This window comes from Glycine max, chromosome 18 (genome assembly GCF_000004515.6).
Source record: "Glycine max cultivar Williams 82 chromosome 18, Glycine_max_v4.0, whole genome shotgun sequence".
In the NCBI taxonomy this organism is placed as follows: Eukaryota; Viridiplantae; Streptophyta; class Magnoliopsida; order Fabales; family Fabaceae; genus Glycine; species Glycine max.
In genome coordinates, this window is record NC_038254.2 from 38,227,118 (window position 1) to 38,299,206 (window position 72,089).

General features: G+C 35.6%; 1 protein-coding gene and 1 long non-coding RNA gene across 3 annotated transcripts; both read right to left on the reverse strand.

The window, feature by feature from the left end:
* Positions 1 to 17,137: 17,137 nt before the first annotated feature.
* Positions 17,138 to 20,709, reverse strand: LOC100792299 (small ubiquitin-related modifier 1). The gene is made up of 3 exons (XM_003552073.5): positions 20,381 to 20,709; positions 19,106 to 19,255; positions 17,138 to 17,476 (listed from the first exon to the last, which is right to left on the reverse strand). The coding sequence occupies exons 1-3, from the start codon at positions 20,468 to 20,470 to the stop codon at positions 17,372 to 17,374; spliced, it is 345 nt and encodes a 114-aa protein (XP_003552121.1). The 5' UTR covers positions 20,471 to 20,709; the 3' UTR covers positions 17,138 to 17,371.
* Positions 20,710 to 30,808: 10,099 nt separating this feature from the next.
* LOC121173994 (uncharacterized) lies at positions 30,809 to 33,235 on the reverse strand. 2 transcript variants are annotated; one of them, XR_005889597.1, is made up of 3 exons: positions 32,607 to 33,235; positions 32,067 to 32,535; positions 30,809 to 31,482 (listed from the first exon to the last, which is right to left on the reverse strand). It is a non-coding gene; the product is annotated as an uncharacterized lncRNA (long non-coding RNA). The 2 variants fall into 2 exon arrangements; XR_005889596.1 differs by having other exon boundaries at positions 30,809 to 32,535.
* Between the last annotated feature and the right edge of the window lie 38,854 nt (positions 33,236 to 72,089).

Genomic DNA, 72,089 nt, shown 5'->3' on the forward strand with positions numbered 1-72,089 from the left:
CTTTAATTCAAAGTAAAATTCAGTGACAAAAGAGAAACCTTGCCTTATGCCATAAATTTCTTGTTGAAGCTCAGAAATTCTGATAAGGTCTCCTTGGGAGAATCTCTCCTTCAAATCATTCTATACGTCAACAGCATTTTCCAAAAACACGATGCTCTGGCCAATGGGTTCTGCTACTAAGTTAACAATACATGAATGAATAATCATGTTGCAACGACTCCAAGCTTTATAACTTGGATCAAGACTATCGGGAATTGGTATACTCCCATCAACAAAATCAAATTTGTTCTTAGCTCCCAAGGCGCGCCTCATGGATCGAGCCCATGCATGGTAGTTTGTCCCATTAAGCAAAGGAGTGACCATGACAGACGAAGGTCCATCTCCCGCATAGACATAATACAAACTAGAGGGATCTTGCGAAGTATCTATAGGACCTCCACCATTGTTGTTGTTGTTGGAACCTCCACCTCTCACCATTAGGGTTTGTGTAAGCAGAGAGCGTCTAGCTCTCTGATACCATCTTAAGGATTATGAACGATTGAAATAGAAATAAGAAGAAAGGCATAGTAATGGATCAACGTGGAGAATTGTATTATTTCTCAATCTCTCAAATTACATCAGCTAAGAGATCCTATATATATATAGTAAGAAAGAAAATGCAAACAAGCTATTCTAAGGTATGCTGCACTGGATCATTGGATGTGAATGACAGCTTGCAACCAACCTGCCCATCGTTGAGGTTGTTAGAAGAGAGAGGTGAGGAATGGAATGGATGGGAAGTTTGTTATGAACCTGCTGAGTTGGCACATACAATGACTCATCCCTTTTTGCTTATGTTGCCCGTTTTGCATCACCATTCATGTCATGTGCATTTGTAAGTTTTGCATCATCATCCATTATGTAATTTAACAGCAAGAAAATGTCAAAAACAATTTTAAGGAATTAGATTATAAAAGAACCGTGAGTTAAGCACAAAGTAACCAAGTGTAAAGGATCCTAGATTAATTAGATCAGCATATTTTTAGTCTTATTCCCGAGACATTTTTTAAGACTTTTCTTGCTTAACTAAGGCAAAGCATGTGATGAGTTTGAGACCAAGAAAGAATGAAAAATGCAAAACAGAATAAACTAAAATATATTATGAAATGATTTATTTGTTGTAAGAGAAGAGGTCCATTAGCACAGATGACTGACAATAGTTGATGATGTAGATAGATCACGTACACACTGAGTTTAGAGCTTAATACTCAGTTTGTTACGGGAGAAAGAGGACATAATGGAAAGGATAAACCTGATTACACTGTTTTCGAAAAAACATGTTCTCTTGGGTTAGCAAGAAAGCAGGATCCAAGAAAGAAAAAGACAATGGGTGCTTCCTAAAATTCCAGTTCGCCCAAATTGGACGGATGAGAAGAGACAAAAAGAACTTAAAATTGCACACAAATTACGAGGTGATATTATGTATTAAGGCTTTTGTTGTTGTTAATGATGATGTATTAAGTAATTTTAAAAATTTTGTTTGCTTAATCTGACCAACAAGAACTTTTAAGTTAGAGTAATTGAATAGGGTTATCAAGAGTTACTTTTAAAATACCCTCCCTCTTCTTTCTCTCTTTCTTGTGTATAGATATACCACATCTTTTATCATTTATTAAGGTTAAGTTTGGTGGAATGAAAAAGAATAAATATTTGAATTAAAATAGAAAAAAATGTAAGACCTACATTAAATAGTTAAAATTTTCTCTCAATTCATCTTCTTAGCAACCAAATCATCCCTAAGTTTTCCTTTAGACGCACATCATTTCTTTTTTTTGAGGATTTATTATCTTTTTAATCTTTAAACTCTTTAGAATTTTTATTTTTAATCTGTGAACTTTTGAATTTTATTTTTAATCTCTTAACTATTTTTTCAAAGAACTAAAAGTAAGAATGAAAAAAATCGAGGGATTAAAAGCAACTGAAAATAAAAATTAAAGAACTAAAAATAGATAAAAAAAATCAAAGAGAAAAATAAAAAATCTAAAAAATTTAAGGATAAAAAGACAATAAAGCCTTTTTCTTTTATTTTATTTTCTCTTCTATATTTAGCTAGTTTTGTTTTTCTTTCTCTTATTTAATGCTAAGGCTATTTGGCCACCTTTGGCTAGTACGGTCTATACACGCACACACAAGTCTTCAAGAAAATCAAGATGACGAAGGGATCTTGGTTGGCTAGGTTTGGATGCTATAATCCCATAGTTGGTCTTGCATGTGAGGTTCTATAAATTAATGGTTTTTGAGTCCTTAGCTTCCCTATCCAAGAAACTCTTACATTAGTGTTCTTAAGACAATGATGTATTAGTGTGGATAATATTGAAGGTTATGAAAGTCTATAAATGATTTATTTTCATATGTTTGGATGTTACTTATCACTTTGCATTATTAGGAAGAACTACGGATAAGGTAATTAATAATATTTTTCGACAATTATGACTTATGAGGTTGATGGTTACAGGACATCATACATGGCTATTTTAACATGTCTAATGTCTAAATTGGGTTATGATGTCATCATCAAAGTTGTAGCTTTGGCCTTTGGCTCTTAGCATTTAGTTTACCTTGGTTTCATTCAAACTGGATACGTATAGCTCAAGATATGCGCATCAAACTCAGCATTACCAAAGCATAAGATAATACCCCTAGTACCCTTTCATCTGATGCAATTTTCACCAAGTTGGAGATCAAATGGAATTCGATCTTATTAAATGTTGTTGGTCTTTCACTTAGCTTTCCATATAAGACCAAGATTGTACCAAATAGTTGTATTGTGCTGTTCTGCATGTATTGTCTATCAATGTTAATCAAATGCAACGTTAAGACTTATAGTTAAGTAATGATACTAAACTTTTACGGCTCACTGAAAGGTAACATGAATATCTCATTGTTATGAGACCACCTACAAATGACATCAGGCCCAAAAGAACTCTCAAAGAACCCAACAAGCTCAAGGATTATATCCGTTGAATTTGACCTTTGTAAAACTTCTCTCTGCTTTACTTTTATTCTCATTCTTGAAGTTTCCTACAGGAGAAGGGATTGTGCCAGTTGTATGGTGCTTCTTAAAGGAAATATCCTCCTTTTGATATTTGAACTCTTTTGACATTATGAAATACTAGAGAAGAATGTTATCCTTAATTTAGTTTTTATTTATTTTTATTGTGGAGATTGTCCCTCTCGAAGTGGACATAGTTAATTAATAGAGTTTCCTTACCAAAGTTACTCTGACCATGCCTCCCAAACCTATCAAAGAACTCAACAAAACACTTTCGCCATCACTGAAAAGTTGTGAGCTTTTCAAACACAATATGACCAACGTTTGGACATCCTACAGTCCACTATGGACTCTCATCACGAAACCATTTCTTCCCTTCTATCCACCCTTATTGAGAAAGTTTCGGCCTTGACTACTACCCCTCCTCACACACCCATCCATTATAGAACAACCATGCACCCAACGGGTTTGCCATTTTCCAGATGGGTCCTGATGGTGTTGTTCACTCCACCTTCTTTATGCTCACCTTTTCATCTCCTTTGTCCTCCCTAACCCCAATAGTCTCCCATTTATTCAACAATCCCTTTGTCGTCCCACCATTCAACCTACATACCCCATTCTTTCCACCTTTTTTCACCTCGTCGGATGTCCAAAATCCAGCTCAACCCCTTCGATGGATCCGAACCCTTAGATTGGTTGTTCCTGGAGAAACAATAATTTGCCTTCTACAACATTCCGCCTGACCAGAAATTATCCCTCATAGCTTTTTATATGAAAGGTGAGGTCTTGTCCTGGTTTAAGTGGATGTTTTCCAACAATCAACTGATTGGGATTCTTTCGTTTCAACCCATCTACCTTTGACAATCACCAAGTCGAGCTCTTCAAATTACGTCAATTTTTCTTGATTTTTAACTATCAACAGCGACTCAAGAAGTTAACTAATCACACAGTAGGCCTATCACCTGAGGTCCATATAAACTATTTCATTTATGGCCTCTTTCCAGAGATTAGACATGGACTAAAGAATTACTCATTGGCTTAATTTTTTTTTAGTAAAAAGGATAGGCTTTGAAAGGCATCATAGTACGGGTGGACATCCCAGCTATGCTTGCACCCCCATCCCTTCTGATCCTAAACCCAACAAACTTGAGAATATATAAATATAAACAACATGAAAGATACAAAACACTTGGGGGGAGGGGGGGCAACACCAAACCCAAGGAGAACTAGGAAACTCTGTAGAAGGGAAGCCCTTGCCTGTACCTAAAGAGCTGTGACAAAAGGAAATCAAGTGAAGAGTCCCACCATAAAGAACCAAAATTATGAGAACTAAAGAAGCATATTCTATCAACGCAAGCATTCCCTTAGCGGTAAATGTGAGTAACTTTAAAATTGAAAAAAGGATATACAATGAATGCAATTAAGCTAGCAGTTTTCCAAAGACTAGGGAATCATGCCCGGGGACTTAAAAGCTTAAAGAAGGAGCATTGAATCAGTTTCCAGCCAAAGGTGACTCCAAGAGTTATCCACAACTTTCTCTATAGCAAGAGTTATCCCTTTCCAAATGAAGAAGAAAGAGAAAGTGACAACAACAAGAATCATATCAACAATTTGGAGGGGACCTATTGGAGAATCAGATAGCTAATTGATTGGTGATAAACCTAAAGTCAAAAACGAAGTTAAGCGTAGAGGCGAGCCAATTCCAAACCTGGTGAGCAAAGGGTTAGTGGAGAAATAACTCAACCGTTTCATAATTGTTGCCACAATTAGCACGAACAGAAACAATGTGCATTCCCCTTTTCGACAAATTGTCATAAGAGGGTATCTTGTTGAGGATTGCTCGCCAAAGCACAATAGTCTTAGAGGGAGGAATGGAATTGTTCCAAATTAGCTTAGCCTAGTTAAAGGGATTAGCTTTAGGAAACAGGAAGAGATAAGAGTCTTTCGAAGAAAGGGAGCCCGAGGGAATAGAGCGCCAAACAAGCCTGTCCTCTCCGCCACGAGTTGGGATGACAACCTCTGTAATCACCTAAGCCACATCCGAGAAGCGGGAAACAAAAGCATAAGGCAGATACCAATTATCATTGGACCAAAAGTCCTTCACTTTGGCCATGAGAATGTGGCGCAATTGGTAGGGAACACCAATCAGATCCACAACGGGAGAATTAAGCCAAAAATTGAAGTTGACATTGCCAATAAGTCAAGAAGAATTATTTGTCACTGTAGGCATAACTTTACTGAAAGAATTTTGTTTCAATGAAATATTATTTTCATTATATCAATAATTTTCTGCAAAGATTATTCTATATATTTTAAGAATTCTATGCTTCTAACATTATTTTAAAATTTAAAAATACTATATATGTAATTTTGACCTTATTTCTTTAAAAACAACACACACATACCTAAGCAGATTGGGCATTGAACATCCTTGGGTATGTCTTCCAAATTTACAGTGATAAACCTACACAAAATAACAAAAAAAAAATATTATGAATACATAGCATAGCATGTATAATTAGAAGAAGGCAGATCCAAGATTGTCAAACAGGACAACTTATATCAAATTATATAGTTTTTTTTTTTGCCAACTTGAGTTTTAAAATTGTAATATTTTAACTAATTCAAATAATATGTTGGAAACATTTATCATAATTTATTATCATAACCAAAATGAATTTTAATATATCAACGTCATAGTATATAAAAAGTAAAAGAAAAAAGTTTTAGAGTGTAAGTTAAATTCATTTTTCACCAAAAAAAAAAAAGGTTGAATGCATTCATAACAAATTAAAATAAACTAGAGACAAGATTGACTAAATAATACAGAATCACAATTCGAAGCCTCAATTAGTAAGATTACATGACAACTCAAAATCACCACGAATAATAATATCCCAAGACCATTGAATAAGAATTAAAGAGTACTCTTTAATAGATTTGAGAACAATAATATTAAATCACATGTAACATAGAAATTACAATCATATATAATTTTTCCGTTCATCATAATATTATTACGAAGTTGTCATGACAGAAACAATATTAATCTTTGTCAAAGACCTCGATTATATGCAGATAATAATTGATATAATTTTTTTTATAGGATACTAAAAACATGTTTTGCATAGCACACCATTGAATAAGAGAAACATATAGGCTAAATTGCATTACAATAATAAAAATGGGCTAAATCTTTTCATTTCAATCATAACTTGTTATTATTTTTGTAATGATATACTACAATAAATTGGAAGATGGGTGTTTTTGACATTTTCTTATTCTCTAATATTTGATTTTTGATATATATATATATATATATATATATATATATATATATATATATATATATCATTCTTTGTTTGCATTGAATAAAGGATAATCATGTAATTATAATTTTTTAAAATATAAATAAAATTCTTTTTCTCTCTCCCACGAATAGAGTCTTCTTCTTCTTTTGTTGCGCCTTGGTTTCTGGAAGGAGGCTACAATGTTTAAAACCATGTTCCCTTCTATTGCCTATTTCTCCTCCTATTTTTCTCTTTCTACCATTAAATTTTTCTATTAGGTTGTCTTATTCTCCTCTTATTTTTCTCTTTCTACCATTAAATTGTTCTATTAGGTTGTCTATTTCTTCTCATGTGTAATAGGTTTGCGTCAATTTGGATTCGTGAGTTACCTGTATCCAAAAACACCCTTACAAAACCTTTACCAAAATATACAACATGTGATCATGGACTAGTTTAAACAATTCTTATATCATAAAACCATACAATGATTTCTCCTACAAGTGTTTTTCAATAAAATAAAATTAGGCTCAAGATGCAAACTTGGAAATGTACTAAAATAGGAATAGTCCAACCATGTACAATCTTATATTATTTGATAAAGCATGCTCTTATACAAACTGATATATCTAGTCACTAAAGTAATCATTATTATTCATCACAAAATACATATATGGAGTGATTGGGTTCTAATATGGGTAATAGGGAGAATTATATGTAAAAGCCTCTAAGGATATTATTTAAGTAGGAATAAGTTTGATTACAAATTGGGTAAATCATTCCCTTACCTAATATTTTGTTTACCCTTAAGAAAATAGTTGAAGTTTAAGCTACACAAACCATTCCCATAATTAGGAAGATGATGCATCAAACAATATTCGTGGTCACAAAAGCCAAAAAGAACAAATTTTGTACATCGCTTAATTTGCAAAAACCCAAACAACATTTTGGAATAATCCCTCCAAATAATGCATATATATCTTCTATATTATTAACATAAGACTAGACTAGTCAATTGGATTGGACAAGTCAAACTAGTTTAATTGGTAACTGGTTACTACACCATTTCATCTAATCCTAAAAATTAGTCTTTCAAAAAACTGATGTAAGACCAATTAAATTCACACATAGATATAACTAAATATTGTAGAAGCAAAGCTTCCAAGAATATTTTGATGATGCCAAAGATTATTAAAGATTCATTCAAACAAGATTAAAAAATCAAGAAGATTCAAGTGAAGATTCAAGACAAGACTCAAGATATGCAAGAACCTCAAGAAAAACATCAAGATAAGTATAAAAAGAATCTTTCAAAGAAAAGATTGAATAGCACAATTTGTCCAAAAGAATTTTTCAAAGAAAAATCTTTTACCAGAGTTTTTACTCTCTGGTAATCGATTACCATAAGGCAGTAATCGATTACCAAAAGCCCAAAACAGTTTTATAACTATTTTACAAAGTAGTAATCAATTACCATGGGCATGTAATCGATTACCAATGTTTTTGAACGTTGAATTTCAAATCTCAAGAGTCACAACTTGTGACAAAATATTTTTAAAATAGTGTAATCGATTACACAATATTTGTAATCGATTACCAGTGGTTTTTGAACATTGAATTTCAAACCTCAACATGAAGAGTCACAATTTTTTATAAAATAAACTGTGTAATCGATTACACCATTATGGTAATTGATTACCCGTGACTGGTTTTGAAGAAATTGCCAAGAGTCATAACTTTTAAAGTGACTGATTTAAAAGAAATTGTTAAGAGTCACAACTTTTAAAGTGACTGGTTTTTGAAAAATAAATTGCCAAAGAGTCACAACTTTTAAAGTGATTAGTTTTTGCCAAGATTCAAAACTTTTAACATGGTTCTTCAAGAGCCATCAAATGACTATAAATATGTGACCATGGCACGAATTTCACAATACTGATTAATGTTGATTTCTCAACATCTTTCAAAAAGTTTTTGTTCAACACTTGTTTTTTCAAGAAAAGTTCATTGGGCAAAAACTTGTGCTATTCTATTTTATTCCTCTCGTCCATTCTTACAAAAAGCTTTTCAAGAGACCTATTATTGGTGACTGTTTTCAAGAGAAGGTCTTCTTGGTTGCAAACACTGAACACAAAAGGACCAACGTTCCTTGGGTTCATTGCAAGAAGCAAGATTTGCTTCTTGGTTGATCACTGGACACAAAAGACCAACGTCTTTTGGGTTCATTGCAAGAAGTGTGTATAACTTCTTGGTTGTTATCACTGGACACAAGGGACCAACGTTCCTTGGGGTTCATTGCAAGAAGTGGGATGTAATCACTCAACACAAAGGAGGGAAATCCTTTGTGGTTCATTGCTTGTAAAGGATTTTACAAGGATAGTAGAAATCTCAAGTGGGTTACTTGGGGACTGGATGTAGGCACGGGTTGTGGCCGAACCAATATAAATCTGGTTTTGCATTCTCTCTTTCCTTAATCTCTTTTACTTTCTATTGTGTTTATATTTCTTTAAGTTTACTTCTCCTTATTTGTTATTCAAGTAACTTATAATTAAAGAATTAATTGAATCTAGGAAATATCTAAGAAAGGAAAATTTTCAATTAGGAATAGTCAACGAAATCTTAATTCAACCCCCCCCCCCCTTCTTAAAATTTCTGAGGCCACTTGTCCAACAAATATAATTTGTTTAAACTAAATATGATCTTAACCAAATATTATAATGTCTGATAGTTACAACTATTATATTTATTTAGTTTTTAATTGTAGTTGCTAATAAATATTATTTTGTATAATTGAATTTTAGTGTTCAAACATGTGAATTATAAGTGATATTTAATTTTTGGTGAAGGCTAGGGTTGGGAATGGAGTTGTGTGGTTTATGATGGACCATAATTATTTATTGTTAATGTGTCTTGTTGTGTACTCCTAAGCGCCCCAGGATGGTTTTTCACTGACATGGTATCACATTGCATATAGGCTTGAGTCTTAGTATAATTGTTGCATAACGCTTGCTAATTGTTTATTATAAAATTGATGAGTGTTATTATGTCTTGACCCGAGTGTGTAATTCATGTGTAATGTGATTGGTGATTGAAAAAGGAATTTTAAATGACAAAGTGGTGGAATTACGCGAACTATGTTTAAGTAAGTTGTATCTCAATTATATGATATGTATCTTTAGTTGTCTCGTTTCTCTGTTAGTTATGAATGTGATAACTCACTCCCCGTGTGCTATTTGTGTTTGGATCCTGTAATAATCTCGAACTTTGTGTTTGTGGGAGCAGATGGTTAGGTGAATGACTATGGAGAATCTCATGCTAGAGGACGCGAGAACACAATGCTCTGATAGGATGTGACATTAGGGTATAGGTTTCTATATTAATTGTATGAAGTCTTGGACGACCTTGTTTGAGTGGAAGTGATCTTATTATTTATTCAAACAAGTTTTATTATGATGCGAGGAAAGTAAATGTGAGCCTTTTACCCTTTTGAAAGGCTTTTATTTAAATGTGTTTTAAGAACTTTTAATTAATTATAATTTATTAGTCCTTATATTATTAGTACATATATGTATGGGGTAGAGGGTGTCACACGTTAGATACCAAACTTTACAATTCTTAGCTAAGATAGGTAAGGACTACCATGGGATACATGCACTAGATTATTTATAAAATTAAAAATACATACTTTCCCTTCCCTTTCTAGCCGTAACCCACCGTCCCTTTCTCCAACTACCAACCACCACCAAAGAATCAGTCCTCCTCATTGGTGGCCTCCTCATTTCATCTTCTATGGCTATTATGACTACTCTTGTGATGACACCCTCCACCGTAATAACCACTCTTCGATGGAGACAATCACCACAAACTCACTTGAAAAATCCATTGTTGTTGCTAATATGTTTTTCACCAACGCATAGCCACCAACCACGCAAACCCATTCACCCCAAACCCTAATCCAAAACCACCAAAGCATTAAACTTTAATAGATTCAAGGCACCCTACATGATCACATGTTCACATTGCCAACCACCAGAGCCAAACATGATTTAGTCACCTATCAAAATGCCAAAGCACCGAGTCAGGGTTTCATCACCACTGTGAGTGCGACCTAAAACATTCTCATTTTGCCCCCTTATCGTCAAAAACCACTATGTGACGACCAATGTGAGATCCATATATGGTTAATTTATTTCATTTTTTTATCTTAGACATGGTTTTGGATCTCAGATTTAATTGTTTGGTTCTTCTGATGAGAATCATGAAACTGGCCAAATACAGGCTAAAGGCCCAAGTGAAGAAGGACGAAGGCCCAAGTGGAGAAGGAAAAAGCCCCCGAGTGGAGAAGGATGAAGGCCCAAGTGGAGAAGGATGAAGGCCCAGAGGCAGATACACTATCAAGACTATTAATTGTTATTGAAGGCCCAAACTAATTTGAAGGCCCAAGTTAAATATTTTTTTTAGTTATAGTTTTTATTTATTGTAATTTTGGCCCAAACTGTTTAGAAGACCTATGTCTATTTTTATCTTTTTGTTCAGATACACTATAAGTATTGGTTTTTGTTTTCAATAAAAGAACTTTTGGCATTTGATAAAATTTGGTGAGAGCTTCTCTCTGGGTTCCTTGTTGAACCAATCTTAGACTTATCAAGGTAATCCTTGTGGTGTCTATCCTGACTTATCTTCCTTCACTGGAAGTGGTGTCATCCAAAACTCCGTAGCCTGTATCAAACGTTCCGCTCCTAGTCAGGTTCACATAATCTTCTCTTAACATCCTCGAGCACCTTCAAGATATTATTTTTTTTCCTTGAGCACTAGCGATAGCGACGATGAAGGTATGGTTAGGGAGGGAGCTGGCAGAGAGGGATGGACATTTGGATTGGAGAAGGAGAAAAGGAAAAGGTTGTGGTGTTGATGGCAGTGAGCAAGAGGAGTGGTGAGGAGGACAAAAAGAAAAATAATAATAATATATATTTTTTAATTTTATCTAGTGTGGAAACTTCTTCAGTACTCCCTACATATTTTTTGTTTCCCTCGATGCACAACAAGTTTAGTTGTGTACCCTAGTCTTTGTCCCTTAAGAAAAAGGTTAAGTTTAGTGATGAGTAAAAGTTTTAGAGGAGTATGGGCCTCGAGGTTTGTTAAGATAAAACCATTTTCTTTTCCTACCATTCTCCATACTTTGGAACTATGCACCTTTACTCATTTCTCAAAGCTTTCCCATTTTCTCCTCCAACCATAAGGAGGTTTTTCATTCACTCTCAAGAATAGGGCTTATTTCCCTTTAGGACAATTTGCACTCATCTATTTCCTTGAGCTTGTGACCCCACTATTGGATGGTAAGCCTTTTTCTTCTTTCTTTGAGTTTACCCATAATGGGTATTTGTGCAACATCTTATTAGTGTTAGTTTTGCATTATTATTTTTCATGAGTTTTGGTAAGGTGTTGTTGTTGAAGAAAAAGTTCTTTTTTTAGATCAAGTGCTCTCCTTTCTTTCATTCCTTAAGAACCTAAGCTTGAGAACCTTATAGGTAAGGGAAGCTTTAGCTTTTCTTCATTTTGTTGTTACGGATTGGTCTAAAATTGCTTAAGAAGGAACTGTGATGTATGAGAGTGAAAGTTTGATCATATTGGGGTCTTGAGTTAAAAATAGTGTTTTCTATTAATTAACGAGTGTTGATGAAAATGTGTGAAATTGGATGGTATTTTTTATGTTATTAGTGTGTTATTGATGTTGGGAAATTGCCTAAAAATATTCCATAAACTTGGGGAAATGATTTCACAAACTTAGGGAAGAAAGTAGGTTTTTTGCATTCTAGTTTTGCAAAATTTGTTGGACAAGTTTTCAGTAGAGAGCATGGGTGCTCTTTGTCAAATATTCATTAGGTAAAATTTTGTATTTACTGGGTGGACTTGCAAAAGAGAAGCTCTTTGTCACAAATTCCTTGGGCAAAATTTTGTATTCACTGGTTGGATTTGCAACAAAGACCAAGGGTGAACTCTATCACAAATATGCTAAGCTAAAAATTTAATGACTGAATTAGACTTATGTCTCTTCATAATAAATGTAGCCATGTATGATATTTGGTTTTAGTTTCACCTAAAATAAAGAACGTAGCTAGAGATATGGTCATTTTAGTGAGTAAAGGTAGGGATGTCAAGATTAGGTAATGAATACATGTTCTTCCTAACATTAGGCATAGTAAACGATCAAAGTAGATTTTGTGATGGGCTTTGACCCCTAAAAAATCTATGAGTTTGATGATAACAAATGTATTAAACTTTGTATGGACTAATGGATTTCATTGAGCTTTACAAGAAGCACATCATCCAATATGGATTTGGTAATGAAATCTTTTCTTAATATTTATATACATATGTCTCTCTAAGCATCCAAACACATGGAACTTGTTTTACAAATAGACCATCCAACATCCAAAGAGTTGTAACTAAAACAAGCATCCAAACCTTTATGAAAACTAGCACCTAAAGTGTTGTGTCTCCTTAAACATTCAATAAGAGCTCTAAGTTAGTTAACATCCAATGATGAGTTTGTACACTTGTACAATTTACAAGGTTGATACATGTTTTAGAAATTGTGAAATATTTTGTTTCCCTCATATGATTTGAATTCCTAATCATTTGAACTCAAGTGTATATAAGAACAACTCATCAAAAATGAATATTCTCTGCAAAACCATTGATAGTGCAAGTAGTGAAGTAGAAAACCGTGTAGCACAAAAAGGAGAGGATTGTTGCCCCCCCCCCCCCTCCCACTCTCTCTCCACCAAGCACTGACACACGGAAAAAACTAATAGTTGTATGCCAACGAATATTTTTTAGAAGGAAATGATCCCACAACAGATAAACTCCTTGAACCCTATAAATATAAGATCAAGGCACTATAATTAACAAAAAAGCTATAATAATCTTCTAAGTGTTGAAACTCTACTGAAATTACTAGATGATCTAAACAAATACTCTGAGAGAGCTATTCTTTGTTGTGTAAAGTTGTTCGTTGTAACTGAATTTATTGTTTATCCTCTCTATGAAAGTTGAATCAATAGTGTTCATTCAAATAATTTTTTGGAAAGCCAAGAGTGACTTAGTGATCAAAGAATACTTGGTGTTTATTAATCTTAGGGAGAGATTAAGGGTGTGTCCCTGTAGTGGCCTAGAAAATGCTAGTTGTAGCCAGAAGTGACAATGTAAAATATTTGTTGTAATCAGTTTGATCAGTGGAACCCTTCAAATTTTTTGAAGAACTGGACATAGTTCAACAGGTTGACTGAAATAGTGTAAAACAAATGTTTATATTCTTATTTGAAGTTGTAACTAGTTTTTTTGACAACTTACTCTAAAACACCTTGGACACTCAAGGTCTTTTTTAAAATTTGTTTTGTGAAAATTGCTTTACTTGTTGGACGATCAACTATAGATCTTGTTTTCTTAAACCCTATGTGAAAATTGTTTTATAAAAGCAACCATCTTTGAAAAAAGGTTTTAAGTTTTATATATACAAACTATTCAACCTCCCTTCTAGTGTATTATAGATATTTCAAATTCATAACCCATAATTCTAGAGATTTATTTTAGGCTTAAATATGTTTATGTCCCTGATATATATTACCAAATTTTGTTTTGGGTCTCTAATGAATTTTTCCATTTAATTGAGTCCTAGATATTTTCAAAGTTTTCTTTTGGGTTCGTATCATCAGTTACGTGATGATGTGACAGTTAAAAATTTTAAAATGTAATTTTTGGCTATTAAAAAACAACAACTATTTATTTCAAAATTTAAATTGTGTTTTCTAGAAATTTTTAACCACCAAAATCAATTAAAGCAAGACAAAAAAAAAAGCAGACTAATTTTTATGAATTGTTAGATTTTCTTAGTGTTATATCAATGGTTAATTTTTTTTTTCTTTTTTCACCTTTCTTTTCAGATTTATCCTTGTCTCTCTTGTTCTTCCTCTTCTTCTTCTGCATATCCATAGCCACCACCATTAACCTCCAGCATGTCCTTAACTCGTACTCATTTCTAACCAAACTCGCATTGACCACCATGGTCTCCAGAATGAAGGGCTAACACATGCAGATGTCGTTGCCATGTGGGAGAAGTCGTAATCGATGAAGGCTTCGAGCACGTTGGACTTGTTGTTGCTTTGGCTGTCGACAATGATCGCCTGCGAAATCACACTCGAACCAAGAGGAATAGTAGAAAATGTTGCCGAAGTTATCACCTTCTCCCAACAAAACATTCTACCTGATATTCATCTGGTTTGTTGACAATGACCCCGTGTGGACTCCGACAGTCCCTCCAGTTCATTTTCTCCAGTGACCTCCATCTTGTCAATAACTTCGACATAGAAAGACCGCAATGGAGACTACGATGTGGATTTAAGTGATCTAGGTTTTAAAGCTAAGTTTTGCTGATATGGGTTTCAAATTTGGGTTGTTGTTGTTCCTGGTTTCAAATATGGGTTCCTAGATCTAGCGTGTTGTTGGTGTTGGTTTCATATCCAAGTTTTTCATTTGTGGTTGTTGTTGTTTCTTGGTTGGCATTTTGTTTTTTAATTTGGTGTAGTGATTTGTGGAAAATGAGTTTATTTTTTAACTAAAGAAGCAATTTCTGGTGGTAATTAGCTCCCAGAAAATGAAAGCCAGTTAAATAATTAAGAATTAACATACACATCATTACTCAAACGGATGACAAAGACCCAAAAGAAAAATTTTAATATATTGAGGACTCAAAATAACAAAAAAATTTATTAGAGACTCGGAACAAAATTGACTAATCTATCATGAACCAAAAATATATTTAAGCCTTTATTTTCTTACATAGATTGGTAATGAGTTTTGTGTGTGAAGTGTTGAAAATTTAAATATTAAATTTTTAAGGGTTTCCTCAAAACAATAAGGCTCCTAAATTAGAAATTTTTTTATCCTCTTTATATCTTATAAAGATACTTAGATTCATTAGAAAATACTTTGGTTATTCCTCCCAATTTTGGAAGCAATTGGCTTTGGTTCCTTAATTGTTGTGAGTTTACTTAGTGGCAATCTTTAAATTATTATTCCTTTCATGGGAGAACCAAAATGCTTTAAATTTTACCTTTCTTCTCTATAATAGGAAATATTATATTCATGAGAATGATTTAGTTAAAGATCATGTTCACAATTTTGTTGTTATTGAAAAAAAAAAAGAATATCCATCATGGATTTTTTGAAAGAGTAATATTTGTCGTAACAAGGAGATGATACAACTTATTGTTGTTGTAGAAAAAATTTAGAATGTCCATCATGAATTATTTGAAGGAGTATTATTCTTCATAACATGCAAGGAGATGATAAGACTTATTGTTGTTGTTGAAAAATATTAGAATATCCATCATGAATGCTCTAAAAGAGTATTATTCGTCATAAGGAGATAATAAAACTTATAGGGTAAGTTATGTTAACATTCCTTGTTACGAAAAGATATTACGACCCATGGGCTAAGTGCTAATATTAACATATTTTCATATCAGTTCATTGAAACTAAGAGATAACACAGTTTGAGTTAAGTATTTTTGGTATTTTCATATACCATAGTAAAATGATAACAAGACCTATGAACTAATTAGTCATAGTACCCCCCACCCTTGACCCCACCCCAAATAGACCATTGGTCATAACAAAAAAATAGTACAACCTATATGCACATAACTTATTATATATGGCGGGCATAATGAGTAAAGATCTCTCCTTATTTAATATTTACCTAAAAAATTTATGAAAAATCATTATCCTTTCAACTTTGAATGCTTATATATTTGATGAGAACTTAAGTCGATAGATAGAATATATTTTATTATATTATTTCTCCTTTATGTGTTTTAGTTTATATTTGATTGTAAAAATCGTGAGAGAACTTGATTCCCGCTTAAACTTATTTAGATTTCAAACAAACTAGAACAATGACTGTGCTAGAGAGAGAACAAAATAAAATAAAATAAAATAAAAATGAGCCCATATTACATAAAATGTTGACACCTACAAATATAAAATTGGTGGTTAGACAATTTTATTACAAGTATAAATAATGTTGAGATTTCTTCTATATTAAAACTTTTATTTATAGGAGACTATTTTTTTAAAAATAAATTTTAAGGATTAATTGTGATAAAATTTAAAGTTTTTATTTGCAAAATGAGTAAAATTTAAGGATTAATTAGGATGAAACTATAATTAGGAGTGCCTATTTGGAAAAATAATTTTTTTTAAAGAATTGAATACTCTTTTCAATAATAATAATAATAATGCTTAAAAAAATTAATCAATTAAATTTGACGATTAATTTGGATGAAATTAAAATTAGGAGTGTCTATTTGGAAAAATATTTTTTTTAAAAAGAATTCAATACTCTTTTCAATAATAATAATAATAATACTTAAACATATTTTTAATCCATTAAATTTGACACACTTTTAGTTTTGGCCCTCTAATTAAAACTTTGATTTGTTAGCCCCTTAAATTTGTAAAATATTGTTTTTAGTTCCCTAGAATGAATTTTCCTATTTGAGGGACTAAAAGGAATAAAATTTTAGTCCTCCAAAATTATGCTGAGATTAAAATAACATTTCACAAATTTGAGACTAAAAAGAACAAATTTTTATTTGGGAGACCAAAAAAAAAATGTCCCAAATTCGAGTAATTAAAAACATATATAAGACTAATAATAATAATTTCTCTATAACAACCCATTCCCTTTACATTATCGCATATACCAAAAATTCGCAGAAAGTAACAAGACATGCTCGGAACGACAGAGGCCAAGACAATATTTACCAAAATATTGATATAGCTTAATTCCAAACAGACAATACAAATTCATCAAGCCAGAATGAATAGGGAAGACTATAATATTGTATCCAACACAGTAATAGTAGTTTTTAAGCAGCAAGACTTCAATAAACATGAAAAATCTATATTGGAAACTGTCCACCTTTCTACATTATCATATGATATGATATAAAAATAGAAACCTTGAAGCAAGCACCGAATACCATGCGTTTTCTCAAGCATTTTGATGAAGATGATCATCATACATTTGAAGAAACTTATGTCCACCTCCGGTTTGGTGCAGCATTGCATCTATCTCATCACCATCCTCCATCTCTAGCTGCACAAAATTGCAATTTCTCATAATTAAGAGATGGAACAAATAGGAAGCAATTACATATGAGTCGGGACTATGTTGCATGGATACGGGTAGGATTTGAGAATTTCCAAAAATCTAGAATAAAAATACCTTAAATTAAAAGAGTTTAATGGTGATCACTAATGATATAAAATAATTTTACATTATCATTTCATATAAATTATTGTTCCGCATGACTTTTAAAGTAATTAATGTAAAACTCATTAAACTTAGTATACAGTTATTGTAGTTAAATGATACTATAAAATTATTCTATATTATAAGTGCATAGTCTTTTTCTCAAAAATAAAATTTAAAAATTATACATATATAGAAAAATGTAACTTAGGTAATGTTCAGCAAAATTAAAAAGAAGCTGAAAAATAGCTTAGTAAATTATAAGTTTTCAATATAACTAATTATAGCTTTAAAGTATAAAATAACAAAAAATAATAACATTATGATTTATTTAAAAAAGGATAATCATAAAATTCGATAAATATATTAAGGATAAAAAGAAAAAAATATAAAAATTAGAAACTAATATTTGAAAAAAAGATAGAAACGGCTAAATTATAAAAAAAAAGACTTATAAAAACCTACTTAAAAAAGATACTAAAGAAGACTTGTTTACGAAACAGACAAACAAATTTTTTAATTGTATAAATGATAAGTTAACACATAAATAAATTCGAAGATGGATGCACACAACAATTTATACAACATCTATCTCTCTCCACCCCATCATTTTATTATATTTCAAACTGCTAACTTTTCTTTGTTTCTCTCTCTTAATTGTACAACTTATATAATTTATTATACAAGTATCATCTTTCATAAACATACTATAATCCATGATTATTATAATTGATTATAATCATAATCAAATATTTTTGGGGTAAATTTGCTGAAAAGTGATTTGAAAATAGTTAGTTTCGTTTTGGTACAACCAAAATCAGCTTTTACATAGTGAAATAGTATGAAAACAGCTTGAAGTAAAAACAAAACTGTTGAAAAATAACCATAAGCTACAAGTTTCCAGCTTCGTAAAAACAACTTAAATTTTCAGAAAAGAAAAAAGCTTTTTCAAATTTAAGCTTGGATCCCAAACATTCCTTATTTTGAAAACAATTTTTTTTCTAAAAAAACAAACAACTGAAATTACTGATTATAAGCTATCCCAAACATGAATTCATAACGTAAAAGTATAAATTCTTCAATAAGTTGAGAAGAATAGTGGTGAAAGGAGTTTCAATATAATAGACTGATTTTTGGGGATTGTAGTACCATACATGTCCCACAATTTCATTGGTTAAGTTTCAAGCTCCATCTATCTTATAAGGACTCAAATTGATCAAGCTCTTCTCCAACGTTTGACAATAGGAGTACACAACTACTTAATGTATATGTACCTGATACACATACAACTTTACAATAGGAGTACCCGTCCCACTACATATTCTTTAAAATATAAATGAGACTGACGGTCATTTTGAAGACTTAAGCATAAGAAAATTCTACCAAACTATAAGCATAGTAACAGAATTATACTTAGCAGCAATTATAAGATGAAACTTGAGTTTGTACAAGGCTTGACCAAACCAAATTTACCTCATCAGGGGTCTGTTCTGCTCGGAGTCTCCTTCCATCAAACAAGAAAGCAATTGAGTTAAAATCTACAGATTGACGATCACAGTATGCGTTCATCAGTTTCTTGAGCTGAGTGCTTCTTTTAATCCTAAAGAAAACCTCATTGCCATCCTACAAAAAAGTCAACCACAAAAAGATGGAAAATTTGTAAAGAAATTCCCCCAAAAAATAAATTTATATTGTGAGATAAAGTCAGTTGGGTTAAGATAGTAAACAACTTGAACATGTCATAGTTTCCTAAAAAGCCAGAAAAGATGTGGGAAGAGAAACTAAGGCAAAACAATGGACATGTCTAGATAGCAAAGGAAACTGAACTATAATAATGCATTATGAAAACTTTGTATGACAAAGACATAGAAATTGTACTAAATCATGCAAATTTCAATTTCATATCCACAATTACACATATCTGTCATATGATCTATATCATTGTTTTCTGAAGGCAAAATATGAGGACCTTAACCCTGTTGCTCAGAACAGAGCAGAGAGGAAACCATGGGCTCAACACGAAAATGTAATAATTCTACTCAATACACAGATGAAGAAAGTTAATTGGAAGAGAAAAGAAAAAAGTAAGTTTATTTATAAACAAAACGCATGATATATTATAGCAATATTGATGATAAAAGCGTAACCATTTTCAATTAGAGATTAAAACCTTAAAATTACCCAAAAAAAATGTTTTAAACAAAGGTAATAAGAGTTTACAGCCTTTTTCAAAGGTTAGTCACCATAACTTTGGCAAGCATGAAGCAGGCCATTGCCATAAGAGAGAGACAGAGAGATTCACAGCTCTTAATTTTTAAATAATACAGTAGTATACTACATGATTTTTTGGTACACATAACAAGACCATTGGAGACGACAAAAATCTCCTTCCGAATATTTAACTCATAATTGTATATCTACAACTCGAACTTAAAATCACTCGTTAAACCAGAACAATCTGCTTAAATTTCATAGAAAACCATAAGTATGAAAATCTCTTAAGCACACGACAACACATGCATGTGCGAGTGCGACCTATAAATTTTTCCTATTCATTTCCCCACATGCAAGGGAAGCATTGAAAAACATCGACAAAATTGAAACCTCAATAAAGATAAGAAAACAAGTTCACACAAGACAAACAAAAATTACAAAAACGCACTCTCAAAACAAGAACATATATAACAATTTTTTGTTTAACAACACCCATTAAATTTAACAAAGTGAAGGTGAATATAGAATTGTGACCTGGCCCTTGACTTTGAGATTAATATGTGCTCCTTGATCAGAAGGCTTCTTCTCCTCCTCCTGGCTTCCTCTGCCTCCTGATACAGACATCTTCACGTTGTTAATTTTCTCTTCAAAGTAAGAACTTGGTTTTATTTCTATTGCCTAAGATGACTCTACTTGTCTTAGGTATATATAGTGGCATAAGGGGTCCCAGCTAAACAAACAAACACGTGCCAATGCGTTAGATTCACGCTATATAGATATTATTATATTTGTCCGCTCTCGCCACTCGCGTGACCTTTGGCTTCTCTTCTCTGGCCCCCTCCGTCCCTAATAGGTTGGTTCCCTTTAAAACTTAAAAGTAACTCAATAATTTATTGAAGTTAAACTATGAACAGAGTTATATTATTTTAGCAATAAAATTGTATAGTTTTTTGATTTATTTGTATTTCTTTCTTATTATATTACTCATTACATTTCATATATTTTTTTTCTTTTATTATCTATTTCGTGAGCAAACATGACTTTTTAAGAAAAATAACATTTGATGTATATACCAGATAGGTATTCGGCCAAGACAAGAACTTTGAAATCGGATCCACCAAACAGGTATTTCAACATAGGTTATCCCCAACAAGCCCCATACAAACGGGTGGTCGCTCCCACAATAGGACATGTAGACATGATCAAGGAAAGTCAGAGATTTAGGCCACCTAACCTCAATTAAGGGATAATTACCTAGATGGTAATCCGAACACGAAGGTCCATGATCCAAGGTCCATAAAGGTTTGAATAAATAGGGAAAGACTCCTAGGTAAAAATCATTATTCATTTATGTGCATCTACTATCCTATTTACAGCTCAAGGTCAAATCCTTACTTGAGTGTTGGAGTGTTTTTTGTAGGTACCCACCCTACAAGCACCTTACTCGGACTACATAGAACACAAAGACAAAAGATAGGACCCCCCAACAGGAGAGATAGTGTTCGACCACTATGGCAGGAACATTTTGGCGACCACCGTGGTACCCTGTAAGATAGTTCCCGGCCCCAAGTGTTATGGCAATTACACGAACAAGAATGGACATGATAGCTATAACACACCCACAATAGCATCAAGACAAAAAGGTGCATATGGAAGATGAAACCGATCTATTGTCCATGGTGAGGCAGATGCAGGCACTGGTCTCTGACATGTGTTGGCTCCACGCCTAAGAAATCTCAGCTCTTTGACAAGAGAATGCATAGTTGTAGGACCGTGACCACTCATGGCATCCAAATGATGAGACACTCATTGGAAGCGAGATTGAGTCCACAACACATAAGATACCTCGAGCCACAAATGTAAGTGTCAGGCACGACACCCAACACATGTCTATGAACACTTTCAAAAAATAGTTACAACAATATAAGAACCCTTTCGTCCTCATGGTTATGAAGGCTACCTTGCTATCCAATTGGAAGAGCCTAACCATTGAAAAGTATGATGGCACTAGTGACCTAGATGAGCACTTGGGTGTCTGCATCATGCAAGTCAGCTTGTACACTACTGATATGCTATGTTGTGCTAAGTCTTCCCTACTTCCTTGAAGGGCCAAGCTCTCCATTGGTTCACTTGTTTGCCTCCAAAAACAATTGATTCTTTCAAAACCTTGGAGACTCATTTTGGCACCCAGTTTGCGACTAGTCATCCTCATCTAACCTTGGTGGCATTAGTTAAACATTTGTCAAGAAAAGAAAAGCATATTTGGATATTCATGTAACATTTAAAAAAGATAGCCCTCAACATTTGCAACCTTGACTCGACGATTACTATGCACCACTTGATAACTGCCCTCAGGTCAAGACTTTTTGTTAATAGTTTATGCAAGAAACCCGTGTCTGATATGGATGAACTCTGGAGAGAGCGGCCAAGTATATGCAGATGGAAGAATTAGCTTTGTACGGGAACCAAGTTCAAGCTGAGACAACCTCGACAAAGAAGGAGGTGGACAAGCCAATCTTTTACAACGCAAAGGAGGAAGGGGGAAGGGATCAACTGCCTAGAGAACCTCGATATGCACACTATACCCCCCTCAATGTGAGTAGATCTCACATCCTAGATCAAGCCTTGGCCATCGAAACCTTGGTAATGTCGAAGAGAGCTAATACTCCACCTAAGGTTGGCTTTTCCATGCGGTGTTGATACCATCAAAATCGAGGATACTCAATCGAAGAATGTGGTGTTCTAAAAGATAAGATTGAATATCTCATCAAGTTGGGGCATCTAAAGGATTTTGTTCACATGCAAGATCAAGATAAAGGAAGAGAACGAGATCAAGACCATAACCATCATTCACTAACCAAAAGGTCCAAAGAAAAAGAAGAGAAGCCCCTCAACCATCCTAGGCATATCATCAACACAATTGCAAGGGGATTTGTTAGAGAATGTGCAACAATATTGGCTTGCAAGAGACATCTCTAAATTGTTTGATCAGTCAACATAGTCTCTCCACATAAGCCTCCCAAGATGATGCAATCCTCCCAATGAGGGGACCCATTACGAGAGACATGGCTAGGAGACTCCAAGAAGATTGGGCCACAGATGCAGGAGAAGGCCCTAGGGTTCTCATGAGCCTTAGGGTAGATTTCGGGCCCATGGGCTAAGTATGAGCCCACTTATCTTTGTACATATTAGATTAGGGTTTCATCATTTTTGGGCCTTGTATTTAGGGCTCCATAGTGTAGGGAGGATACCCTAGTAATGCAGGATTTTTTAGCCCTTGTATTATAGGGCATCTAGACTAGTTTTTGTATTAGGAGTAGTTTTGTAATTTCACATGCATTAAGTGCACTATTTGATGTGTGTGTGTTGGGAGAGAAATTTAATTGAATTGGGAGAAGCCCAATCCAATTAAATTTTGGACCATCCTAAGGGGGATGTGAGCATTTGCTTGCTACACCCCATTACCACATCATATAGTCACACTTTGGGCATGTTCTTCATGTTTTACATGCCTCATGACACCTAAGCATACTTAGTGGAGAATCTTGGACTTGATCTTGGATTAATGGGCTGAACCATAGCTAAAATTCACTAATCATAATTAGTAAAATTTTGGCTCCACAAATTCAAATTCAAATTCAAGTGAAATTTTAATAGAAATTCAAATTTCCCTCCAATTTTGCGTGACACTTAGGCTATAAATAGAGACATTGTGTGAATTTTTTCAACTTTGATCATTTAAGAAATTACACTTCAAAGTTTAGACTTCATTTGAGGCATAAATTTCATGCCCCTTCTCTCCCTCTGTCTTCACTCATCTTCTCCTACCTTCAAGCTCTTATCCATGACTTCCTATGGTGGTGATCTTTTTCTTGACTCATCTTCTCCTTGAAGTGGCATCTCCAATCACTTTTCCTCCTTCTCCATTTTGTTGTCATTGATCTTCAAGAAGAAAATGACTTCATCGATGAAGAAGATCCAAGGCCTACAAGCTCCACATGGAGCTACATCACAAGATGTCACCAATTACCTTCACATTAGCTTACTTTAAAGCAATAAATCCAATGCATAATGACCCAATCATAATAAATGTTGTAATCACTAATTGCATAGTATGAAAAACACTTATCGACTAGGGGAGTTCGACTGATATCTAATTTTGGAACGCTTTGAAGCAGTTAAAAATTCTAGAAACATAGCTTCTAACCCTGCTGCGACCTGTTGTTTAGCTTTGTAAGGGAGAGAGAAGGCACTAAGGGATCTATCAAGTTTTACACTAGGTTCGGTCACGAGGGGGCACAACATAAAGATTTAAAAATTGAATATGTAATAGTGCACGTTCATACCTTTTACATCATACTTCTTGGTTGCCTATCTTTGAATGTTTTAGGAGCCATAGTATTACTCTACACTTGGCTATGAAGTTCCCCTAGAAAACTGGGTCTATAATAACAATTCATGCAAATCAAAAGACTTTTAGAGAATGGTGCATGGTCAGCCTAAGGTTAAACACCTCAACAAAAAATGAATCATGCCAAGCTATTAACTATATTAAGTTTGTAGTAGGGACCAAAGGGTCAAAAGAGCTAGACCTCAATCCAGCATCAATGATGACAACAACGTCAAACCAATTAAAGAAACATGCACATTCCAACTCAGAATAAAGGAGGAATGGGTCATACAACTTAGCAATCAACTCACTAAGGATGAGAAGAGCAGTCTGTAATGAGTGCTCTAGGCACATGCCAATTTGTTCTCATGGTCTACAACGAACATGCTAGGGATTGATCTAGCCTTCCATTGTCACAAGCTATTCATATGCCAAGATGTTAAACCAATAGCTAAAAGGAAGAGAAAAATAGGGGAAGAAAGGTGTTAAGCAATTTAGCAAGAAGTCTCCAAGTTAATGACAACTTAGCTCATCCAAAAAGTATATTACACCACATGGCTAGCAAATGTGGTTATGGTTTAAAACCTAAATGGTAAAGGGAGAATGTGCATAGACTACACATATTTAAACCGAGCCTACTCAAAAGATGCGTACCCATTGCCCTACATTGACTATTTGGTGGATGGAGTGGCAGAGCACAGAATGCTAAGTTTCTTTGATGCCTACTCAGGTACAATCCATTTAGAATAGATGTTGCTGATGAGGACAAAACAACCTTCATAACTGAATTGGCGAATTATTGCTACAATTTAATGCCATTTAGATTAAAGAATATTGAGGCAACGTATCAACAATTACTGGACAAGGTATTTGGTGCGCCAATTGGGAAGAAACCTAAAAGTATATGTCGATGACATGGTTGTCAAGTCTGATGATTTGCTAACACATACCAAATATTTAGAGGAAGTGTTTAGTCAACTCCAAAAAGTATAACATGAGGCTAAACCCCGAAAATGTGTCTTTTAGTCGAAGGGGGAACGTTTCTAGGATTTATGTTAACCCTTCAAGGAATACATGTGAACCCCGATTGTTGGATCAAGTGGCCTCGGAATAATTAAGAAGGAGGGGGGTTGAATTAATTATTAATGAACCTTTACTAATTAAAAATCTATCCTTCTTAATGTTACTAGATTCAATTAGGCTTTTACTATAATGTTAAGAAAGAAAAAAATAGAAATAGAAACTTAACCAAAAGTAAAAGCGATAATTAAAGTGCACAGTGGAAATTAAAGAGTGTAGAGAAGAAGAAGACAAACACAATAATTTTATACTGGTTCGGCAACAACCCGTGCCTACATCCAGTCCCCAAGCAACCTGCGGTCCTTGAGATTTCTTTTCAATCTTGTAAAAACCTTTACAAGCAAAGATCCACAAGGGATGTACCCTCCCTTGTTCTCTTTGAACAACCAAGTGGATGTACCCTCCACTTGAACTGATCCACAAGAGATGTACCCTCTCTTGTTCTCAGTTACAACAACCCAAGTAGATGTACCCTCTACTTGTACCACAAAGGATGTACCCTCCAATGTGTTAAGATAAAGTTCTCAGGCGGTTATTCCTTTGAAACTTTGTGAAGGGGAAACAAAAGATATCTCAGGTGGTTGGTCCTTTGAAATCTTTTGTTTAAGGGAAAGGGAAGAATCAAAAAAATTCTCAGACTGTGTCTTTTTGAATTCTTTGAAAAGAGAGAAGGGAGACACAAAAGAATTCAGGCAGTTAGTCCTTTGTTCTTTTGGAAAAGGGAGAAGAAAGACACAAAAAGAATTCAGGCGGTTAGTCCTTGTCGAATTCTTTTTGGAAAAGGGAGAATAGAATGAAAAGATATAGCACACTTTTATTTGTTGTGAAAAAACATGGTTTGGAAACCAGAAAACCTAGAAAGCTTTTGGCAAAGGAAGAAGAAGAAGAAGTTCAAAGAGATGTTCAAAAAGATTGTAAGAGTTGTTGAAATGCAAGTCAAGGTCTTGCTTTTATAGACTCTTCATGTCTGGTCAAGAAAACCATTGGAAGAGTTATAACCTTGAGAAAAACCTGAAAACCATTGGAAGAGTTACATCTTTTGACTTTTTATTCAAAACTTGTCACTGGTAATCGATTACCAAAACCATGTAATCAATTACACAAAGAATTTTATGAAAAGATGTGACTCTTCACAATTGAATTTGAATTTCAACGTTCAGATACACTGGTAATCGATTACCAATATATTGTAATCGATTACACCATTTAAAAATCAATTGGAACGTTGCAAATTCAGTTAAAGGCTTTTGAAATCAAACTTTGCCACTGGTAATCGATTACAGGTAATTGGTAATCGATTACCAGAGAGTAAAAACTTTGGTAACTTAGAAAAGTTTGAGAAAAAAACTCTTTTGAAAAACAAAACTGCGCTATGTTTGTTTTTTGAAAAATCTTTTCAATACTTCCCTTGTGAAGTCTTCTTGATTTCTTCTCTTGAATCTTGAATTCATCTTCTCTTGAATCTTGAGATCAAACTTCTCTTGATTCTTGAATCTTCTTGATTTCTTCTCATGAAACTTGAAATTAATCTTGATCTTGAACTTGTTGACTCAATCTTGAAATCATTCTCTTGGGCTTTTTGTCATCATCAAAATTACTTGAATCAACTTGATTCATCATCATGAAGCTTGCTTCTACATCAACAAGTGCCAAGTTGTCCTAGAGATGGCAAGTCCCAAGAACTTGAAAAAACACAAAGGTTGGCTAGTTGAATAGCCTCTTTGTATAGATTGTTGCCAGGGATAGTCTAGTAGGCCAAACCAATCATGAACCTCCTTAAAAAGACAAAGTATTTTGAATGGAATGATGAGTGTGAAGAAGTTTTTCAACAGTTGAAGATAATACTGGCAACCTTCCGGTGCTAACAAAACCTAGCACCAACAAGAGACTCATTTTGTACCTTTCAGCATTTGTTGAAGCCATCAGCACAATCCTTGTCCAAGAGCAAGGCAATGTTTCATCAGTCTAGTACTACAAAACTGAGAGACTTGATACCAAGTAATGCAAAAAAGTGATTTTAGCATTATTCAATGTTGCACGACATCTTTAGCAATACTTCAAGAGTCATAAGATCACGGTCTGGATTGATTGTCCAATCGCAAAAGTACTACAAAAGCCCAAGCTGGCTAGAAGAATGATGACATAGGCCATAGGGTTGTTGGAATATGAGATACAATATGAACTAAGAGGTACCATCCAAGCATAGAGTTTGGCAAATTTTGTGGAATGAATTCCAGTAACTTAGCTTGAACACACAAGACAATTGGTGGACCTTACATGTGGATGACTCATCTAATCAAGACAGAAGTGGAGTCAATATCACTTTGGAGGGGCCAAACAAAATAGCCCTATCATAATTGTTATGCTTTAGGTTCAAATCCACATGTAACCAAGCTGAGTATGAAGCGCTATTTGCCAGTTTAAGGCTAGTAAAAGAAGTAGGGGCCCGAAAGGTCAAATGCCAACATGATTATATGGTAGCATCTGAATAGATCAACAAGGTTTTTCAAGAAAAGGACCCTTAATTGCTAAAGTATTACCATGCTTTCCAAAATTTAAGAGAAGAATTTGATGAAGTCCAGGTGGCCCACGTCAACCGAGACATCAATGATAGAGCGGATGAGTTGGCAAGACTAGCAACCTCACAAAGACCCAGATAGTTAACAACTTTTATGCAACAAATAAAAAAAGATGATAGAACTCAATAAACCAAGAAGCAGGGGGTGAATTGGTTTTCAAAACAAAATGTACCTTAAAAATAGTTACAAAAAACTCTTGTTTGGATCGTACACAAACACATATATGAATTTGATGTAATCAATACTTAATCAATCCTTCCTTAAACATGATCCTTCATTAACATCATTTCTTTCACAATTATAAAACTTGAATCTTTTATGAAAAACTTGATTAATACTAGAATGAGAGAAAAAGATCAGAACAAGAGAAGAAAGACCCAATCTTTTTATACTGGTTCACTCTCTATTTCTAGAGAAGCTAATCCAATTATCTAATCCAAAACTAAAATTAGATTTTCACTATGCCTTAACAATCCTTATAAGCAATTACAACTAATCTACAATTCCCACACCGAAAAAGAGACTAAGGCACCCAACACTAGGATCCTTTGTGAGTATAAGCCTAAGAGAACCCTACTCTTGAAAACCCTATTGTAGCATGCTTTAAGCGATTCATGCATAACCAAAAAGACTGTGTAAAATCATAGACTAAAAGAAACGAGTAAGAGAGATACAACCTGACCAATCTTTTCACAAAAACCTTACTGGATTGAGGAGGTGATCTTCTTTAACTCAGAAGACACAACTCACTTCCAAGAAAAAGATCTTCATAATCAAACGATAGGAATTTGTGAGTTACTATAAAGCTCTTTTCTTTTCTTTTCTACTAATGACAACAGGAAATCTTGCTCATTCAAAGGATAAGATTATATTTTCAAGATATTAAGTATTATCTTGATGTATTGATGTTATATGGAGTGAACATAAGCTGGTTATTTCTAGAGAAAATAGTTATAACTACCAGTAATCGATTAAATCTATAAAGTAATCGATTAATTCACTAAAGTAATCGATTAGATTATCTAAGTAATCGATTAAAGTGTTCTTCCCAACATCTGGAAAATAACTCAAGAATAATGTAATCTTCTAGATGCTCTAAGTAATCAATTAAAATGTTCTTGTTCACTTTTGAACAGCTAAACAAGAGAGAAGTAATCGATTAATCCACTTGGTAATTGATTAAAGTAGAGACTCTTGAATTAATCAATCATTGTCTCAAACAACACTCTAATTGATTATGAGATTACTGTAATCGATTAAAATGATACAAGACTTAACTCTTCGAGCTTCAGACTGCTTGTTGTAATCGATTACTACAACCTTGTAATCGATTAAAACAAAGCGTTTTTGCCTCTGAAGAAACTTAGGTAGCAAGATATGTCATGATAGCTGGAGAATTGTATCGGTGGGATTTCTCTGCACCCTTCCTCAAATGCCTCAACAAAGAACAAGCTAACTATGTCATCAAGCAACTACATGAAGGCATTTGCATGAAGCATTCAAGGGAAAGGTCAATGGCAACCTAAGTGATAAGGGTTGGATACTACTGGTCAACCCTAAAAATAGATTATGTCAAAATTGTTAAAAGGTGCCTATAGTGCTAGAAACACAAAAACCCAATCCATCTACCGATTGAAGAGTTGCATCCTATCACATCCCCATGGCCCTTTGCCATATAGGGAATGGATATCTTAAGACCCTTCCCTATGGCCACAGGGCAACATAAATTATGTTAGTAGCAGTCGACTACTTTACTAAATGGGTTGAGGTCAAACCATTGGCAACAATCAGTGGTCAGAATGTCCAAAAGTATCTTTTGAAAAACATAATCACCTGTTTCGGCATTCAATGTGTCATTATGGCTGGCAATGGATTACAATTTATAGATAAGAAGTCGAATGAGTTCATGATAGGACTTGACATTAAGCATCGGGTCACATTTGAGGAACACCCACAAACAAATGGCCAAGTCAAAGTAGCCATCAAAGTAATTCTAACAGAATTGAAAAAGCGGTTGGGGTCAGCCAAAGGTACGGAGGGTCAAAGGTGAAGCCCAAAAGGACACAAATGAAAGTAAATTGGCCGCCAAGTGGGAAGGACATTTCAAGGTCTGACACATTCTGCAAAATGGAGCATACAAGCTTGAAGAACTATCCGGAAAGGCCATACCCCAAACATGGAACTCCATTCATTTGAAGTTTTACTGCAATTAAATCATGTAAAAGGTGGTATACTATTTTTCCTACCTCGACCTTTTATCCCTATAAAAATGTAAAAAGGTTTTTGTCGAGAAGGTTTTAACGAGGCACACCTAAACTTATACTATCAATGAATACATTTTTCCAACAATTATACTTGTCATTTTTTTTTATAGTACCCTCTCGAATACCCTTTTTGGCAGAGGTTGAACTCTACGATAACAACATGTGTTCCCTCTCGAATAACTTATTTGATCGAGGATGAACTTATTTCGTTAAGCAATAGTTCCCTCTTGAATAATCCCTTTGGCCGAGGATGAAATTATCACAATATATCGTAAAGTTCCATCCCGAATACTCTCTTTTGTCGAGGTCAACACCATACGATAAAAATATATGCTCCTTGCCGAATAACCTCTTCGGTCCAAGACGAACTCCTTATGTAAATCAATAGTTCCCTCTCGAATACTCTCTTTGGCCAAGGACCAACTCATTATGATAAATCATAAAGTTCCTTCTCAAATACTCTCTTCGGTCAAGGATGAATTTAACATGTTAATTGAAAGGACTTAATTTAAAATAAATGTAGTAATCGAAACTACTCGGCTAGTGAAGCCACCAACAACCAAGCATACAAGATTAAATTAGAATTTATTTACTTAATTGGTTTTATTTACACAAAACACTTAGAAAAATAAATTAATTCTATGGAAAGTAGAACAAAAAGATAATTCATTAAGTGATAAAAGATCGAACACCATTCATATACAAAAATGACACTATCGTGTGAACTTACAAAAAACATAAACTATTTGTTTCAAATAAAACTAATGGTCTTCATCACATCTATCAGCTCCATGCACCTCGTCATCCTCATCATCATTCAAATCAACCTTTAACTTGTTGACCATTGAAGAGCCTTTGAGATGTTGTGCGATAGTCGGCGCTTGAGCTTGAAAGGCCCAAAAAGTTACCCAATTAGCATTGTCGTCACTCTTATTCAGCACACAACGACCATGATCTGAGATTAGCTTCAAATCAATCAAATGACTCAACACAAACTCATTAGTAAAGGAACCACCATTAGTCATGGCTAAGATATTGGCCAAACGATAAGCAGTCGAAAAATACAGCATTTGTTGCTTCATCTTCTTCAAACTCGCATGACCGGAGGGTTCGAAATCCTTAAGCTTATGATCGTTGTGTTTGTTCTTGTCCTTTTTCTTTGGTTCTTTGGTAGAAGAAGGAAAAATGTATGTCGAGGGATCCATTAAGGGATGGTTTCAGATCAATGGTTGAGTCGGGATGGAGTTACCGACACTAGCTGGTGTCTAGTTCTTGCGAGCAAGGTGGTAGGCAGTAATGTTAGTATCAGTTTGGGCCATGATTCTTGAAACAAACAAACACACAAGTCAGGAAAACCTAATTCGATATAAAAAAAACATAAAGAAGATAAACAATTCACATTCAAGACCCCTAATAGGATTTGGAGACTTTAAAAAGTTAACTATGGGCATGGCAGGAAGGCATCCAGGGAGTAACTCAAGAAAAGCCAAGTTTCCAAGCTCCTCTTCGATCAAATACTCTACAGGGTACTCATTATACCAATGTGACACTTGTTGCCAGTAGAAAGTAAATAAGGGACCTTTCATAGTCATAGAAATAGTTCCTTCACGTATTCGACTTTATTACCTCTTTAAAATAACTCGTCTTAAAAATTTTATAGGATGTTGTAAAGGTGCAAAACAGAGGCCAGGCAGGCATCCGAACCAACAAAACCCATCAGGCCTTCTTCGTCGGCCGACAACAAAAATAATGAAGAAAAAAGCCAAAAGTGGCTTTAACGTATGTGCATTAACAAAGGGCTCGAAATGCTTGAATGGCTGCCCAACCATTCAAATGAAGTTAGGAGGGAGGCCACGTTTAAAATCCAAAGCACCCCCCATTGTAAAATCATAAAATGAAATCCTTACATGCAGATCCTAGATTTTGCAATTGCAGATGAAGAAGAAATCTCGATGATCCTCCTTCTCTTTATTCAAAAATACAAGATCCATCTAAGCGTCCACATCAATCCAACGTGTCCTCAAAGTGATAAGGCAAAGCTCCTTCTTTATTGAGAAAATGGTAAGCCAACTGAGAAGATTCTCAATGGCCGAATTATCATTGTACCGAGAGAAGAAGGTGCCTACTTCCCCGTCTACCCATGCGAATCTGGGAAGAGTAATAGGCGGATACTCCTTCTCCGCAAATGCTCTCCTACGCTTTTGAGGTACCAACTTTGTGAAAGACACTCACTGATCGGTTTCTACTCGCCTCTTTTCTTGAGGTATTCTCTTCATATTTCTTGAAGATCCGAATGCAACATCAACGATAGTAGTAGTGTTGCCAAAAACGCTATCCACTATGTGAGTAATGTTATCTACCACTTGCTCCGACAAGCTATCCAAAAAAGTAGAAAAATTAGTTGAATATGACCCTAATGAATCAGAATCTGAGGACACCTCAAATACCTCTTTTGTAGGATCCCTGACACTGAAACCTGACTCCTCGGACTCCCTCGAGCAACCTTCTGATGAACCCATTATTCCTATAAAATACAAATGTACTTGACAAGCAACGAAGAAAAGAGAAGTTATTCGGTTGAGAGAAAGAAAAATTAGCAAGGGTGAAAAGTTGACACTTCCCACCCCTTTTTATAGGGGTTAGGCCGACAATGGGCCTTGGCCCCAGACAATACCCCATCGTTAGATCAAAATTGATCAATAGTAAAAAAAATGGGAGGTATTTCAGTTATTAATAAGAGAAGGTGAAAAGACATCGTACCAGAGCACATTCCATCAATCAAACTACCATGATCAAAATTGTAACCATCCATGATCACCAAATATCCCTTTCTCTCTTCTTTTCAAAATCTTGCAATATAAACCTCTCTCAATGTTAACAAATCAATGGGGCTCGGAGGGCTTGTATACCTGATAGGTATTCGACCAAGACAAGAACTCCAAATCCAGCCTCACTGACCCCTACAAATGAGTGGTCGATCCCACAATAGGGCATGTTGACATGATTAAGTAAAATCAGAGGTTTAGGTCACCCAACCTTAATTAAGGAGAATTACCTAGATGGTAATTTGAACACAACGACCCACGATCGAAGACCCATAAAGGTTTGTATAAATAAGGGGAGACCCCATGTAAATACCACTGTCCATTTATGTGCATCTACTATCATATGTATTGTTCAAGGTTGAACCCCTTACTTGAGGGTTAGAGTGCTTTTACAGATACTCCCCCCCCCACCCTACTCAAACTACATAGAAGACAAAGATAAAAGACCCAATCCCCGATAGAAGAAAAAGTGTCCAACCACTATTTGGTAGAAACAATGCATTTCTTTAATTTCTAGCTCATATCTCTCTTGCTTATTGAAGTGTTAAACTATGGTAAAAGTATGAAATTATGGGACATTCGCGGCAGAGTGGAGTGAATACTTAAGAGGAAAAATTTTATTTGACTCAATCACTTTAGGCGGTATATACAATTAGGATTTTAAGAGGTTTTGAAAGACTTTTTTGATAAAAAAAAACTTATAATATTTAATTAAGATTTTTAAACAATATAAAAAATCTTATAATATTCAATCAAGACACCCAAATTTTTTTTAAGAGAAAAATGAAATCTAAGAGTATTCAATAAAAAAATTTAACTTAAAAAAATCATTTAGTATTTAAAATCATACAAATTTTAATAAATTATTTTATAAAATGAATTTCAATAAATTTTATATATTTTTGTAATTATAAATATAAATTTCACACCATCAAACAATCTAATCAAAACACTTCAACTTTTCTATTCGATCTGTTCGGTCTTTTCTTTATTCCTTGAAAGTTGAAACGGTACAGAGTGCAGACGTTGGCATATTTTTTTTTTCGATCCTTCAGGCTTTCTTTGCGAAAAAAAAACTTTTCTACTTTCTTTGCCGGGGTTAATTTCTATTGTTAATTGGTTAATGTGTTTTATGTGTGGTGTACTTTGAAACTTTGTAATGTTCTATTGTGGTTCTGTCTGCACATCTTGTGCTTCAGCCACATTTTAGTATCAATAATATTGTTCTCTTTTAAAAACGAATTATATATATATATTTTGAAAAGAAAAAACATAATTGCTCATTTGCAGAAAATAGTACACGAAACGAATGGAAAGAGGATAATCACTTTCCTTTTTCTTTCTGTCCCGATAGATCTCCACAGAATTATGTTTAAGAAAATATTTTGATTTTCTTTTCATGTTAATCTTAGGATTAATGGGTGATGACGTGGTGTGGTATTGTATTTTTGTATTGGTTCCTGTCGAGAAACATCGGGAATCAGTGCAAACCAGCTACACCCACTTACATGTTGTGAATTGTGATTTTTGTTCTCTTTTTTTAATTGATTTTCTTAAATTGTATGACAACTATTATATTAACTAATATCTTATAATTTATTTGTTATCTTCTTTTTATTAACTATTGTAATTTTAAATGTATTTTTAAAATTTAAAAAATTCTTTAAAATCTTATAAATTCATAAAGTTATTTTAAATTCATTGAATTTTTATGGTATAAATTTATTAAAATTCAAATTATAAAATCTTGATTGTAAAAAGTCTTTAAAAAAATTTCATAAGTCATTATATTCTTATCGAATATTTTAAAATCTGTCTGACGTTTTTATGCTAAAATAATCTTTTAAAATCTCAATTTCAATCTTAATTTTTTTTCGTTCAATCAGTGAAAATTTGAAATCAAATTCAATCCGATCTAATATAGTTTATTTTGACTTTCATTGGATTTACTTTTTAGTTTTCCAAAAAAAAAAATATAAATATTAGAAACATAAATGATCAAATATACAAATTAATCGAAAAACACCACATTCAAGTATTGTGTAAGCACATACCTAACATCTCATTCTTACACACAACAAATAAAAAATTGATAAAATACAAAAAAAGTATTCTTCATTCAATAGATTTAATTTGATTCCTTTTAATAAAGTAATGATATAATTAGTATCATTTAATAAAGATGTGATCTTATAATTCGTCCACCACGATTGGTTGTGATTTAAAACACAATCTCAAGCAATCTAAATTTTTCGAGTTTGAAAACTCAAAGGGAAATATAAAAATATTGATTGTGAAGGGCACGACGTCTAATACTAAGCCCACTTAATTCTTTGGTGCATGTAAGACTTAGTGATCTTCTCTATATATAAGGGAAGAAAGGGGTTCATGAGGTTATTTTGTCCAATGTGGAACTTAAAGCATTTTTCATGATCAAATGACCTACTTTGGAACTGATTTTGTCTAAAGATAGAAGTTAATTTAGGTTTATAAGGCATATGAATAAATTGTAGCTTTTTTTAGCAAGTTTTCCAATGACACAAACAATACCTTAAACGGATAACTATAACTCAAGATATATTGTGGTCATTTTAGGGTTGTCATTATAAAACTAACCTTAGACTTTGACAATTTTTAAAGCATTTTAACTATAAAAAGTTAATCTAATACTCTTCTAACACCAAATATAATATAATATAATAAAGACAAAAACAACAACAACAAGAATAATAATAATAAGAATAATATACTCAAAATGATGTAGCTGCATGTGGAGCTTGTAGGCCTTGAATCTTCTTCATCAATGGAATCTTTTACTTCTTGAAGTTTGATGGCAGCGGAATGGAGAAGGAGAAAGATGATTGGAGACGCCATTTTAAGGAGAAGATGAGTATAGAAGAAGCTCACCACCATAGGAAGCCATGGATAAGAGCTTGAAGGTAAGAGAAGATGAATGGAGGGAGAGGGAGAGGGAGAGAAGGAGCACGAAATTTTGTACCTCAAAAGAGGTATGAAATTTGAAGTTTAATTCTCAAATGATCAAAGTTGAAAAAATGCACACACCTGACCTCTATTTATAGCCTAAGTGTCACACAAAATTAGAGGGAAATTTGAATTTCTATTCAAATTTCACTTGAATCTGAAATTGAATTTGTGGAGCCAAATTTTGAAGCCAAAAATTCACTAATTATGATTAGTGAATTTCTGTTATGATTCAGCCCACTAATCCAAGATCAATTCCAACATTCTTCACTAAGTGTGCTTAGGTGTCATGAGGCATGTAAAGCATGAAAGACATGCACAAAGTGTGACTATATGTTGTGACAATGAGGTGTAGCAAGCAAATGCTCACCTCCCCCTCTAAAATTTAATTGGATTGGGCTTCTCCCAATTCAATTAAATTTATTTCCCAACACACACATCAAATATTCACTTAATGCATGTAAAATTACAAAACTACCCTTAATACAAAAACTAGTCTAGGTGTCCTAAAATACAAGGGCTGAAAAATCCTACATTTCTAGGGTACCCTACCTACATTATGGAGCCCTAAATACAAGGACCAAAAATAATGAAATCCTAATCTAATATATACAAAGATAAGTGGACCCAACTTTGGTCCATGGGCTCAAAAATCTACCCTGAGGTTCATGAGAACCCTAGGGCCTTCTTCAGCAGCTCTAGCCCAATCCTCTTGGAGTCACTTGCTCATGGCTCTGGTAACTGGTCCCTTTTTAGGGAGGATTGCATCACAAAATACACATGTGTATAGGAACACACACACACACACACACACACTATCAGAATACAAATACATGCTTAGGACAAAATCAATAATATCCAAATAATAATAACAAATATTTACAAAAAATTATAATAAAAGGGTCCTAAAAAGAGTTCTCCTTATTGTTCGGCTTCCGGCAAGTGCACCAGATCACACAAGTAGTATAAAACAGTAAGAATTGAGTATCGAACACTCGGGGAACTTGTGTTATTTGGTAAGCTATTTCAGCAAATAGGCGTCTAGTGTGTAAAAGTAAGTGTGAATATGAACAAGTGTATAAACTATCTGTACAAAAAGAAAGAAAATCACGCGAGAGAAATGATGTGTAAAAACAAGTAGAGAACACGTTGGTCTTCCTAATAGGTGTCTGATGCTAAAAAGATATTCTCTATCTAACAATGCTCATGTGTTCTTATGGTGTCACCTGAGATACTATACCCCGATTCCTCATGATAGTTTAGCCTAATCCTGATCAAGCATCGTCCGCAGATTCCTCTTGTAAGACTAAACTCAACCAGAACTGCATTAACACAAACATACTCCACTAACTTATCGCACCCCGATTCCTCGTGAAAGCACGACAACTCAGCCCTGCACTATCAAGGACTTTAGAGTCAGACCAATTTCCACTGTTGAATGACCCTAACAAAGCATGCATCTACGTGATCAAGGTAAAGGCATAATGGAATGCAAAGCAGATAGCACAGAGAACACACAAAACATCATTAAATAGATAGAAATATATTTACATCAGGTACCTACAGGGAAGATCCAACAGAGGATTTAGCTTTCCATACCAGGAAGCCTTCTTAACAACAAAGAGAAGAACAAGATGAAAGATTGCAAAAATACAAGTGGTGAGGATGTCTCCTTCACCTCTAGGATCTCACAATCACTCACAAACTCATCTCAAGCTCTCAAACCGGCTCCTGCTTCTAGCTCTGGTCTCTGCAGATCTTCACACAGCAAAATCTCTAAAAACTCTCTGGAACTTGGACCTTTCTCTATCTAGAAACCCTAGACATGCAAAGCTCTGAATCCTAGTCCAAACACTCTTCACAAAATCTGATTTCAAGCTTAAATAGGTGGCCTTGTTCGTGCTCGTGCGCTTAGCGCACGTATGGACCGCTTAGCGCACGTTAGTGATTTTTGGCTTAGCTCGCCTTTCTCACTTAGCAGATGAACTGAAGCGGTGCACTTAGAGAGATGAAGTGGTGCACTTAGCGAACTTGTACAACTCATCATCTTTTGGATTCTTCCTCGCGCTTAGACCAGGAGTGTTGCGCTAGCGGATGCTCGCTAAGCCAGCGGATTGGCTTAGCGAGAAAGTGAAAACAGCCTTTTCCAAAGCTTGCCTAATTAACCTAAAATTGAGAGAAAATGATTATTAAACACATAAAACGAAAATACTAAGTATTTATTACCTTTACTTAACAGAAAATACTTATAACATTACAAAATAACCATAAATTGGGAGAGTTTGATACAATTTATACAAGTTTTATACACAAAAGTTAGTCGTTTTCTCCGACTAACACTTATGGTATATTCCTAGTACTCAAAACTTGGGATGAATCATAAGAATGTGTTAAGGAGGTGTTGATGATGAGTTACCAACTTTTAATTAAAAATTGAAATTTTAACTAATTTAATAGTTTTTTTTTTTGCTTTAATCATATATGTTTTTATCTTTTTTCTTTAGTTCATTCTATCAATTTTAAAACCATTAGAAATTGTAATTTAATTTTTTAAATCAATACTGAAAATTTTAAAAACTATCATAAATCATTTTTAAAAAAATTCAAATGTCACCTTGACACTTAATAGATTAAACCGAACAACGAAAATTCAAGGATGAAAAGCGAAGAAATATTTTATTAGGGATCAAAAGCAAGATTTAGGTATATTTTAAGGACCAAAAACATATTTAAGTACGAATTTAAGTATCGAACTAAACCAAATTGTGAAACTTTTCACTGTGAAAGATTAATATTTGAATGAATCTACCTTACTATGCTACGTCATACTTATTTAATGGGTCCATCTAATAACTGAAAAGATATAATATCACGGTCACGATGTCTTAATGGTTGATTAATACGAACCATAAATACTCAATGAAAAAGTTAGCATCCTCAATCAATACGAAAAATAAATATATAATATAAACCTTATTAAATTATTATAAAAATAAGAGAGCAAATTACATGGTATTCTAATTGCCTTTTATCTCATTTACTAGTCTTAAATTTGACCCCTTTTTAAATACTAAAAACATAATAAAATAATGTTGGTAATTAATTATCAACCAAAAGAAGGGGCAAAATGAAGAATGGGAAATAAATTTTACTCTAAAATAAATATATGCATTCAATAACCCCCTCATTTTTCATCTTATAAAATGGTCTATGGTCCATACCCTTAAACACAAATCACTTGCTTGGTGTTGGAGCTTGTTATGCCAATCTCTTTTGAACTTTTCACCGAACTCTTTTTCTCCTGCAAAACTTGAATTATCTTCTGCAAAACCTTGTTTTTCAAGTCTCTAGAGGTACATAAATGTATACTTTGCTTCTTCTTCTTCTTCTTCTTCTTCTTTTACTTAACTCAAACTTTTATGTGCTTCTTTTATTTAATGCTTTGAGTGAAACCAGGTAACATACTTTGGGAAAACCATGAATGGCGGAAATGGAACCACTCCAACAATGGTGTCACCACCTTCACCACATAGCTCATGTCGGTCCACTGAGCCCAACCAAGAGGACAACAATAACAACAACAATGACGATGACAATAACAACAACAACAACGGCGACAATGACAACAACCATAACAACAATGACGACGACAACAACAACATCATCATCCTCAACAACAACAACAACCACAACAACAACAACAACAACAACAATAACAACAATGGCGACAACAACAACAACACCAACAACAACAACAACAACAACAACAATGGCGACAACAACAACAACCACCACCACCCTGAAGCTCCTTCCTTGGTGCTAGTAGGGTGCCCTCAATGTCTTATGTATCTAATGATCTCTGAGGATAACCTCAAGTGCCCAAAATGCAAAAGCATTAATTTGATTCATTTTACCTAAACATAAGGAGGGGGAAAAGTGCTAGATTACCTTTTTTCTAATTCTGCATTCTATGTTGCAAGTAAGACATGTTAGCATTTCACCAAGGAATTTTCTTTTTAGGATCTTTCTTTAATATTACCTTTTATTTTATCTTTTTTAAACCTTTCTTATGAGTAGTGCTACATGCACTCCACTTTTTTACCTTGAATTTCTCTACTTATATTATGTCAGTCGGTTTCCTTGGTTAGTGTGAATCATGAAAAAGATAATGTGAACTCGATTACACAATGAGAGTGAATTGCAAAGCATTTTGATTAATTATCTATCATTGAATATCATATTTAATTTAGAAATGAATAAGGCCATTTTTATTTTAACAAATTAATCATATGAAATTATTTTACATTATTAATAAGGAAACTTCTACCGTAAACATATTGGCAAATGGTCCCGCATGAAAAAGTTAAAAAAGCAATTATTGTATCTTAAATACTATTATCCGTTTTGTAATTTTTTATTTTGAAAATGAAAATGACCAATATACCCCCTAGTAATAATAACTTAAATGACTATGGTACCCCTATTAAAGAAATAGACTTTTTGGACAATATTTTTTCCTTTTGTTTCCCAATATACCCTCTTCTTCCTTTGCATCCTTCTCTCCACCTCTATCTCCTTCCTGAGTACCTTCTCACCTCTATTGGAATCTCTTTTCCTTTATCGGTGGCACTACCATCACCTTCATCCTCCACAAAGTTGTCCCCAACAATGATGAGGTCGATTTTGCGCTTTTCATCACTTTCTCTCTATTATTCCCAAACCTGCAGCCTATTCATCATGTCCTCATTTATACATTTCATTCTAAAATTCAGAGATTTATGCAAAGATTATCACTCACAGCTAGTCGTTCACTCATAGAGTAAGGTCACACTCTCACCGGTTTTGGTTCAAGCTTTTCTTTCTCAATCAATCTGTCTACTGAATAACAATTCTAATTGCAAGTTCTCATCTATTAAATGCCATACTGGAGTAGCTGGAGGAAAAGTGTCTAAAGGCAGGACTAGTATGGTCTGGCCCTCATGTATCTCTAAGACAGGAGTGGAAGAGTCTGCTGCGTACTGAGGTGAAGATGGATCCACTCCTGGAAATGGTGCATCAGCTGATGCTGGCACTGGTCTAGGATGAGCAGCCTCATTATATCTCGTCTCTAATCTTCTTTTTTCAAAATCAACAGCTTTAGGGATGGTGGCTTCAAATTAGTGATCATTTTCTGGTTCTGGCTCATACTGTTGAGGTGCCTTGGTTGTAAAACTTTCAGTATCCCCCACAAAAGAAGGTCGGGCTCCAGGCCAGGCCACTTTCTCAATGAACTGCTCTACACTCATAATTGGCCTTTGCTGAACTAGTTCCTGCAAGCTTTGTATAATGAGAATTTGTCCTTCAAACAAGCTTTGAAATTTGGCATCTGAAGTCTGAAAGCTCTAGGCAGATAAGTCTGCAAAAGCTGGAAGTGGGGCTGAAGTAGAAGATGCAAGGATGCCAGCTATTGGTGCAAAGGAAGAGGGAGCATCAGCTGCTCTGATCTTGGTCTTCCTTGCCTCTAGAAAATTAACTGTTTGGTCATTCGCATTCCAACAGTTCCTTATGATATAAGCTAAGTCAATGGCTGGCCTTAGGTTTTCATAGGAGGTAAGGGCATCAGATCCCACTCCCCTCGATCTGCACAAGGTTGTGATTAAAGATGGGAAGCCTAAGCGAGAAGAGTTAGATTGAGCCACCATGGTCATTTGTCCAGAGATCAAACCGCCAATGTTCGTGTCCATCCTTGTGATTAAGCCATAGACCAACCTAGCTATGTCTTGTAGAAGCAAGCTTCATGATGATGAATCAAGTTGATTCAAGTAGTTTTAATGATGACAAAGATGATGACAAAAAGCCCAAAGAGTGATTTCAAGATTGAGTCAACAAGTTCAAGATCAAGTTTAATTTCAAGTTTCATGAGAAGAAATCAAGAAGATTTAAGAATCAAGAGAAGTTTGACTTCAAGATTCAAGAGAAGATGAATTCAAGATTCAAGAGAAGAAATCAAGAAGACTTCACAAGGGAAGTATTGAAAAGATTTTTCAGAAAACAAACATAGCACAATTTTGTTTTTCAAAAGAGTTTTTCTCAAAATTTTCTAAGTTACCAAAGTTTTTACTCTCTGGTAATCGATTACCAGTTTCATGTAATCGATTACCAGTGGCAAAGTTTGATTTCAAAAGTTTTCAACTGAATTTGCAATGTTCCAATTGATTTCAAAATGGTGTAATCAATTACAAGATATTGGTAATCGATTACCAGTGTATCTGAACGTTGAAATTCAAAATCAATTGTGAAGAATCATATCCTTTCATAAAAAGCTTTGTGTAATCGATTACATGGTTTTGGTAATCGATTACCAGTGAGAAGTTTTGAATAAAAATCAAAAGATATAACTCTTCCAATGGTTTTCAGGTTTTTCTAAAGGTTATAACTCTTCCAATGGTTTTCTTGACCAGACATGAAGAGTCTATAAAAGCAAGACCTTGGCTTGCATTTCAAGAACAATTTTTGACAACCTTTTCACACAACTTTTTGATAACCTTTTGATATCTTTCTTCTTCTTCCTTTGCCAAAAGCTTTCTAAAGTTTTATGGTTTCCAAACCTTGAAAACAAGAGTGTGCTATATCTTTTCATTCTCTTCTCCCTTTACCAAAAAGAATTCGCCAAAGACTAACCGCCTGAATTCTTTTTGTGTCTCTCTTCTCCCTTATCCAAAAGAACAAAGGACTAACCGCCTAAATTCTTTTGTGTCTTCCTTCTCCCTTGTCAAAGAATTCAAAATGACACAGTATAAGAATTCTTTTGATTCTTCCCTTTCCCATAAACAAAAGATTTCAAAGGACTAACCACCTGAGATATCGTTTATTTCCCCTTCACAAAGTTTCAAAGGACTAACCACCTGAGAACTTTGTCTTAACACATTGGAGGGTATATCTACTTGAGTTGTTGTGACTGAGAACAAGAGAGGGTACATCTCTTGGGGATCAGTTCAAGTGGAGGGTACATCCACTTGGTTGTTTAAAGAGAACAAGGGAAGGTACATCCCTTGTGGATCTTTGCTTGTAAAGGATTTTACAAGGTTGAAAAGAAATCTCAAGGACCGCAGGTTGCTTGGGGACTAGATGTAGGCACAGGTTGTTGCCGAACCAGTATAAAACTTTTGTGTTTGTCTTCTTCTTCCCTACACTCTTTAATTTCCGTTGTGCACTTTAATTATTGCTTTTACTTTTGGTTAAGTTTCTATTTCTGTTCTTTACTTTCTTAACATTATAGTAAAAGCCTAATTGAATCTAGTAACATTAAGAAGGATAGTTTTTTAATTAGTAAAGGTTCATTAATAATTAATTCAACCCCCTCTTCTTAATTATTCTGAGGCCACTTCATCCAACATGTCTGTGTTCAAATCTGAAGTGCGGGAGGTAGGAGCTAGGTTTGAGTATGAGAAGACGCTCCATGTCTGAGCCAGGGTGGTAAGATCTTTTCTGAGGAGCTTCCATGGTTGGCCCTCTGTGTTTAGAATATAGCCCTTGCCCGGAATGCAAAGACTAGCCTCCATCTCTTTGAGATCAGACCTTAGTCCTTAAGATTCCCCCTCCTCTAATAACACTGAAGTCTGGAGGAACTCATTTAAGCTGTCTGCATCTATCTTGATTAAATGACCTCTTATTCTTGCACATTTAGGAGCTTGATCTGCTGGACTATAGAAATTGGCATAGAATTCCTTAACCACTGCCACATCTATGCTTCCTTCATGAAGCTTGGTGAGACGTTTATGAAGGTTTCGCCTCCAATTCTATTTTAAACTCGTCAAATTTAGAATGATAAAGTTTCACATTCATTTTCGAAAGGATCCTTCGGTCTAAAATATTATCGATATATCGGTTCCAGGCTTCCTCTGATTGAAATCTCCTATTATCATTCTGATCCTGTGGTCTAGAATCACTACTCTTATGTTTCTTAGAGGCCATCTACATATAAAGGAACCAAACAATTAATCAGGACACAGTTATTCAAATTTTTAAAACTGAAAAAGACACTGGCCGCTTAGCAAGACATGGTCCGCTTAGCTGGCCTTTGTAAAAAAAAAAAAAACTATCGCTTAGTGACATGTGAAGCCACTTAGCGGAAGTTGTAGAAATTTTTAGATTCTGTAGAATTGGCTTAGCGGGAAAGCGCCCGCTAAGCTGAACATGTGCCGCAAGGATTTGCGCTAATGTCCTTAAAGGTTGTGCTTAGCGGCACCAACTCTTCAAAAATTCTACTAAGTGTTGGGAGCTTAGCGAGCGAAGCTCGCTTAGCTCAAAGGATGTTGCAACCAATCGCGCTTGGCCCATGAAAGCTCGGCTTAGCGTGCGATTCAGCCTCGCTTAGCCACAGGTAGTTCAGGAAGAGGATGAGTGTTCATCCTCAAAAGATGAACTCGCTTAGTGCGGTAAGTGCGCTTAGCGAGTTCTTCAGATAACGCTTACATAAAATGAGTATTGATGAACTTGCTTAGCGCAGCATGCTCGCTTAGTGAGTTCATCGCGTTTTCTTGAAAACGCAGAAAACACAGCCCGTTTTCTTGCACTTTTCAAGCCTCTAAAGGCATATCAGACATGCAACGTGTGCCTCATACTCAATTCAGTATACAAATGTATATAGCCCTAATCTTAAACTAAATCTAACAAAACATAAAATCCCTAAAAATCTAAAGCTACAGTTGAAGTCTTCTACCTTAAAGTTAAGACAAGAAAAAGAGAAAAAGAATCATGGAACTTACTTGGATGGTGTATAGTTGATGCTTCAAAGTTGAAAATGCACAAAGAAAGCACAAATGCAAAATGTGCAAATGTTTGGAGAGAGAGAATGCAGAGACGAGGTTTCCGTAATCTGAAAAATGTGAGTGTAACTGCTGTTACACTCACTTAAACAGTTTTTCGATACTTTCGCCTAGCGGACCGCTGTGCTAAGCGAGCAAGAGAGAAGTTTGGTTTCCCAACAAGGCTCGCTTAGCGGACCCGTGCGCTTAGCTGACGTTTCAAATTCAAAATCAAATTTTTTTGAACAAAAACTCGACTTAGCACGAGGGTACGTCCGCTTAGCGAGGTCTGTAGATTAGAAAAGCTGCAACTCTCGCTAAGCCAGGCTCTAGCCAGCTTAGCTAAAATGATGCATCTTAGGTACAGAGAAGTATGCGCTTAGCTGAGAGGGACTCGCTTAGCGCTCCTATTGTCGCAACAAATCTCGCTTAGCTACTGTCATATCCTAATTTCGTCCGGAGGACCATTGTTTGATGGCATGCAACCTTTGTTTGACCGCTTCGAGGTACTTGGCACCCTTTGTTGCACAATACGCGAAGTTCCGAGACATGCCGGAAATCAAAAGAAAGCATTGTTACGCAATCCGTGAAATTCCGTAACATGCCGGAAATCAAAAGGAAGCATTGTTACGCAATCCGTGAGTTTCCATAACATTCCGAAAGCTAAAAAAGGAGTAATTACATGACCCGTAAGGTTCCGTAACCTTACAAAAAGAAAACAAGTATCGTTACGAAATTCGTAAAGTTTCGTAACGTTACAGAAAAAGAATCACCAAAAAAGCAAAGGTGGTGTATTTAGTAAAAAAGGGGTGTAAATAGAAATTTGAATCTAGGCCCTTCCAGAACATTTTGGAAGTTGGGTTGCTTAAGGAGGAAGCAACTGGGCGACAAGCTCCTCCACATTTTTGAAAATTGGTTTCCGGGGCTTCTGTCGCTTCTGTAATGCTTCCGTAAAATTTCCGAAAACCTTGGGTAAGCATATTCCACTTAACATTGGTGAAAGGGAAGAGAAAAAAAGATGAAAGTTAAGTCATATATGCTTCCGTACGGCTTCCATAACTTTTCCATAAATTTTGAAAGAAGGTGGGGGTGAACTTATCAAGTAGGGGTGTAAATAACAATTTGAGTCTTGGCCCTTCTGGAACATTTTGGAAGTTGGGTTGCTTAAGGAGGAAGCAACTGGGCGGCAAGCTCCTTCACGTTTTTGAAAAATGGTTTCAGTGGCTTCCGTAAAATTTCCGAAAACCCTGGGTAAGCATATTCCACTTAACATTGGTGAAAGGGAAGAGAAAAAAGATGAAAATCAAATCCGAAACACTTCCGTAAGGCTTCCGTAACTTTTCCGTAAAATACGAAAAGGGGGGTGAACTTAGTAATTTGGGTGCGCTTAGAAATCTTCTTCATTAAGTCTTGGGCGGCAAGCACCTCCCTTTTTTCCTATAAATAAGGGAGGGGGGGAGCTGTTTCAAAATGTTCAAGACCCCTTGGCTATGCATTTCGGCTATTTGGGGCAAAAAACACGTTTTCGTGAAGAAAAATCGAGTCGAAGTGTTTCTGTAACGCCTTCGTAAGCGATTCTGTGGAAATTCTTCATCGTTCTTCGTCGTTCTTCACCGTTCTTCGTTTGTTCTTCGTTCTTCAACGGGTAAGTTTTCAAATCCGAGACTTTCAATTCATTTCTTGTTTTGTGTACTTTCACTTTAATTTTGTTTACTTTCAGTTTTCTTTTCTTCCGTTTTTAACACGCTTTAACCGTTTATTTAAGCCGTTTTCTCACCTAATAAATGATAAAATGAATTTCAACCGATCATTTGTGTTGTAATCTCGTTTAATCACTGTTAAAACAAAATCTAACCGATCGTTCACGTTGTAACCACGGTTAAACAAAAAAAAGGCAAAATAATAATAAAATAATCAAAATAAATTCGAATAAAATAATCAAAAAAATCAATCGGACGTTTTTCTTTGGAAGTTTCCTTGAGAGTATGTTTGGATGGAGAAATTTAATAGGGTAATTCAATTTTTTAAAGGATTTTAATTACTTTTCAATTGAATAAGATGTTTGGATAAAAATTTGAAAAGAAATTGAAATTTGAGTATTTTGATAAGGGATTTTAGTTAACTTAAATATTAACATTTCAAATTCCTTCCTTTTATGAAAGAATTTAAAATTCTTTTATGCCAGAATACCACAGCTTCTCCCGAAACATCCTTCATCCTCTCACTATTCTCTCTCTTGGCTTCTCCCGAAAACCTCTGCACTCAGCTGCCGACGGTGGTTTCCGATGACTGCATCAGAAAGTTTGTGCTGGTCACAAGCAAGGCCAGTTCTCGCCTCTTCTCACACTCTTGACTGCATTAAAAACTTCCTTCATTTTTGACTGCAACAGAAAGTTTGACGGCATCGGAAACCTCCTTCATTCTTGCAAAGTTTCTCACTCTTGTCTCTCTCTCTTGCAGCAGTTTTTCCCTCTGCATTATTCTGAAAAAGGTGTCGATCACAAGCAAGGTCAGTTCTCGCCTCCACCGATGCACTTTTCAAATAGATGGTTCATTTTTCATTATTCCTACGATTATTATTTCTATTTCTATCTTTATTGTTCAATCTAAGCGTAATAAGGCGTTGATCTAGAAATCACTGTGTTCATTGATTTCTTGTCTATTTTCATATGCTATGTAGTTTGTGCTGGAATTTCTAATTCTTATTGATGCCTGCAATTTGACTCCTTTGATAATAGTTCATTCAAACAAGATTCAATTCCTATAAGTTAATCCTTGCTGAAGAAAGAAAACTAGTGAAATTAGTAGGTTTGTGATAGGGAAGTTGGTTTTTTTAGTTTTTTTATGGTATAAATATGAGATTCAAGAATGTGTTTTAGGGGCAATAAATCATCCGGTTTTTTTGAGAGAGATGTAGCTTTTGGGATCTGTTAGTTTAAGAAACAGTGAAAGATAGTAAGCAGTTTAGGGGAAGTTTTTTATATTTAAATCTATGATTAAGAATATATTTTTTATTTGTAATAAGTGGGGTTCGTTTTATTCCATGTTAATGTTAAATTAATGTTGATGGAAGAAGGGTAAAGGGCTTATTGTGTTGGAAGAGAGGGTTCAAAGTCTAGTTGGGAAAAAGTGTTAGAAGATTGCCCATACTCTTTGTAAAAGCTCTTGCTGGTAATAGAATAGTATTTAATAAGTTATGATAGGTGGGTCAGCAAGTTCATGAAAATAGGCCAGGCCCCTGGCTGCACCTAATGCTACTTTAAGCCTCCTTATCCAATCCATCCAGATTCCAGACTTTCCTGCATTGGCAAAATCATTTGGAACCCTCTTTATACTGATTACATCAAAATATGTAGGAACTAGAATGTAAGAGGCGAAAGGAACATAATTTCAAAAAGAAAATAAATAAGCATTGAGGACTATACCGGAGGCGTCCGACTTCCATCAAACATGTAGGGGAAAGCATCCCTGGTTATTCTGACATTTGTAGCTTTTCTTGCTGACTGATCTCGAATAAAGGGATGCTCTATTAACTTCTGGGCTGTTGGGCGGGCTGATGGATCTCTTTGTAAGCATAGCTGAATGAAATTCTTTGCCTCACTTAAGAGGTGATCCGGAATTTCAGGCATATCTCTGCTGTTACCAATTTTAAATATTGCAGCTACTTGGTGAATACAGGAATTGAAAAAACAATGTTGGTCCTTCATACTCTTCAAATGGGCTCCTAGCAAATATGCAAATACATGCTAGTTCTAAATATCCAAAATCATACCCCTTCATACTGATTCCAAGGAGGCTTTGATGTTGCCATTTCAAGAATTGTGCATCCCAAACTCCATATATCAATAGGAAGACTATAGCCATTTGTATTCATTACAACCTAAGAAAGCAAACGCCGGGATACATTAAAACTTACAATGGAAGAGATAAGGATGTTCTTGTTCAAAAGTAATTACAAGATGTGAAAAAGAAAGGAAAAAATACTTTGCCTCGGGTGCCATCCAGTATGGACTCCCTTTGAAAGAAAGCATGGAGGAAGAAGAATTTATCTGTTTCAGAAAAATCATAATTCAGAGATGATCTCCATCACAAATCAGAAACCAACCAAAACCGAAAATTATACATTTTGAAACTTTGTTTTAGGGGCAATAAATCATCCGGTTTTTTGAGAGAGATGTAGCTTTTGGGATCTGTTAGTTGAAAAAACCGTGAAAGATAGTAAGCAGTTTAGGGGAAGTTTTTTATATTTAAATCTATGATTAAGAATATATTTTTTATTTGTAATAAGTGGGGTTCATTTTATTCCATGTTAATGTTAAATTAATGTTGATGGAAGAAGGGTAAAGGGCTTATTGTGTTGTAAGAGAAGGTTCAAAGTCTAGTTGGGAAAAAGTGTTAGAAGATTGCCCATACTCTTTGTAAAAGCTCTTGCTGGTAATAGAATAGTATTTAATAAGTTATGATAGGTGGGTCAGCAAGTTCATGAAAATAGGCCAGACCCCTGGCTGCACCTAATGCTACTTTAAGCCTCCTTATTCAATCAATCCAGATTCCAGACTTTCCTGCATTGGCTAAATCAAATGAAGTAAAATAATTTAAGTAATGTGATAGAGTTAATAATTTGTGACTATTGGCATCAGAGCTATATTACTATTTTGTGTTATGTTCCGGTTAACTCTTATCAAAGTTTCTCCATGACACACTGATTTCTAGTCTTAGAATTGGTAACGAAGAAGAAGCCATTACTTTGTATTTCTAACTATTGAGAATATGTTTGATATCTTTAGTTTAGGAAAGAATAATTGACAAGAGAAATGAGATTGTATTAAAATCTCAACAGTATGTCCATTGTTATTCGTCTACAAGTTTGTATTAAAATCAGGATCTTAACAGGTCCATTTTAGTATACTGATCTGGTAAATAGATATGGGGCTTATAATTGACAACTGAATGTTAAACCATCTTAGTATTAAGAACAATTGTGCTGATTTACAATGAAATGGGCATATAAGAGGTTTGCTTGTTAATAGTCAAGAGAAATGAGATTGTATAAATTTACAGAAAAAAATTCTCTTCACTCCATCCCTATTTATTTATATATTTGAGTCTGATACAGTATGTATGTTTTTTTTATCGGGTAAATGTCAATAGTTAATTTTTTAGTTTTTGTTAGCATGCATGGTATATACAGAGTAGTGAAGGAATTGAAAGTACCCGAGAGACTATCCATCAAAGTGCCATTTGGAATGTGCTCATACACCAACATTTGTTCACCCTAAATTTTGATCTACATAGCTAGGAAAAATTATTAGGAAGTTTTAGACCATTATGTGTCTATGGTCTTAGTCAATTTCTTCGTGATACATATTCAAAATGTGGTTGTTTATTAGAGACATTGAACCAGCCGGAGGTATGCAATCTTAGTCAACCAATAAACAAGTTGTAGGACAGCTCACGAAACCCAACTGGTTTATTTTTAAATTGAAAAAAATAGATTTGACTTCTACCCTGAGATCAGAACCAAGCTGATGAGAAATTATTGGTGGGTCATGAGTGTGTTTATAATTTGCTTAAATCTCCACATGGCATATAACTAAGGTTTTCAATTGTGATCATCATTTTGTCGTGAGTTTTGACATTGTAAGTGAGAAATTGTAGATACATTTTTTTTCTTAATATAAATAAATAAAACAAATCCAAAACCCTTGACGTTATAGCTGATATTATAATTACGAAGCTGTTTTGAAACCTTTCATTTAATCAATTTTTTCAACTTAACAAGGAAAAGTTAACAAAATCAGACTGTCATATGTATAATAAACTTAATAAATTACCGCTGAAACTTAATAACCATGCTCCACTTTCTTAATAACCATGCTGCTTGTCTTTATAAAAAAGTTAATGTATAATAAACTTGTCAGCACTATGATTTTTTAATGTATAATAAATTTGTTGTTCCACTAGGATTTCAATACAAATTCTGTTGTGCCTCATAGGTAAGGGAAAGAAAACTTTACCCATAATTTTATGCATTATATATACTATTTGTTATTTTCTTTTTTTCTTTCTTTGTCGTAGAGCTTTTGTGAATAGTTTATTAAAGTTAATAACATCCTTTGTTATTATTTTACTTTTCTTTTAGTTATATAGTTTGGATAGTCAAGAAATGGAAAGTAGTATAGTTGATGCTTCGGCTGCTTCAAGAAAACGTAGAAGAGATGAAGACGAGGAAGAAGAACTTGAACAAGTATTTTTCATTATTGTTAGTGTTGTCACTATGCTTTCGGGTGCACTGACTTGGTATCATGACAAGTACTTTGTTAAGGAACCTACCCGAAATTTGGAATTAGAAAGGCATAGTTTCCTCAATCGTCTATACAGGGGAACAGAAACTGATTGCATTGAACAATTAAGGGTCAGTAAAAAGGCATTTTTTAAGCTTTGTAGAATTTTACAAGAGAAAGGGCAATTGGTAAAAACAAAAAATGTTCCTATAGATGAAGCTGTGGCAATGTTTTTTTGCATATCCTTGCTCACAACCTAAAGTATAGAGTTGTGCACTTTAGTTATTGTAGATCCATGGAAACAATTAGTAGGCAATTCAAGAATGTCCTGTGAGCTATAATGAAAGTAAGCAAAGAATATTTGAAGTTCCATGAGTATAATATAGAGGGCTCGGTGGAAAACAAATGGAGATTGTTTAAGGTAAGTTTGTCATTTGCTAGTAATTATAAGGTACTTTATGTGATTGTGACTTATTTTTTATTTTCAAATGTTTGTAGAATTCGATTGGAGCACTTGATGGGATACATATTCCAGTAACAGTTTCTGCAGAAGATAGACCTAGATATCGTAATAGAAAAGGTGATATCTCTACAAATGTTTTAGGAGTTTGTGGTCCAGATTTAAGGTTTATATATGTGTTGCCCGGGTGGGAAGGGTCAGCAGGAGATTCTCGAGTATTGCGAGATGCTTTGCGTCGTCAAAATTGTCTCCATATACCAAATGGTAATATCATGAAATGATGAAACTTTATTTAACATATAAAAGAAATATGCATATTTTTATATATAATATTTTTTTAACCATTGTAGGTAAATATTTTCTTGTGGATGCGGGGTATACAAATGGCCCTGGATTTTTAGCACCTTATCGAGGGACTAGATATCATCTTAATGAGTGGATCGGAAACACTCCTCAAAACTATAAGGAGTTATTTAATCTTTGTCATGCAAGTGCAAGGAATGTTATTGAAAGGTCATTTGGGGTATTGAAGAAAAGATGGAGTATATTAAGAACTCCTTCTTTTTTTGATATAAAAACACAAATAAGAATTATTAATGCTTGTTTCATGCTACATAATTTCATAAGAGATGAACAACATAGTGATCCAATTTTGGAAGCCCAAGACTTGGAACTTTTATCTGTTGTTGACAATGAGTTAATCAATCAACAAATGGAAAGAGTCACAAATAATATTGGAGATGAAGTCACAACTATCCAAGCAACTGAGGAATGGACAAGATTTTTTGATACTTTAGCAATGAATATGTTTGCCACCTATCAAATAAGAAGAAACTTTGATTAGGGAGATGTTTTTAGTGGATTTGGATTTTGTTTCTTATGTGTAATTGACTCTATACTCATGTATGTGTGATACTTTGGATTTTTGTATTTCATAATACTTTGGATTTTGTTTTCTTTTTATGTGTAGTTAATTTTATACTTTCATAGAATGCTAATTTGACATGTCTCACCTTTATATATATGTAATTATATATGTGAGATTATTTTTTTTTTGTCTAGAGAAATGGAATCAAGCAATGTGAAGAACAAGTCAAGTGGAAAAAGAAAGATGTCTAGTGAGGACACAAGAAGTTACTTCGAATGGAACTTGGAAATGGAGCGTGTGCTAGCTGATGTGCTTAGAGATCAAAGAAATTTGGGCAATAAAGGTGATGGAAATTGGAAAGCAGTAGCATACAGTACTACAGCTCAAATTTTGTCCAAGCGTTTTGGAGTTCACCTCATGGCAGATAATGTTAAGAATCATTTTAAGCTTTGGAGAACATGGTATGGAATTGTGAGTGACATTCTTAGTCAAAGTGGATTTGACTGGGATAGCACAAAGTACATGATTACGTTGAAAATGAAATTGCATGGAATGAATATGTTAAGGTAGCCAATTATCTTTTAATTTTATTCAATAGTAGTTATTATTTGTGTTGTTATTAACATGTTTCTATTTTTTTTCAAGTCACATGAAGAGGCCAAACGATTTCGATTCAAAGTCATTCCTAATTGGGATGATATTGTTGACCTATGTGCAAAGGATAGAGCTATTGGACTCGGAGCAGAAAATGCATTAGATGCTGATGATATCATGAGCAAAGAAACAAATGAAGAGGAAGCAATTCATAGTGTGAGTTTTGACTTAGAGGGATCAAGTTCTGCCACGAGAAAAAACATTCGCCCAAGTAAGAGTGGAGAGAAAGAAGGGATGATTTCCTCAATGAAAGAAGTAGACGAGTCATTGAAAAAATTTGTTGAAGTGACTAAGAAGAAGATGGAGAACAAAAAAAAGATGGAGATAAAAGAAGCTCAAGAAGTGGTACATGAAGATTATAAAAGCTCATTAAGTTTGCGATTATAAAAGCTCTTCCATTGGATGAGAAAGAGGATTACATCTTATCTTTTATGGCTTGATGTCAAATTACAGGTACGTTTGATATCATGACAAGTATGTTGATGTTGTATAATTATGTTTTACATTTATATCTTTCATTTTATATAACAAATTATGTTTTAACAAATATGATTTGTTTAGTGACACTTAACATTATGTCTTCTTTTGCAGAAAATATGTGAAGGAATTCCTGTGCTGAAGCAAATGCAATTAGAAAATTCAGAATTATTTTGGAAGTTGGACTTATTTTGTGACTAGATTTTATTTCCGTCTAAGTTTTTTTTGGTGTAATTGCATTACTGACCAATGACTTTGGCAAAAAAACAAGTTTCATCTATAGACTTCTAAATAACATTGTAAGGTGAAATGATACTAAATATTGTTTATGTTGTGAGTGGTGTAGTGTGTCGTAAATGAAATAATAATTTAAATAGTTAAATTATATATTTTAATTGAAATAGATTAAAATAGTACATATTTATTGGAATATCACACTCGACAAATAGTACATAGAATTTATTAATGAAAAAAATAATTATTTTATTAATAAATTGTTTTATTAAAATATAAAATTTTAAAAGAGAATGCATTTGATTATTTTATCAAAATAAAAAATTTTAAAAATGAAGAAATTCAATTTCCTTATCCAAACACAAAATTTTGAAAATGAAGAAATTTAATTTCATTATTCAAACACAAAATTTTAAAAATAAAGAAATCTAATTTCTTATCCAAACACAAAATTTTAGAAATGAAGGAATTTAAATTGAAGAATTTGAAATTCTCAAAATTTTAAATTCTCTAGAATTTTAAATTTCCTCATCCAAACACACTCTGAATGAATTGACCAAATAACCAAAGTGAAACTAAGGCTAAAATCAACTCACAAATCAAGTTTTGTTCGCAAAAATAAAAATAAAATTATTTTAAGGTCCAACGCCTTAAACGGTCCTCTTTGCTTTTATCGGTTAAAATGGACCGTTCAAAAGCATAAAATCAACCCATCACTTTACTGCCGTTTGAAAGAACTACGTAGGTCTGATTTCCTCTTCGATGGAGGGTACGTAGGAGCAAGAGCCCCACTTTTGTCGACCTCAAAAATTAAAAAAAGAAATAAAAGTTTAGATACACAATTTCACACGATTCTAATTTAAGGCTGTTGTCCTTTGGGACAAACGTGAGAGGTGCTAATACCTTCCTCAAACATAAATACAACTCCCGAATCTGGAATATTCTTCATGACTGGTTTCCTTCGGTTTTTCTGACGTTTTCCACAAATAACGTTGGTGGCGACTCCGCGCATTTTCCTCCTTCGGAAGACGCACCCGTGAGCCTCGCCTCGCTCGCTCGCAAAAGGGTAGGTTGCGACAGTTGGCGATTCCACTGAGGATTTTTTTTGTGAGTTAGGCCTATTTTAGGAAATTGTGGAACTGTGAAACTTTGTGTGTGTATTTTTTTGAACTGTGTAAATATAATAAATACTGTCTTTTCCACATTTTTACACTGCATTCTAAGCACCCACGGGTTTGAGTAAAAAAGGGGCCCTATACCCGGGTTCATGGAAATCTAAGGAGTGGAGGTGGATCTATGGTAATGCTAGGTCTCCGACTTGTTTGATAATAGTGAAACCTAGTCTAGAGCTTTCTCTCTTTATAATGTGTTGTCGCTGGTATTCCATACCGCCGCAATATTATTATCTTGAGTGATGATACCTCTAGAAAACAGCCATGTGAGATATGGATCGTTGGGAGTAGTTATTAGAGACCCCTAGATATTATCCTATAGGTCCCTAAAATAGGGGCACGGAGCAAACACGCTGCGTGCCATTTCAAACACTGCCATGCATGAAGTCCTAAATGTCATGTACGCCTATGCTTGTAATTATTTGTGGATATTGTTGTACTATGTGCATCCCCGTGTTATGCTTTTGTGCGTCTACATCATGTCGTCACGCACGCGTTGTATGTTGGTCTCGTCTTTTGTCATGGGAAGCCGGAAAATCCATATCACCTTCTTAAACTGCACACATGGGGCACTGCACCCCCAAATGCGCAAGTAAGAAGAGATAATTTTCCGGGCCCTCGTGTCCGTAAATGCATTCATATCATGCATCGCATAAGCATATCTTCATGGCATCATAATGAACATATCGTTCCTACATTTTTCCGTTATCATATTCCAGCCTCACATTTTGCATCAGTCATTCCATCATCATGCATATGCGTTCAACATACTTTTTGTTCTACATGTTTGCTCATACATGATCCTTGTTTTTTCCTCTACAAAACAAAAAAAAGGGGAAGCATGAAAATTCATGACGCATTCTTAGTTGCATATATTCGGTACCATGAGCCAACCATGTTGGGATCATAAACCCATTTCACTTAAAAACAAAATGATTGAACATGGTACCTAATGCATGGTTAACTATGAAAAGATGTTTCTTCAGGCATCTCAATTTCATAATTACATTTTCCATGCATAGCATGTGTATTATCGAGTCTTTCATCTCTATGAAATGTTGTCGAAGTATTGGTAATCAGAATTGCCATTCCTTGGATTATCGGGTTGAACCAAGCTCACGCTTTTACGAAAAGTTTCATCAAGTCAAGTTGAAGTATGGAAGTAACCATCTTGAAAAAATTGGGGCAAAAGATGGATCGGGTTACATCGTTGCTTCGTCTACTGCCAAACACGTTTAGGACTATTGATGTCCTTGTTACTTCCAGTTTCACCTTGACAAAGATGTCATGGACCATGTTAAAAATCTAAATTGATTCAACCCCATGTCCTGTGTAAAAATTCGCAATACTTCAACTGTGCATCATTCGCATACATCCATGCTTTTCATTGGTTGCATTGCTCATTGCATTCTTTCCTTAAAAAAATGAACCTAATCATTGTTATCAAAAAGAAAAGAACACACATTACGACGCCCTTACCAAACCCATGCTAGAGCTAGAGTAAATGGGTGAAGTAGAGGAGGTGCAAGAGCAGATAAAGGCCGATATGGAGGCCATGAAAGAGAAAATGGCCACAATGATGGAGGTCATGATGAGCATGAAGAAGATAATGGAAGCCAATGCGGTTGTAGTTGCCTCTACCAGCGCTGTTGCTAAGGTGAACCCGATGCCCCCATCAGATCTCAACCAAATGAATCATCCAACCTCAGATATGGTGGGCAAAGATTTGGGAAGTACGAACGACCCTATGATGTGCAAATTCAAAACCAGCACGCCTTCCCACCATATGGCTTGCCTCTCAACTATACGCCACCCAATGTGGCGTACACTCCCAATAAGAATGTCAATAACTCCACTCCTATACCCATTGAGAGCCAACAACCCCAAACTGATTATGCACATGTCTCTTAAACCGTGGGGGAGACACATGAAATTCCCCACCACAATCTAGCCAACTTCGAGCCTTGCCTCGGATATGCCACTGAAGGGCAAGCAGTTGGTGGTATACCCCTACAAAACCCTTTGGAGGGCCCCCAGTATCATCCCCAGCTACACCTCTTGCATTCCACAACAAGTAAAAACCCTCATGCTATGGTAGAAATGGGAAAGTTGGATCATCTAGAGGAAAGGCTCAGGGCCATTGAAGGAGGTGAAGATTATGCCTTTGCTAACCTAGAAGAGTTGTTCCTAGTACCCAATATCATCACCCCTCCCAAGTTCAAGGTGCTGGACTTTGACAAGTACAAGGGGACTACTTGCCCCAAGAACCATCTAAAGATGTATTGTCGGAAGATGGGGGCATACGCAAAAGATGAGGAATTGCTGATACATTCCTTCCAAGAAAGTCTTACTGGGGCAGCTGTTACCTGGTACACTAACTTGGAACCTTCTCGAGTTCATTCTTGGAAGGACCTAATGGTTGCCTTCGTTAGGCAGTGTCAGTATAATGTCTTCGGATAGGATGCAACTACGGAACATGTGCAAAAAAGGGCACAGATCTTTCAAAGAATACGCCCAAAGGTGGAAGGATCTGGCAGCCCAAGTGGTACCCCCAATGATGGAAAGGGAGATGATAATCGTGATGGTAGACACATTATCGCTATTCTACTATGAAAAGATGGTGGGCTACGCACCTTCAAAGCTTTGCGGATTTGGTCTTTGCCAGTGAAAGGATCGATGTGGGTCCGAAAAGAGGCAAATTTAGTCATCCTGCTTCGACGAATGAGAAAACTGGGGCAAATGAAGAGGGTGAGGATGAAAGAGAAATCCATGCTGCGATTACCATTCCTACATGGAAACTTCCCACCAACCCAACAATGTCATTACTCAGCCAATAACAACCCATCTCCTTACCCACCACCCAGTTATCCACAAAGGCCATCCCTAAATCAAACCACAAAACCCACCTACCACACAACCAATGCTAAACACCACTTTTGGCATGAACCGAAGCACCAACCAAAAGGGAATTTTGCAGCAAAAAGCCTGTAGGATCCACCCCAAATTCCGGTGTCATATGCTGAACTTGCTCTCATATCTACTCGATAATTCAACGGTAGCCATAACCCCTGCTAGGTTTCCTCGACCTCCATTTTTCCGAGGATACGACCTGAACGCAACATGTGCATATCATGGAGGAGCCCTGGGGCATTCCATTGAGCACTGTATGACCCTGAAGCATAAGGTGCAAAGTCTAATTGATGTGGGCTGGCTGAAATTTGAGGAGAATCACTTGTTGAATCCTAACACTGACGAGCGACACCACACATGGGGCAATTTTGAAAGCTGTTGTTAGATGTCTCTAATGACTCATCAGGATCTTCAAGTTTATGCCATTATTGTAAACCATAGATACATTGCTAAATAAAATGGATAAATCTGACATCTTTGTCCCTCATCCTCTCGTAATTACATCTTTGCTTCCACTGGAATATGGGCGCAAGCCATTGGTTTGTTTGCTCGAGCGACATGCGCTCCTGAGTGCTGACTTCCAAGACCATTCAATCAGAAATTACTCGTCTTGCACGTTGGTGGGGGTGTCGTAAAACAACGAGTAAAATTTAAAACAAATAAGTTTCAAAATAATAAAAAATTTCAAAAAGAAAAAATAAAGCATTTGATTGACTGTGTTTTCAAGACGTTCATGTGACCTCATTTTATCATTCCGGAAAGTTTGTCTTTTTAGAGTGAAGTGGGTGGGACAAATGGCCTCAGTTATCTTAAGAAGGGGGGGTTGAATTAAGATACAAAGACTATTCCCCAATTAAACTTTCACTCTCCTTTTGTTTTTTTGGATTAACAATGCACCCTTAACATGAATTACTCAAAAGACAATTCAAAATAAACTTCTTTAAAGCAAAAGATAAATAGCATTAAATAAAAGAAGTTTAAGGGAAGAGAGGAATGCAAACTTGATTTATACTGGTTCGGCCACTTCTCGTGCCTACGTCCAGTCCTCAAGCAACCCACTAGAGATTTTCCACTCTCTTTGTAAAACTCCTTTTACAAAGTCTGAACCACACAGGGACAACCCTTCCCTTGTGTTCAGGAATCCTCTACAACAAGAGACCCACGGTCTCTTAATCCCCTTTCAGAAATAAGAAGAAGAGAAGAAGAAATCTCTCTTAAAAGAGATAGATTGTACAATGAAGATCAATCAAAATTCCTTATTGAATATGCAAGTGGTTGACCAAGGAATCTTTTTCAGAGGATAAGACATTTCAGTTAAAAAAAACTGTTAATCTTTTGAGAGGATAAAACTTTTTGGGCAATGAAAACTCTCTTTAAATTCGTGTTTCCAAGTCACCTTTGATGACCATTCATAAAACATTTGAATAGATGTGACTTTTGGAAATTATTTTCTGAAAATCTCCTCTGGTAATCGATTACAAGACTTGTGTAATTGATTACAGGCTTTAAAATTTGAATTCAAATGCTCAATAAATTGCTGGTAATCAATTACCATCCATGTGTAATCAATTACACATTATAAATTTTGAATTCAAATTTCTAGTTACTGTTATAAACATTTTCAGCTGTTGGTAATCGATTACCAGAGAGTAAATCTCAATTTAAAATGATTTAGATAGAATTATTTGGCCAAACCTTTTGCTTTTTCAATTTGGAAACTTCTTCCTAAGATTCAGGAGATCAACTTGATCATATATCTTGATTTTCTTGGATTCTTGTCTTGAATAAAACTTAGAAGCACTTGATCCTTTGGCATCATCAAAACATCAAAACATCTTGCTTCTACATAGGAGTCATTTGACTTAATCCATCAACTGAAAAAATCCTTCAACTATTCCCCATCCTTGGAAAATTCTTTTTGCAAGAATCAAATGCTTCTTTCATTCTTCCTCACTACGAGGTTGTGAAAACAAGACAACGATGGTTACCTCATAGCCCCACACTGGGGCAATGAGGGGCCCCGTGCATGAGCCTCAAGTGAACCTAGGGGCAGATTAGAAGTTCTCACCCAATAGGTTCCCTGCTACAAGGTCATGACGAAAGACAACGATTGATACCTCAAAGCCTTACACTGGGGCAATGAGGGGCATTGTGCATAAGCCTCAAGTGAACATAGGGGCAGATCAAAGTTCTCACCCGTCGATGTTTTTAAACAAAAAAATGGGGGGACAAACCCTGGAATTTCAATGGATTGATTAAACATCAAACGACTCCATTGCCGTCACTCTAAAATGGTCAAGTGACTAAATCAAACAGAACAAACACTCTGAGGGAGTTCCCGGAGAGATTAGCAAAGATAGGATAAGGTTGCATGAATTATCGCCTCTTTCAAAAGGATAGTCAATCTGTGTTTTCCAAAAAAAATAAATCAAAAATCAAAATCATAAAATAGGGAAAGAATGTCATTGTACAACTTTCCATTGCCTTGCATTGTTTCATATGAGGTCCGCATTTACCAAATTTCATGACAAAGGTTGCATGCATCTGCATCCCTAAAAAATCATGTTAACTGCATAGATTTCCTACATCATAATGTCCAAATCTTTTGAATTAGGGATGATCGACCCTCTCGATGAGTCAATCTCTTGCTTTCTCATAAGGGTGGACCCTTGGGTACTAGTACCCTCACCTTTAGAGGGCTACACGCCCTCGCCCTTAGAGGACTACACATCCTTGCCTTAAGAGGGCTGCATGACCTTGCCTTCAGAGGGCTACACGCCCTCACCTTCAGAGGACTATACGTCCTCCCCTTGAGAGGACTACACGTCCTCGCCTTCGAAGGGCTACATGCCCTTACCCTCAGAGGACTACACGTCCTCACCATCAAAGGGCTGCACGCCCTCGTCTTCAGAGGACTACACGTCCTCACCTTTAGAGGGCTGCACGCCCTCGCCTTTAGAGGACTAGACGTCCTCGCCTTCAAAGGACTAGACGTCCTCGCCTTCAGAGGGTACACACCCTCACCTTCAGAGGGCTGCACGCCCTCGCATTTAGAGGGCTACGCATCCTCACTTTCAGAGGGCTCCATAGCCACACCTTCAGAGAACTCAAGGTCCTCCGCCCTTAATGCCTAACCGAGACTTGCACTCCCGGTTATGGGGCCAGTAGTTTCCTTTTATCAGTTCCTGGGCCACCCCCTGATATTGAAAGGCGACCAACTGTGCGAGCACAACCAGAGAGGGAGGCTATCACGCAACTACTATGCATACTGGGGCAAGATTTCACCCGTGCCACTGCAAAGAGACGAGTGCGGATCATGCGCACCAACATGACCACTCTTACACAGATATAGATGACGTTGCTACTTAGCAACATTCTGCCCAGCGACCGCAGTGCCGATCTCCCCCTGCGGAAGTATCAGTTGGTCTGTGCCGTCCCGACATAGGTCAGTATGCATTTGGTTCAAATGATTTCTGATGTCATCTATTATTTGCAGGGGTTTTGCCCACAAGACGCCCAGCGGACCCGGAGAAGTCCAACAAGGCCTTGGGGTTTCTAGCTCTGGTTACGGGTCTCTGTTAGTCCTACAGGGCGCCCGTCTCCCCAGCAAGTTCATGCCATCATGACATAGGTAAGTATGCACATCGCTAAACTGATTTCTGATGCCATTCACTATTTGTAGGGATTGTGCCCACAAGACACCCAGTGGACCCGGAGGAGCCCAACAAGGCCCTGGGGTTTCCAACTCTGGTTACGGGCCTCTGTCAGTCCTACAGGGTACCCGTCCCCCCCAGCAAGTTCATGCCATCGTGACATAGGTAAGTAGGCACATCTCTCAACTGACTTCTGATGTCATCTATTGTTTGTAGGGATCACGCCCGCAAGACACCCTGTGGACCCGGAGAAGTCCAACGGGGTCTTGGAGTTGCCAGCTCTAATTACGGGCCTCTGTCAATTCTATGGAGTGCCTGTCACCCCCAGCAAGGTCATCAGGCCCCCTACTAATCGAGCTTTCATCAAGAAGTACTGCTCCCCCAGGCAGGTGCAGGGCGAAACACCACAACAGCCTGGGGATGGCCGGCAGCGGGCAACAAACGCACCGCCACCACCTCTAGAGTTCACCTCAGCTCATCCACAATAATGTTAGAGCATTGCCTACGACACATGGCCGACCAACAGGCGACCAAGTCCGAAGCCAAAGGTAAGCAAAGTACTAGGTCCGTGACCGACAAGTCATCAAGCGTCCAGCTCAAGACGTTAAAGAAGCACTACTAGGAGGCAACCTAGTACCTTTTGAATCTCTGCTTGTTATTTGATCACTCTTGTTTCTCAAGTCATAGCAGGACACACCTAGTTGCTCATGATCCTAGGAATTTAAATAAAACAAGCACAAGCTCGGAAGGTAGTCATACCTCACAAAATATATATATGTATGTTTAGGTAGTGAAAATACCTTAGATATGCATGTATGTAAACAAAAAAATACTTCACAAAATATATATATGTATGTTTAGGTAGTGAAAATACCTTAGATATGCATGTATGTAAACAATATATATATATATATATATATATATATATATATATATATATATATATATATATATATATATATATATATGTATGTATGTATGTTTAGGTAGAAAGATACCTTGGATATGCATGTATGTAGGAAAAAATACTTCACAAAATATATATATGTATGTTTAGGTAGAAAGAAACCTTGGATATGCATGTATGTAGCAAAAATACTTCACAAAATACATGTATGTATGTTTAGGTAGCAAGATACTTTGGATATGCATGTATATAGCAAAAATATCTCACAAAACATATATGTATGTTTAGGTAGCAAGATACCTTGGACACACATATATATAGCAAAATACCTCACAAAAATATACATATGTTTAGGTAGCAAAATACCTCATGGAAAAAAAAGAGAGCAAAAAGAGCGAGCAAGAAAAGAAAAAGAAGGAAGAAAAAAAGAAAATAAAAAAAATAAAAAATTAAAATTTGTCTTGCTAAAAAACAACATGCTTGTGAAAAGAGATAATTTCCAACTTTTCTTTGAAAGATTTTACTGATCTTAACCAGTTTTTGAAAAAAAATGTGTATACACCTAAAGGGTGAATGCTGTGAAAATTTTCCCGAACGCACAAAATGGACTCAGATGAATGCATGGTTTGATAAAAGAACATATTTTGGAAACACTGGGTTGACTTAAAATAGGGAAAATGAATCCTGAGCCCTAGTGTCACATGACCATAAAAACTTGATGCTTGAGTGTCCACATGGGTGCATGCATGACCAGTTTTGCATTAAATTTCCTAATCATCATTGTTGCATGTGTATCATGGAAATAATGTAGGACATCCCCTTTATCCCCGAACCGCTGGCCAAACCCGGACATATATCATGACCAGCCGTTCTACAAGCCTTGAGCCAAAATCCCAACTTACCAAAAACCTTGACCCAGGGTGAGAATGTCAATCCTTGCCCTCGAAAGAAAACAAAAAAAAAGGAAAAATTCCCAATCAAAAAGTGGGAGAAAGCAAAAAAGGAAAGAACATTCCCGATCAAGGATCGGAAGAAAACAGAAGAAATATCCAGAAAGGTCTTTGGACCAGACAATATCTGAACAATACAGAATTGTCACCAAGTAAACAAGAAAAAAAAAAAGGAAACCACGACCTAAAGTGATCCTCTCCCTTTGATTGCCAACCAAAATCCTGTGCGCTAGCGACTTTCTCGCCTCACACTAAACAAAAACAGAAAAGGAAAAGGCAAAAACACTCAAAGCCAAATTCCCCACCTAAAGACCATTCCCAAAAAAGTCCTATTGATCCATGATCACGCATGTAATCTTTGATTTGATAGAAAATGATTTGCAAAATCAAGTCATGACATATCTATGGTTCGGAATTAGGATAAAACACTTACCTATGTGAGATTGATACACTTTGAGTGATTTTCTTCTATTTTTGTTGAACCCAGTGCTTCCTCTAAATGGTCATTTAGAAATGAAATGCTAACATCCAATATCTCATTTATGGTTATGAGAAAATTTCATCAGCATACTCTCCTTCCCCAATAGACACATTGTTTTTCATCAAAAAATCATATGTTGCTCTGATCGGTTGGAGGTTTTGTTTCTTTATTAAAGCATGTTCGCGTTTTAGTGAAAAAACACCGAGACTATTTTAGTCTCACAGTTATCAAGAACTATGTAGGTCTGAGTTCCTCATCACAAATTGAGGATACGTAGGAGCAAAAGCCCTGCTTTTGTCGACCACCCCACCTTTTGTTACCGTGACCCAAGAGTTCGGTGGCATGCGGAGCCACATGACCGTGGGATCCCCAAATTTGTATGTTCCATCATTTATCATGTGTATGCTATCTTGTTTCTATAACTTGAGGGACTAACATTTGTTTTGTTTTTTGATTCTCTCTTGTTTTGTGCATACGTTTTGTTTGGACTGTTGCGTTAGTGCTTACTTCGTTATTGTTGATAATGCTTGTTGAAATTCCGGAACCGTGTAGAGTTTTCATTTAGGAACGTCGTCCTAAAAATAAAATGAACAAAAAAATCATGATAACGCCAAGAATAGAAAAAAGAAAGAGGCGTTGTGAACAAATGTCATGTCTATATATAAAGAAAAGAAAAAAGTTTTTTATATGTAAAAAAATGTATGGAAAGATTTTGTGCGTGTGTAAATAAGGTGTGAAAAGAAATTCTTGTGTGTGAGTAATGAGTGTATATAAAGAAATTTTTGTATAAACCACGAGTGTATGTTGAAAAAACGAAAAAGAAGTCTTTGAACAGGAATAGAGTTGTTATATAGACCGTGTTGATATAAAGAGAAAGAGTTTTTGATACGTGTGTATACAGAGAATTTTTCTCGTGTATAGGAATGTAGGTGTACAAAGAAAAACTTTTCTCATAGATAACAATGGATGTATAGTTTTTGCAAACATAAAAAATGAAACAAAAAGAAAAAGAAAGAAAGACCTCGAAGGTCGGCATGTTATGGTCATAGGAAGCATAAATCATTCGTAGAGAGCAAACATATCTTTTGGAAACAAGAGACTGACGCTAAGAGTTCATTTTCCAGAATAACCGAGATAAGAATGGATGGATTCATTGAACCGATGAAAGAACATAATTTGGAAATATTGGGTCTACTTGTGTAAATCCCAAGCCTTAGTATCACAATGCCATAAACTGGATGCTTGAGTACCCACCTAGCTGTAGCCATGACTAATTTTTGCACGTTGTTCCCAAATCATCATTGTTACGCGTACTTCGTGGAAATGATATGGAAATTCAACCCGGGATCGACACCTTGACACACGAATTTGTTTTGCCCCATATATCAAGATCGGGCTCGCACGATGAAAAGACCATGTTGAGACACAACCTTAGGCTACTTTGAACCTTGGCCCATGAAAAGAATCCTCATCCTTTCCCCGAAGAAAAGGACAGCAGAATCTCCTCAAGGGAGAGCGAATAACAAATGCTAAAACCCAAATTCCTAAACAAAGATTGGAAAGGAAGAAATGAAAAGAAAGAAAAGAAAAGGAAAAGAAGGATTCCCGGTCGAAGATCGGAAGAAAGTAAAAAGGAAAAGATCGGAGAAAAACAGAATAATTCCCGATCAATAATGGAAAGCAAGAAAGAGGACAGGAGATCTTCGGACCAAATAAATTTTCGGTGAGGTAAATAACCGCCGACAAAGAGAAAACCCATTTTTAAAGCAGTTCTTCCTTTGGGATTGCCATTCAAAGTCGTTCTCGACTGGCGATATCCCGCCCCACCTAAACAAAGAGGAAAAGACCGAAACACCTAGCTTCCTCTCCAAAACACTACCTTCGAGAAAATCCTATTGATCCGTGATCGTGTGTGTGATCTTTTGGTTCGATAGGAAATCATGTGCAAAATAAAGTCATGGTGCAATTATGGTTTGGGATTAGGGTAAAACACTTGCCTGTGTGAGTTTTTATACACTATGAGTGATTTTATTCCCAGTTTCAGTTTGACCCGACGTTTCCCCTAAATGTTCATTTAAAAGCTAAATGTTGACATCCTGCCCTTCATTTTCGGTTACAAGGAAAATTACTTTTGGCATGGGTATATTGTTTCTCTAAGATATGGTGCTCTCGCGAATGATTTATTTTTCCTTGCTAAAGCATGTTCACCTTTTTCGGTGAAAAAACCCGGTGGACTATTCGGTCCTGCCAACAAATCTTATCCGGAGCCCCATGAATTGTTTATCATTTATGCATCCTCCACCATCGAGTCTGGAGCCCCACGAATTGATTGCCTAGTGTTGTTCGTCTATCCTCCACCGTCAAATCTTATCTGGAGCCCCATGAATTGCTTGTCATTCATGCATCCTCCACCATCGAGTCTGGAGCCCCACGAATTGATTGCCTAGCGCTGTTCGTCTATCCTCCACCATCGAGTTTGGAGCCCCACGAATTGATTGCCTAGCGTTGTTCGTCTATCCTCCACCCTCAAATCTTATCCGGAGCCCCATGAATTGCTTATCATTCATGCATCCTCCACCATCGAGTCTGGAGCCCCACGAATTGATTCCTTCGCCAAACATGTGTATATGTGTATATTATGTTATTGGTGTTTTTTGTTGTTTGTGTTTGTTTTGTGTTGTGCAGAGAAAGAAGAAGGAGAGACGGAACTCATCATAGACTAATCACGGAAAGGGCGAAGACGGACGAAATTAGTGTTTTATCTTTGCTTTCCTCTTATATCCGATAAAAGGTAAGTAAAGAGGGGCAACTGTCATACCCTAATTTCGTCCGGAGACCATTGTTTGATGGCATGCAACCTTTGTTTGACCGCTTTGAGGTACTTGGCACCCTTTGTTGCACAATACGTGAAGTTCCAAGACATGCCGGAAATCAAAAGGAAGCATTGTTAAGCAATCCGTGAAATTCCGTAACATGCCGAAAATCAAAAGGAAGTATTGTTACGCAATCCGTGAGTTTCCGTAACATTCTGAAAGCTAAAAAAGAAGTAATTACATGACCCGTAAGGTTCCGTAACCTTACGGAAAGAAAACAAGTATCGTTACGAAATTCGTAAAGTTTCGTAACGTTACGGAAAAAGAATCACCAAAAAAGCAAAGGGGGTGTATTTAGTAAAAAGGGGGTGTAAATATCAATAAAAATCTAGGCCCTTCCAGAACATGTTGGATGTTGGGTTGTTTAAGGAGGAAGCAACTGGGCGGCAAACTCCTCCACATTTTTGAAAAATGGTTTCCGGGGCTTCCGTCGCTTCCGTAATGCTTCCATGAAATTTCCGAAAACCTTGGATAAGCATATTCCACTTAACATTGGTGAAAGGGAAGAGAAAAATAGATGAAAGTTAAGTCATATATGCTTCCGTATGGCTTCTGTAACTTTTTCGTAAATTACGAAAGAAGGTGGGGTGAACTTATCAAGATAGGGGTGTAAATAGCAATTCGAGTCTAGGCCATTCTGGAACATTTTGGAAGTTGGGTTGCTTAAGGAGGAAGCAACTGGGCGGCAAGCTCCTCCACGTTTTTGAAAAATGGTTTCCGGGGCTTCCGTAATGCTTCCGTAAAATTTCTGAAAACCTTGGGTAAGCATATTCCATTTAACATTGGTGAAAGGGAAGAGAAAAAAGATGAAAATCAAATCCGAAACACTTCCGTAAGGCTTCCGTAACTTTTCCGTAAAATACGAAAAGGGGGGGGTGAACTTAGTAATTCGGGTGCGCTTGGAAATCTTCTTCATTAAGTCTCTGGGCAGCAAGCACCTCCCTTTTTTCCTATAAATAGGGGAGGGGGGAACTGTTTCAAAATGTTCAAGACCCCTTGGCTATGCATTTCGGCTATTTTGGGCAAAAAATACGTTTTCGTGAAGAAAAATCGAGTCGAAGTGTTTCCGTAACGCCTCCGAAAGCGATTATGTGGAAATTCTTCATCGTTCTTCGTCGTTCTTCACCGTTCTTCATCCATTCTTTGTTCGTTCTTCGTTCTTCAACGGGTAATTTTTCGAATCCGAGACTTTCAATTCATTTCTTGTTTTGTGTACTTTCACTTTAATTTTGTTTACTTTCAGTTTTCTTTTCTTCCGTTTTTAACGTGCTTTAACCTTTTATATAAGCCGTTTGCTCACCTAATAAATGATAAAATGAATTTCAATCGATCATTTGTGTTATAATCTCGTTTAATCACTATTAAAACAAAATCTAACTGATCGTTCACGTTGTAACCACGGTTAAACAAAAAAAAGGCAAAATAATAATAAAATAATCAAAATAACTTCGAATAAAATAATCAAAAAAATCAATCGGACGTTTTTCTTTGGAAGATTCCTTGAATGAATTGACCAAATAACCAAAGTGAAACTAAGGCTAAAATCAACTCACAAATAAAGTTTTGTCCGCAAAAAAAAAAAAAAAACTGTTTTGAGGTCCTACGCCTTAAACGGTCCTCTTTGCTTTTATCTGTTAACATGGACCGTTCAAAAGCATAAAATCAACCCATTACTTTACTGCCTTTTGAAAGAACTACGTAGGTCTGATTTCCTCTTCGATGGAGGGTACGTAGGAGCAAGAGCCCCGCTTTTGTCGACCTCAAAAATTAAAAAAGAAATAAAAGTTTAGATACACAATTTCACACGATTCTAATTTAAGGCTGTTGTCCTTTGGGACAAACGTGAGAGGTGCTAATACCTTCCTCAAACATAAATATAACTCCCGAATCTGGAATATTCTTCATGACCGGTTTCCTTCGGTTTTTCCGACGTTTTTCACAAATAAATGTTGGTGGTGACTCTGTGCATTTTCCTCCTTTGGAAGACGCACCCGTGAGCCTCGCCTCGCTCGCTCGCAAAAGGGTAGGTTGCGACAGCTACCATGACTGGCGCTTAGCGTCATGGACCTCAATTATGGCCGTAAGGAATTGCGCTTGGCGACAATAGGTCATGCTTAGCCACGGATAAGCTTTCGCTTAGCGATCAGGCTGAAGCTTAGCTGAATTCAGATCGAATTTAAGTTAGCTTAGCTCAACCTTGGCCAGCTTAGCGGACCAAATCAGCCTTAGATGCAAGGGTTGGGCACTAAGCGCTTGAGACTCGCAGCTTAGCATATGAATAGAGATGCGCTTAGCACGAGGCTTGCGCTTAGCGAAATGACTGCTTTTCAGAAAATATTTTTCTAAGTTATTTTTTAGTCCTTTTTCCAAGAAATTGAAACCCTTATGTTAAACATCCAAAGATTGGCTGATATACTCCTATCTACAGACTATATAGCAAGTTCCAAATGATTTAAATGCATGAAAACAAAGATAACATAATTTAAAACTGGGTTGCCTCCCAGGAAACGCTTCTTTAACGTCATTAGCTTGACGCATAACTTATTACCTTTAAGGTGGCATGAAAGTCACAAAGAACACATCTTCCTTGAAGTTTCGCCTTTTAGCTAGAAATTCCATGAACTTCATATAATCTGGAAGGACATTCCAAATCATTTCAAGAAATGTGTTAGTTATTAAAGAAAGTATGGCACTTAAGGTTTCCTCATGCTCTCCTTGCCTTCCTTTCTTGTCAATCAGTTGATGAGGAAGGTTATTGCTTTGGAGAATATTTCCTTGTTGGTTTTCTACTGTTGAGTACTTCTCCCATTGTTGTTGTGTTTGTTCATCATCTTTCTCCTCATCTTTTTCTCTTGATTCATGCTCTTTTATAGGGCTTTTCTCTTGAGCTTCAGCCTCTACAAAGGATTTTTCTCGTCTGGACATAAATTGAGTTACTGCTTCTGCCAGCTCACCAACCTGGATTTCTACACTTTGGAGTGCTTGTTGAGTTGATTTAGTTGTTTCCATGAATTGCATCAACAATTTATCCATATTGGATCCTCTTTTGCTGCATTTTGATAGGAAGGTTGTAACTTTGGTCCCACGTGAAAGTTTTCTATTGAGTAGCTCTTACCAAAATGAATTTCATGATTTTTCATTGAGTTTTGATTAGCTTTTGAGCTGGCATGGTATGCCATGAATTCGTCAAACACACTTTCAAGATTAGGAGTTCTTTCTTCTTCATATTGATAGTTAGAACTTAATTCTTGTTCCCACTCTTGACTGTGTGCCGTCAAGATATTCATTCCACCCTTTAAAAAGCTCTCAATCTCATGGAACTGAATCATCTGCAAAATATTTACTATGCATACAAAGCACTAAAAAGAGTAGCAGTCACCAAGTCAAGAGAAAAAAAACAAACATAAACAAAAAACAAAAATTCACAAAAAAATAAAAGAATAACAAATAAAGAATAGACACCTAAAAACGAGCTAACTTCCCAAATAAAAAGAAGTTCCCCAGCAACGGCACCAAGAACTTGTTCGGCTTCCGGCAAGTGCACCAGATCTCACAAGTAGTATAAAACGGTATGAACCGAGTATCAAACACTCAGGGAACTTGTGTGATTTGGTAAGCTATTTCAGCAAATAGGCGTCTAGTGTGTAAAAGTAAGTGTGAATATGAACAAGTGTATAAACTATCTGTGCAAAAAAAAAAAAAATCACGCGAGAGAAATGATGTGTAAAAACAAGTAGAGAACACGTTGGTCTTCCTAATAGGTGCTTGATGCTAAAAAGATATTCTCTATCTAACAATGCTCATGTGTTCTTATGGTGTCTCCTGAGATACTAAACCTCGATTCCTCATGATAGTTTAGCCTAATCCTGATCAAACATCGTCTGCAGATTCCTCTTGTAAGACTAAACTCAACTAGGACCACATTAAGACACACATACTCAACTAACTTATCGCACCCCGATTCCTCGTGAAAGCACGACAACTCAACCCTGCACTATCAAGGACTTTAGAGTCAGACCAGTTTCCATTGTTGAATGACCCTAACAAAGCATGCATCTACGTGATCAAGGTAAAGGCATACTGGAATGAAAATCAGATAGCACATAGAACACACAAAACATCATTAGATAGAAGTATATTTACATCAAGTACCTACAGGGAAGATCCAACAGAGGATCTAGCTTTCCATACCAAGAATCCTTCTTAACAACAAAGAGAAGAACAAGATGAAAGATTGCAAAAATACAAGTGGTGAGGATGTCTCCTTCACCTCTAGGATCTCAAACTCATCTCAAGCTCTCAAACTGGCTTCTGCTTCAAGCTCTGGTCTCTACAGATCTTCACACAACAAAATCTCTCAAAACTCTCTAGAACTTGGACCTTTCTCTCTCTAGTGTTGGATAAGTGGCCTCAAATATCTTAAGAAGAGGGGTTGAATTAAGATATTACAAACTATTTCCCCAATTAAAATTCTACTTTGATTTCAACACAAGCTCCAAGTTCCCTTAAAGATGAAATTCTAAATAATGATTCAAATTAAAAAATCTGAGTATAAATGTAAAGCAACAATAAATAAAAGAGTTTAAGGGAAGAGAAAGTGCAAACTCAAATTTATACTGGTTTGGCCACACCCATGTGCCTATGTCCAGTCCCCAAGCAACCCGCTTGAGAGTTCCACTTTCTTGTAAATTCCTTTTACAAGTCCTGAACCACACAAGGACAACCCTTCCTTTGTGTTCAGATTTCTTTACAACAAGAGACCCTCGGTCTCTTAACCCCTTTTTGAGAATTAAAGTGAAGAGAAGAAGAAATCTATCTTGAAAGAGATAGATTGAACAATTTAAGTACTCAGATAATTCCTTATTGAATTGCAAGTGTATTGGCCAAGGAATTTTTAAGAGGATAAGATGATTTTGCTTTTTGAGAGGATAAGACCTTTTTGTTCTAAAAAACTCTAAGCAAATTCGTATTCCAAGTCACATATAAATAGACCTTTGATGGCCATGTAAAAACCATTTGAAAAGTTGTGACACTTGGAAATAATTTTCTGAAAATCTCCTCTGGTAATCGATTACAAGACTTGTGTAATTGATTACAGGCTTTAAAATTTGAATCATAACGTTCAGTAACTGCTGGTAATTGATTACCATCCATGTGTAATCGATTACACAGTGTAAAGTTTAAATTCAAATTCGTAATGGCTGTTGTAAATCATTTTTGGTCACTGGTAATCGATTACATCCTCTGGTAATCGATTACCAGAGAGTAAATTTCTTGAAAAAGACTTTTTAACTTAAATTTCTAGGCCAAACCTTTTGCTATTTCAATTTGGAATTCCCTTCCTAAAATACTAGACATCTTCTTGATGTTGTATCTTGTATTCTCGGATTGCTGTCTTGAATTCAACTTGAGAA

Coding starts and splice junctions, on each gene's coding strand:
- LOC100792299 (XM_003552073.5), bottom strand. CDS start 20,470: ATGTCTGTATCAGGAGGCAGAGGAAGCCAGGAGGAGGAGAAGAAGCCT. Junction 19,256..20,380: donor ATCTCAAAGTCAAGGGCCAG/GTCACAATTCTA, acceptor ACTTTTTTGTAG/GATGGCAATGAGGTTTTCTT. Junction 17,477..19,105: donor CAGAACAGACCCCTGATGAG/GTAAATTTGGTT, acceptor AATTTTGTGCAG/CTAGAGATGGAGGATGGTGA.